Source organism: Oryzias latipes, chromosome 15, assembly GCF_002234675.1.
Source record: "Oryzias latipes chromosome 15, ASM223467v1".
Taxonomy (NCBI): Eukaryota; Metazoa; Chordata; class Actinopteri; order Beloniformes; family Adrianichthyidae; genus Oryzias; species Oryzias latipes.
In genome coordinates, this window is record NC_019873.2 from 3,831,511 (window position 1) to 3,899,295 (window position 67,785).

The following is a 67,785-nucleotide window of genomic DNA, read 5'->3' on the forward strand; positions in this document are numbered from 1 at the left end:
TACAAACCATTTTAGGGTTAACAAATGTTATAAATGCGCATATGATTACAATAAATGGTGTGTTATCTTGTCTTGATCTCAAAAACAGCTGTGTTTTGTCTCCCTCTGCTGGTACAACAGAAACATTCCTTCTGACACCATCCCCGTCGCCGAATGATGACGATGAATGACGTCACACAAGGTCGACAACAAAATCCTTGTCGTCCCAGACGAGAAGTCGAATGTTTTTCTGTGGTCAACAACCTTTGAACATGTTTTTTCTGCGGGTTTGGGTCTCGGCCAGCAAACAAGCGGTGTCCAGAAAGCTGTCGATGGAGTCTGTCCTCACAGGTCGGTAGAACTTCAACTTGAGACTTAAAATTAGAACATGAGAACGGCTTAGCATTCTTAAGAGAACTTCACTACAATACGAATATCTTATCCAATTAGTGGCCTGTATTAGTAAAATGCATTGGCTCTCCTATGGATTACAGCACGTTACGTAAATGTTCCCCACGGTGATGGGATGGTGTCACCTAATTGAGCGTTTCCGGTAGATACGTAACTAAAAATGTGCTAGCACTGTATTGATGACTCAATGGCGCCCTCTACTGTAATTCTAAAGTCATTGGAGGTAAATTCAGGGAAAACAAAAAGGAAAATATCCCATGCTGTTTCTGACATCGGCCTGCAAAAAAATGTTTAATGTTTATTAAATTGTTATTTGTTTCCTGTGAAGTATTAAAGAACATTATGTCAGCTTCTTGATAGTACAATTACTCATGAATATATGCAGAACATACACAAGTCCCACTAGATTTATTAAATGTCATGATTATCAAATGGAGTTAAGTAGAGTTTGATGTAATAATAATAATAATAATAATAATAAATTTTATTTGTATAGCGCTTTAAATGATGTGTCGATTTAAGGGAGTGGGGGCAAAAAGCGATGTTCACCACGACCTCATCCACGGCTTGCTTTTTAGCCACAAGTAAATATTTCATTTAAAGCTTGTTAAAGTGATATTTTGTAAATATTTGTAAGATTATACAAATTCACAAAAACCACTTCGTGTGTAAGAAGCTGTTTTTGAAAATAGAAACTTTTTGTGAGAATTACTGGAGTTCATGCTGATCTGTATGATGCTTCAGCATTGATGAAGAGCTCCTATTAATGTAAGATAACTCTGTGGACGCTCTGTCCACACTTCACCTAGAATAAAATATAAAGTTAATTTATCTGAAAACAACGCAAACCTCCCAGAGAAAAGAATAGACACGTATTTTTCCAAACTATCGGTTAACAGTGTTCAAAGGAGAACATATTTACATTATTTGCGCTTGAAAGATCCAATTGATTCCAGACTGGGACAAACGTCTTACTGGAATGATCCATGAAGCCAAGTTGAACAGTTTCATCTCTATTCAGCAAATCCAAAGCACTGTGCTACATGTCAGTACCGACACATCACCCTGTGTTGGTCACATGAGCGATACACCAATGAACGGTTCCATTCTTGTGCACTCGGCACACCGCTGACGCCCCAGTGTTGCTGGTTCCATCTCTACTTCCACATTCCACAGGATGCATAGACAGTTTCCCAGAGTGAGTTCAAAGTCTTTGCTTCATTAAAAATGTTTTTGTTTTGTCTGTTTTTGGTTAGGATGCTCACGGGCGTCCAGTGGAATGGCGGCAGACAAGGAGCCGCTGAAAAAAGCCAAAACACCACAAGGACGCTTTGACGTTCCTGAAGAGAAAAGCAAAGATGTTCTAGAAAGTGAGAAGAACAGTGGGGGGGGCATTCTGTTCTTGGATAACATTTGATAAAACCAGTGTTTTTCAACCAGTGTGCCGTGAGAGATGGTCAGGTTTACTTTGGGAAATGACCCATTTTCACTGATCTAAAAACATTTACCATCTCCAGGAAATCAGCTCTCTGTTCATCCAAACAGGTCCTGATAAAACACTGAGTAGTCAGGAATATGAAAGATCATAAAATACTTTTTTCTTTGAGTTTATTTGGTTCTATTAAAGACACTTTGATAAGAATGATGGTACTGCGATTTAACTGCTACTAAAGCTGTTTTCTGAAAAGTCCCGCCCCTTCAACTGTCTCCACCAATCATTCTTGGAGGCTTAATCACACGTCATCAGTCTGACCAATCAGAAGTGGTTAAAGTCTTCACTTCCTTGTTCTGATTCTGCTCATAAAGTCTCTCAGTTCCAACATAAATACCAGCTAAAGCTCGTCTTTAGCGGTGTAGCTTTCCACAGAATCCGGTATCAGACCGTGGAACAAGTGAACAAAACAATGAAGCTCAGAGAAGAGAGTCTGTCTGGCCTCACCTATTTCTCCCATGATGCATTGTGTTAAAGTGACAGCATCTGAGCGTACAATGAGTCTTCCCTGTTGAACGTCTTGAAACCACAACGAACACATTAAACAGTTTTTCAATCTTCTTGATGAAATCAGAGGTCAACAGTTTAGTTCTCCTTCAAGGTTTGTGTTCATTAACAGCCAAACATCCCAGAGTTTGGTCCAAGTCATCTTTCTAACTGAAACACTTTTCTAATAACGTCTGGATTATTTTAGATGTTAAACTTAAGAAGAAGTAATAACAACATTTAAGAAACAGGATTAAGGTGAAGTGCCCAACAGACACAATTAAACTACATTGAAACAATTTAATCATCTAAAAAGAAATAAAACATTTTTGTTAAAGTGTTCAAAGACTTCATCTTTGATTAAGACAAAAGAAAAACTAATAAAACTTCAACATGTTCACTTTTTGTGTAGAAAACAAAAAATATGTTAGTTTTTTGTGCAAAATTTATCAAACATATTGTGATCATATCATTGTTCAAAATTACAGTTGCCTTTACACCAACATTGAAATAAATATAAAAATAAATAAATAAATGACTTTTTAGAAAGAATATATTTGTTTTTTGTGAGGTTACATAAAATTTCATGTTAATAAACTGAAGGGAAAAACAACTACCAGGGTAAAATGTCAAATAATTTAGTTGAAATTATCACAGAAAACTAACTTAACTTTGACTTTGACATTGACTGTAGATCAATACAGACAATAGAGGTTCTCCTTTTTTTGATTTTTGGATGCTGGTGTGCCGCAGGATTTTTGTCAAGGAGAAAATGTGCCTAGGCTCAAAAAATGAATCCAAGTGACCTTAAATTCATAATCCTATGGATTTAACTATCTAACACTGGAATTTTAGCCTCAGTCTTCTCATTCTCTTGTCAACCGTAACTCTTCAATGGTTTACGAACTTAACATAAATCAGGTGGATTCTGAGGCAGAGAAGCAGCAACACCTTACGTTAGTATATTTGCACATCAGTGCAAATCTGATATAAAAAGATGCTTTTCTCCCCCCCAGCATCCATTAGATTCCAGCTCAGACCAGGAAAACGGAGACGTTCATGGATCTGTTTGTCTGACAGTGGATGATCAGAATGGAGCAGAGCAGGAGGACTTTGGCCAGCCGTAGTAACTTTGGAGACTGTAGTGTATTTTCTACGTCACAATAACAAGCTTTCTTTAAACGGCATTTTTTCCATCTGCTCCTGATTTACAACGATTTGAATGAAGAAATACTCAGAAATGTAATTTTAAGCTTAATTTTCTCTATATATGTCCAGAAAAATGCCACAAGAACACGTTTAAAAACACAATTTCTATCGGAGTGTGTTGTTACGGGATGAGAACAGTCGTGTTTATGTCTCTGCTGTTTCTTTCAGAGTTTCCTGACAACATCAACCCTGTAACTAAGGAGAAAGGTGGTCCTCGAGGTCCAGAGCCCACCCGCTATGGAGACTGGGAGAGACGGGGCCGCTGTGTGGACTTCTAGCTCTGCCTGGATTGTTGGGATTTTTGTTGTATAGTAGTAAATCCATGTTACAAATGTTGCTTCCATTGTAAGCTTACCGTTTGTGAAAATGTTTCTCACATATGCTCAACTTTAATATGATTTCTGCCAATTATGGAGTTTTTTTTGGCTTTTTTCTTTTAAAAACATGTTCACTGAAAACTATCCATTTCTTCCACAAGCTGAGATTGTTTCAGGCCTTTAGGGGCTAAAATGGTTTGTTTTAAAAATCTTTGGAAGATTTTTTTGTGTTTTCATAGACATTAACTGATTGCTCTTTCCTCCATTTGTAACCACTTCTGATATCAGCCACCTTTAGAACAGTTCAGCGCACTAATGTCTGACATAACACTGACAAGAGGAATTGTCTTTTAATGCTCAAACTGCTCATAAAAAGAAATCCATCCATCTTCTGAATCCTCTTTAAGGTCACATGGTTGCTGGAGCCTATCCCAGCTACTGTGGGAGGAAGTGGGGTACACTCTGAACAGGTCGCCAGTCTGTTGGAGGAACAAGAAGAAATCCCTTTGATTAATTAAATAGAGTCGATTGAGAATGGTAAATGGCGTGTACTTATGTAGCGCTTTTCTACCTACAAGGCCCAAAGCGCTTTAGAGTCACACACTGGTGGCAGCTCCGCCCCCGAACACTGGCGCCAACCTCCCACCAGAGGCAAGGTGGGGTTCAGTGTCTTGCCCAAGGACACATCGACTCATGGGCGTGCAAGGCGGGAATTGAACCTGCAACCTTACGATCATGGGTCGACTGCCCTACTGCTGCACCACGGCTGCCCCCAAAGAATGATTGACAGGAGGAACTTCATTGTTTCAAACCGGATGGACTGTAAACTTCTGGATCATCTTGAGAGAAGTCCTGATTCGAGGTCGGCCTAAAGGCTTATTGTGTTTTCCTCTTGTTTGCACACAGACACCTAATGTACAAAGATGAGACATCTAGGAGATTAATAAAAAAGAGTTTAAAGAAAAAAGACAGACACCTTGAAAACCTGGCTTTATTGCAAAAGGTTTTTCCCAAACACCCAACCTACTCTGCATAACGTACAGCGGTTAACTCTCCAGTATTTGGAGGCGTTTCTAATAAACTGCAGACTTTTAGCTTACATTTAGTCATCAGTTTTTATTATGACGGTTGTATAGTTTTAACTTACTGTATTTATCCACCCCACCTTAAGGGAGGACAAACCCAAAGTGTCCAGGTTTTGCAGTGACTGAAAAATCTATCATGTCTAGACGGGCGTATATTTATGAGAGGATGAAGGTTCAATAAAACAAAGTTACTGATCTGTGAAAGTTGTTTTGGATTCATGAAAACTCATATAAAACAAAATGACAAGATTTTTTTGAATATCAATTCATTAACTAAGGTCAATTCAATTAGGGGTCAATTATTAGAGAGTCCTGCACTGCATAGGAATAGAAAAACAAAAGTTTGATTTGGGTAATCTTCTTAAAGGGACTTGCAGAGTTTCCTATACTAAACTAAACTGGATGAACTGCATTACGGCCTGTGTGAATTCTTTGAATGTGGTCACTGAAGAGGCTGGAGCGGAAAGCTTTAAATGCTGCTCAACATGCATCATTCTAAAGTAACTGAAGAGGGTGAAGTTTGTTTAAAGGAAAATGTTCAATAAATGGCTGAAAACGGTGAAGCAATCTGCTTAATGCTGACACAGCTGAAGGTTTTTAAGGATCCTAACAACAATGTGGAGTAAGTTTGAAAATAGCAAACTCGTGAAAAGAACTTGACATCAATAAATTAGCTAAATAAAAGAGAAACTATGAATCTGAGATATAGGTAATTTCAAGCAACAATACCAAATAATTTGTGTAAAAGAAGTGGAAAGGAGGAATATTTAAATGTTTTAAGAAATGCAAAAATCTTTTCAAAATACGTGTTGCGATTATTCATTTATTTATCAGCAGAAAGGTCTCCGTGTATGATACTAATGGAAAGTGTAAGAATTGGTGAGGGAGTGTCTGCAGTTTGTGAGGCAGAAGCTGCTTTACGTAAACAGACACAGACAAAAGCTTTTGTCCTTAAAGCAAGTTTTTGTCCAAAATACATGACATGTGTTGACAGGAATGTTCAAAAATGAAAGCAGAGAATAGGTCTTTTCTGTGTGATAGAGAGTAGGGATGTAAAAGATAGATATCGAATAGTGGACAGTATCAACTGAAAACCAGATATGAACATATTTATGTTGGTAAAAAAGTATAAAATCAATCATGAGGTAAATAATCTGTTTCTGGCAAACAGTTTCGCTTGCTGTTTTATTTATTTATTTATTTTTTACTGTCTTTGCCTTTTTCTGTACATGTGACGTAAGCAAAAAGGCTCCAAATCACAAGCTTGCTTCTACCAAATTGGTCAATTCCTATCGGCTAAGGTGAACCACAGTGAGTGCTGTGTCCACAAAACACTCGAAAAACTCGTTTTTTCTTCAAACAATACCTGATTAAAAGGACATAACATACTGGGCTATAAAAATAAAATGTATTCAATTGAACAGTCTAAAAGACACACACAAAAAAACAAAGTTTTTTTTCCTTTTGTTGATTGATAAAAAAGTGCCACCAAGAAAAAAAGGTTAAAAGTGGTTTTCATTTATAGATTAAAATGCCAAATGAACAATAATTAATATGTTGACTTGGGTGAAAGAATTGAACGTGTTGATTTAAAGACTATAATAGGGAAAGATACAGAATCGTAATGGAAAGGGCGATGGGGGTAAATGACTAAGGCCTTCATGAAAATAAAAAAATATTATTATTTTCTGTTTTTCTCTTCAGTGCAATTCTTCAAAACTAACAGAGACTTCAGAAAATGTCGGCTCCACGGGAGCTCCATACATGGAGCTGCTTGCCACTGTGGGAGGAAGGAGGAGGAAACGAACGCGTGAGGACTGGACCCGCGGCTGGACGCTCCGCGACTGCTCCGCTTTGTTTGGGAAGGGTAAATAAAAGCCGTCTATGTGAGTTTAAGTTATGTTTCGCTATGACTGTTAGATGAGATGTGGTGGAATTTGTTCGTCTTACTTTTTATAATTCTTATTTTAAGAGACGATACAAGAATAATAAACTAAGCGCTTCGCTTCCGCCTCGAAAACCGAGAACAACGAGGTTTGAAACTAAAATCTCCGTTCTTTCCAAACGCAGGAAATGAATCATTAATGAACCGTTTCCGTCCTTATGAGAATAATTGTCTGGAAATGTCAAACTGTCAGTGGTGCAGCCAGAATTCACAGACGTCGTCCATCCATGTGGTCTTCGTGATCGAGGTGGTCCAGAATAAGAATTCAACGACTTCAGAGCTTATTGCAGGTCACTTACCTCCGGTGTTCCTGGTTGCTATGGTTACAGTCACAGCTGCCATTTGTTAACCCGCATTACAGTCTGCATTAAAGACCCACTCCGATGGAAATGCTGTTTTTGTGGCTGTTTTTCTAATAATGGAGAACATATATACAGAAAATTTAGGCCAAAATTACATTTCGGGTTTTTAAAAAACGAATTCAAATTGTGAATCAGGAGCAGACCAAAAACACGTTTTTTGAAAAAGATCGTATTTGTGACGTAGAAAATAGTCTGGGCGGGTCACTAGCTCTCTGCTCCGCCCCATTCTGATGCATCCACTTCAGACGACTAGATCCATGAACGTCTTTATTTTCCTCGTCTGAGCTGGAATCTGGATCAAAGGTGAGAAACTCAGGTCATTTGGACTGGATGTGTAGAATTTATGTAGAAATATTCTTTCTTCAATCTGAAGGTGGGGCCAGTTCAAATGGGAAGAGGTCTGATGAGGAACACAATCAGGCAACAGAACTGGAGGAGCCCCATGAGTAGCCTGTCCTGTGGGTGTCGCTGTTGTCATTTTTTGCTGTCTAGTATAAATTTAGATTGATTACGGTATCTGACCTCAGCCAGAAGGAGAAACGGTTTTCGACCGCCAGTGCTGGAAATGAAGCAATAGAAGTCAAATCCAGATTCAATAATGTCAATAATTCAATAATGAAACAAAGTAATTTCAAAGTTGATCAGAGTGAAAGACTTATTTCATGCCATAAATTGAAAGGGCGTAAACACAACTGAGCGGCGCATTCAGGAACTGAGTGAGGAATCTTACAACCGCGCAGGAGCAATTCTGACCGAGCAACCCCACATTTTAAAAATGCACGGTGATCTTCCGCGGTCACTTCCCCTTTGCGCCCTCACCAGGATTAACACTCAGTGTTTAGGGGGGTGTTTGTCACTTGCGGGCGGAAACCTTTCTGGTTCATCTGATTGGCTGCAATTTGCATGTCAAATCCGGTGAGGCAGCGGGGCGGGACTTTCATTTAGACCAGTGTTTTTCAACCTTTTCTGAGCCACGGCACACTTTAACCTTAAAAAAAATCCCGCGGCACACCAGCATCCAAAAATGAAAAAAAAGGAGAAACTCAGTCTGTATTGATCTACAGCCCCTCCCTCCACAGTCTCACATGCATTTTTGAGATTATTGTTGCAGAAAAAGCTGGAAACTGCAGCTGTTTTTTTCTAAAAGATGCAATAAAAGTTAAGTTAGAAGATTTAAAAACAGTTTGAAGTGTGTTCGTTGGATTCAAGACGTTTAACAACAGATCTCCTTTTACGCTGTCACTCTCACAACCCAATGCATCATGGGAGATGTAGTGCATAAAAACGGCCGGCGGAGATCGCTTTTCGGAGCTTCATTGATGTGTTCACTTGTTCCACGGTCTGACACCGGATTCTGTGGAAAGCTACACCGATAAAGACGAGCTTTAGCTGGTATTTTTGTTAGAACTGAGCGACTTTACGAGCTAAATCGGGACAAGGAAGTGAAGACTTTAACCACTTCTGATTGGTCAGACTGATGACATGTGATTAAGCTCCCCAAGAATGATTGGTGGAGACAGTTAAAGGGACGGGACTTTTCTAAAATACAGCCGGAGCTGCAGCTGAATCGTGGTAACGTCATTCTTATCAAAATGTCTTTAATAAAATAAAATAAACGCAAAGAAAAAGTATTTTAGGATCTTTTATATTCCTAACTACTCAGTGTTTTATCAGGGCCTGTTTGGATGAACAGAGAGCTGAAATCCTGGAGATGGAAAATGTTGTTAAACCAGCTAATGAGGGCAATTTCTCCACGGCACACTTGACCATCTCCCACGGCACACTAGTGTGCCGCGGCACACTGGTTGAAAAACACTGATTTAGAGGCTAGGCTTTAATAGAAAAGATACAGCGGATGTATCGTGGATTAAAACAGTAATAAATGCAGTAATTTTCACATGAGAAAAAATTACAGCACAGAAAAACCAGCTGCACTTTCTTGTCTTGGGTCGTTGGTTAACGTTTTTATCCAGGTTACATCCGCTGTTTTTTTCTATAAATGCCTCTAACACAAACAGGGGTGGCGAACAAGTTTGACACAAAGAGCCAAAGAGATTTTTAACTGTGATAGGCAACGAGCCACACCACGCACTGACTTGCCAGACACACACACACAAACACACAATTAAAGCCATATGATTTCCAATAACACATTCCTCTCCTTACAATACAACAGCACTGGATTAAAGGGCACAGTTTCAGTAATGGGTGCTTTTTTCTGTATTTAACGTTAACACATACCAGTAAAACATGCATGCTGGTGTGTGTTTTAAAAGGCAGCGAGCGCAAAACTGAGTTGGTTGTGATTTATTTTTTTGTTTTCAGTCATTAGTCAGCATCCAAAAATCCATCAAAGTCCTCATCTTCTGTATCTGGAATGAACAGCTGGTCTACATTTCTAACAAACCCACCGGCTTCCCTTTGGTCAACGTCAGAGTCCGTCTCGTTGCAGTGCTGCTCCAAAGAACAGTGCAGGCAGACGCGTCAGGCCAAGTTTAAGTCCTACAGTTCAAAAGTGTGGCGTTACTCGCCCGGCGCTGCGTCCCAGTAAAAGGAGGGTGGACAGCTTTTCACTGTCATCTGCTGGAAGTTGCTGCGCTCAAGCCGATCTTCCAACACAGGCAACCTCGCCTTGTTTCCGCGGAAACTCAGCTGCTGCTGCATCTTCTTGTCTTGTCGGAGTTGGTTTGCCAGCATCCTCACTTGGAAACCATGGATTCATCATTTTAAATTCTCTGGTAGCTGAGGATAAAGTCAGAAAGATCTTCACAGATTTCGACTTCCGGCCTCAATAAATCTTCTGATAAACGTTCAAATGTGTCAGCAAGTCTCCCAATCCTTTTGTATTAACACAAAGAGTGAACCACAAATGCATTTCTAAAGAAAAAAGATTGTTTTTTGTGCCTTTTAATCAGAATTGTTCTCTTCAAGCTGTGAATGCAAACATGCAGCGAGCCACTGCCACGGGACCGAACTGCAGCTGCTCTATTCCCGTGTTCCTCCGTCTAGCTGATAGCTTTCAATTTAAACAGTGTTTCATAATCGTGTCTCTTTGCATTTCCAGGGTTTCCAAAGTTGTTCTGCATTATGCTCATATCTGCACTTTCCTACTTCACATCCTCGCCTCTCTCCTTACCGTTCTCATGCTGTTCTCTTCTAGGTCCTCTTTACCGAAGTCACACAACAACACATTAGGTTCGCTCTGTACATTTTGGAGAAAATATAAGACTTTTATGTTCAACCTTATGGTTGTGAAAGTACGGTTTATAGAAAATATGATAAAAGGCAAAGAGCCACATGCTGCTCAAGGGCCGCCTGTTAGCCACCCCCCTCCGGTTCTGAAAAAGGAAAGTCCCGTCCCGCTGCCTCGCCGAATTTGATCAGCAAATTTTGGCCAATCAGATCAACCAGAAAGGTTACCGCCCCCCAAGTGACAGACACACCCCTTTACACTGAGCGTAAATCCTGGTGAGGGCGCAAAGGAGAATTGACCGCGGAAGATCACAGCTCAGTTAGGACTGCGCCGGTGTAGGTACCATAACCGTTCGGCCTGGAACTTCCTTTCAGGGTCCTTCAGGGTCCTCGGACCAATGTTGACGTCACATCATGTAATTGGCTGTCCGTTGGTCCGATGACGTGTCAGATAGTGATTGGTCTGGACAAATTACGATACTACCATAGAAGAAGATATAATGAAGTCTGTAAACAAGCAGTGCTCCGACAGAGCGAGATTGTCTTCTAGACGTGCTTTTATTATTGTTATGATTATTATTGAATGCAAGTTCGCTTATAGTTTTTTTAATCCGTGCGCCCAGTGTTTTATTATTGGCAGAACAGACCCGGAACAACAACATTTAGCCGTGCCAACAACATTTTCAGCCACGGCTGAACTTAAACTGGAATAACAATCGGATTGTGGCAACATCTCTTTATAAAATTTACAAAGAATATTGTTAGACACAATTTATAAGGGAAAATAACTTTAGGTTACAAAAGGGAACGTGAAATGAAAATTTGTAGAGCCGAGCAGATCTTGACGTATGTAGTTTGTCCAAGTGGGGTTACCGTAGGGTGACGTTACCTTCAGTTGAAAGGACCCTGAACGGAAGTTCTAGGCAGAGCGGTTATGGTACCTACACCTGCGCGGTTGTAAGGTTCGCTCACTCAGTTCCTGAATACGCCCGCTCAGTTATCTTTACGCTCTTTCATTTTATGGCAGAGATGAAATGCCATAGACTTATTTTCTTCGTCGAACAGGGAAACGACAGCCCGCTTGGCGTGTCAGCCAGCTCTGGCGTCACACATCTCAGTAGCTCAAAGTGCTAGAGTTTGCTAAACAGTTTCTATTCTTTAAGCTCCTTCAGGAACCACTTTAAGAGGCCATGCTTTTTTAAATGTTCCTGTCATAAAGAGCAGCACTTTTATTCATATGGAAAGACATGCTACACTGTACGTTGTTTATGGCTTCAGTCACAGTTGCCCTTGGGGGTGGATACACGCTGTCTGTGGGTAAAACATTGTACGGGGGCGACAGGTGGTCCACAAGGATCATCAAGGTCGTAGACTACTCTGTGAAGACAGAAATTTGCTTTGTCATAATTACTGGATGAGAAGCAGACGCGCAGGACACAGTTCAGCTGAGCAAAATTTGAGATGTGTGACGAAGCCCTCAAAGTCTTTATTAGGATTATGTCGGGAGAGGATTGATTATTTATTGTTATTATTATTTATTTTTATTTATTTTTTAAATGTATCAGTATATTTTTCCTAAATTTTTGTCTTTGAAAATCATAGTGTTATTTGATCATTATTTTATTTCATAAATAGTGTTATTTATTTTATTAAAAAGATCATGAATGAATTAAACTTTATTCATTTAGCACTTTACAACTCCTTCAAGGTACCAAAGGGCTTCACAATAAAAAAAAATAAAAAATGGGAGCAAAAGTTTTAAACTAAAAAGTCTAGAATATTCTGTTTTAGAATATAATTTTCAACCCAAATGTTTTGGCTCACCCGTCCAAATGATCAGAATCAGGTGTCCTGATCACTTAGTCTGGCCACGTGAATAAAATCAAGCCTTCAGGCATGCAGACTGCTTTCACAAACATTTGTTATAGAATGGGCCGCTCTCAGGAGCTCAGTGAATTCCAGCGTGGAACTGTCTTAGGACGCCACCAGTGCAACTAATCCAGAGGTGAAATGTCTTCTCTCTTAAATCTTCCACAGTCAGCTATCAGCTCTATCAGAACAAAATGGCAGAGTTTGGGAATGACAGCAACTCAGCCACCAAGTGGTAGACCACGTAAACTGATGGAGAGGGGTCAGCAGATGCTGAAGCACAAATAGGTCACCGACTTTCTGCACAGTTAATTGCTACAGAGCTCCAAACTTCATGTGACCTTCAGTTTAGCCCAAGTACAGCACGCAGAGAGCTTCATGGAATGGGTTTCCATGGCCGAGCAGCTGCATCCATCCACATATCACCAAGTGCAATGCAAAGCGTCAATGCAATGCAAAGGTGTAAAGCACGCCACCACTGGACTCTAGAGCAGTAGAAACTCCTTCTCTGGAGTGATGAATCACACTTTTCCATCTGGCAAACTGATGGATGGGTCTGGGTTTGTAGATTTCCAGGACAACGGTACATTTGGGACGGCATTGTGCCGAGTGTGAAATTTGGTGGAGCAGGAATTTTGGTGTGGGTTTTTTTCAGGACTTGGGCTTGGCTCCTTAAATCCAGGCAAAGGAACTTTGAATGCTTCAGGAACATACCAGAACATTTTGGACAATTCCATACTCCCAACCTCTGTAATCAGACTCTGTGGGAACAGTTTGGAGCGGCACCTTCCTCTTCCAACATGACTGTGCACCAGTGACCAAAGTAAGGTCCATAAAGACATGGAGGACAGAGTCTGGTGTGATTAACTGGACTGGCCTGCACAGAGTCCTGACCTGAACCCCATAAAACACCTTTGGGATGAATTACTGCAGAGACAGAGCTAGGTTTTGTCCACCGACATCAGTGTGTAACCTTACCACTACGCTTTTGGGAGAATGGTCAAAAATTCCTAGAAGCACTCCTCCATCTTGTGGACAGTCTTCCCAGAAGAGTTGAAGCTGTAATAGCTGCAACAGGTGGACCCACATCATATTGAACTCTATGGGTTAGGAATTGGACGGCATTTTAGTTCATATGAGTCAAGGCAGGTGAGCCAAGACTTTTGGTAATAAAGTGTATGTGCACACGATGTCAGTAAGGAGCCAATACTCACGTCTTACTAAAGACTAGTGTGGTGTAAGGGCACCGTATAACAGCATCCCCATGTGTTAAAAGTGTCTGTAAGTTCCATAATCCTTACCAATACTTCATAACACATTTATCACACGAGTGACAGTGGTACATTCCATTTTCATGTTCTCCCTTAAAGTGACTGTATGAGCCTCAATGGAATTGAAAGACACATATTTCACACTTATTTCCCTTAAGATGCGGCTGCTCCTCTCTATTATCCTCCATGGAAACCCCAGAACCCACAGCACCTGTACCGGTCAATACCTGTATGAGTGCATGTGACTAAGGCTTTAATGAACTCTGTAGATCTTCTTTTGTAGTTTATCTTTAGAACTCTAGACATGCAAATCTAACATCAACACCAGTTGATAAGAAATGCAAAATATTGTTTTATGTCACAGCTCTCACCACTGTCATGTTTTCAGCCACAAAGGCTTCCCCGCACACATCGTCAAATGGACAGGAACAGGTGCAGCCAGCAGTCGAAGATGGAGTTTCCTAGAGCGAGATTCAGAAATGAAAATACAGATGACAGACAAAGGGTCATAAGACAACAAAGAGACAAAGAGGAGCAGCACAAAAGTGTGACCATAGCAGCCACCTGTTCGTACCGAAGGGACAGACACTATGTGGTGAGAAAGCCACTGTTCCCTGCAGAACAGCACATGTCTACCCTGAAGATGGCTCATTCACCTAAGGTCACAGAAAAGGTGAGAAACATGAAAACCATTCAGACCATCAAACAAATTTAATGATCTTTGAAACATCATTTACATAGATAAATACATATATAACCACATGTATTCCTTAATATTGGATGCATTTGTTTAGGACCCACTGCAATCAATTTCCTCTGTTTTGCACAAACAAAAATTACTGCATTACAGATCACACATTTTTTCCAATATATGTTTTTGAAAAAAATGCTAGAATTAGTCAGATTCATATTTTTACATCTTTGTTTCCTGACGCTTAGGAAAACCATGGTGGCAGATCCAACGATTTTGACACCAGCGAAGCATTGGCTCCAGACAAATGCAACCTTTCCTTCTGTGACATTTCAGCTTCCCCAAAGATTAAATACCCCAGTTTATGCCTTCGTGCCACAGGCCTCCAGGCACAATCATGCTGGGAAAAATCCAACTCAAGATCTCCTTTCCATGACAGGAAATCTGCTCAGTCTGGCCTTCCAAGTTCCTTTTTGCAGGTTCAAAAAGTGCATCTTCCTCTGAGGCCCCCTCTGACCTCACCAGTACTGTCTCCTACCTGCAATCCTTGTTTGGGGAACTCAAAGACAGATCAGACCAAGGTTAGGCACTGTGGGATTGAACTGAGTGACTGGGAAGAAACCAAGATGTCTCCAAGGTCTCCTGGAACAGGAGAAGATAGTTTAGCTTCTCCCCATCAGGCAAACTACTGGGCCTGTGCCATTCCTAAAGCTATGCCGCCAATTCTGAACAGAAACTCTGCAGATTGGAATCCAGAAATGGATTATCAGGCACTGCTGAATTATACCTACCCTCTGAAACCAGGACACATGGACAGTGATTGGGACAGCAGCAAACAGAATCAAGATTTTCTTCCTAAAACATTCCCCAGTTTACAGGACTCTGGAATTGAATTGGACCAACTTGGTAGCTCCACAAGTTTGTCAGCTCAAGACCTTTCTGGAAGTGATGTGGGGCAAAGGTCACCTGACCCTCAGCTTTTCCCCAGATTCTCAGATGGTTCGGCCTCCAGTTTCATGCCCTCTCCTGCTGGTTCAGCGAATGCATTCCTGGGGGCTGTGGACTGCTGCACAGACACAGGGGAAGAAAATCATCACAGAAATGATGCAAACCACCATAGGCTCAACATCAACTCTGCTAGTCCAGGAGCTTTTACGAGGAAAGTTGATGATGAATTTTGGCTTCTTCCAGAGCAACTGGAAGTGTCTGGTCATCTGTGCAGACAGGTTAGTGCTGCCGCGTTTGTGGGAATAAGACATTATTTACACAAAAAACTGAGTGGCATCACTAAGTTTATGTTTGTCCAAATATGATACAAACTCATTTAGTGTTCATTTCTTAAAACATATGGAAGTTTTTATGTAGCTTAATTAAAACTAAGGACTGCACGGTGGTTCAAGTCCTGCCTGGGGGACATGGAAAAAAAAACACAACACCAATGGGGGACCTTTCTGTGTGGAGTTTGCATGTTCTCCCCATGCATGCATGGGTTCTCTCTGGGATCTCCGGCTTCCTCCCACCGTCCAAAAACACGCTCCATAGGTTGATTGGCAACTCTAAATTGTCCATAGGTGTGACTGTGAGAGTGAATGGATGTGTGATTGTGGACATTCTACCCTGCGACAGACTGGCGACCTGTCCAGGGTGTCCTCCTGCCTTGGCCCACAAGTGGCCAAGATAGGCTCCAGCAGCCCCGTGACCCCGAAAGGGAAAATGGTATTGAAAATGAATGAATGAATAATTAAAACTAAAAGTCAATACTAAAAATGTTTTTTAATTTTTTTCTTCAACACCGCTTATTCTGTCAATTAAAATGATAAAGAAAATGGTTTTTGACATTTCATTTTCAAAAATGTGTAGCTAAATGTGTAGAAAAATTCAATTAGAAATGTCTACTTTGACATTTAGAATGGATTATCAGAAATGCTTTTTCATTTTCACTATGTAACTGCATCAAATGAGTCAAAAATAACATTTATATACAAATAAATGCTTTTCATTTTCTACTCTGACATTGCCTATTCGGGCGATGACGTCAGTGCTCACTGTTCTTCTGTGCCCTTTGCCCTCTCGGCAGTGTTGCCAGATTGGGTGGTTTTGGTTCTAAATTTCTGGGTAATTTACCCCGCCTCCCTCGTGGAAATGCTCACTAGTGTTGAGTTTTGCTACAGTTTTTGCGGGGTGAATGTGAAAACGAAAATGCAATCCCCTCTTTGCATTTTGGCTTTAATGTCACAGAATGAGCGATGTTAAAGAAAAAATGAAAAGCATTTTATAGGACTGACATTTAGTGCAATTTAATTTTTGAGTCATTTGATGCAGTTACATAGTGAAAATGAAAAAGCATTTCTGTTAATCCATTTTAATTGTCAAATTAGACATTTCTAAATTAATTTTGCCACACATTTACCAGAGAACTTTTTGAAAATTAAATGTCAAAAAACATTTTCATTATCCTTTTAATGAAGTGACAGAAGTAAGCGGTGTTGAAGAATAAAAAGAAATAGCAGTTTGGCGGATTGCTTTTTCTTTTTAATTTAACAAATGCAGCTTCATTTTGAAATTGAAAAAGCATTTTTGGTTTTGACTTTTATTTTTAATTATGCTACAGAAAAACTTCCATAAAAGCATGCTGGAAAAGGACCAAAAATAGTGTTTAGTAGAAAAGGTTTTAAGCAATTACATGTACTAGTTAAAGAAATTAAAACATGGTTTGAAAATTTAGAAGCCAAAATAAAAACTTGTAAGACAAGTGGCGTAGAGAATCATCCATTTACATCATTGGTTGACAGATAAATAATCTGACACTAAACATGTTTGGGTCATGGTTATGCATCATCAACCCACTTTATGTTAACGCAAAATAAAATAACGGAGATATTAACTATCAGATGAAAGCCATCCATCTTTGAAAGTGTCGTGTGATGTTGCTTTGTGCAGGTGAGGGATCTGACAGCGGAGCTGAGCCGACCTGCCAGCTGTGAGTCCATTGAACCAACCTTGGTATCCTCCACTTTCCTCCACAAACAGGAGGACCAAAACTATGATGAGGATTCTAAGATAACAAAACTGATTGAGAATGCGCAAGACTTGAGTGATCTAATCAAAAGTAGAGAACAGAAGATAACTTTTCAGACAGGTATTTACTAAAAAAGTTTTTGACACTGAACGTTTAGTCTTTTACATGTTTTAAAACCATCATCTTTCATACACTGCATCATTTTCTAGTGCTCCAGGTGATGGTACTTTCTACAGATGTTATTTCACTGATATGTTAGCAGGTGATCACAGGGAGGAGAACAGCTCAAGAAACCGTTTTGACAGGAAAGGTGATCCTGCTGGAGAGAGACTGAAGGAGTCCAGACTCGGGGAGGTTGAGAACTTGGTGGTGCAGCTGCGTAGCACCGACCTGTCTGACTGTCAGAGGAACAGCCAAGTGGATCAAGAAGATCATCACACTCTGATGAAACACATCCAGGTAGAATCTCATTGTTACTAATTACTGTAAGCCTGTGCACTAAGCATGTTTGTTTCAATCCACACTGCTACTGTGATGCTTCAAGATTTAACAGTCATGTTCTTATTTAATAATTACGACAGAGTTTTAGGGCCAGTTTACAAAAAAAAACATTTTTAATTACGACTTTTAAGTCATTAATTTACGAGAAAGAAAGTCATAACTGTTAAATTACGAGATTTTAAGTTGTAAATTTACTAGTTTTTTCTCGTAAATTTATGACTTAAAATCTCGTAAATTTATGACAAGAAAGCCATAGATTAACAAGGAAAGAAACACCAAAGTTTCCGTTTATCGGAGCCTAGCTTGAAGATGAAATACATGGAGCCTTTTGTGAAGCTTTATTTCCGGATTATAGGTTTAAAAAACAAAGAGATTCGGAAACCTTTAGGTGACTAAAAATCAGATTGTCAGTGGAGCCGTCTTTCCGGGGTTCAGTGTCGGTAAAGCGGAGTTTCATTTGTAAAATAAGGAGCTCAGAGACACGTTTGGGTGTAGAGGACCGCTGCAGCCTTTATTCTCCTTTTCATTCACATAACCTGAAGTTCATTTGTCACCTTACGTCATGAACCTGTCATCCTAACACCAATGTGGAAGTAAACAGTGTTACATACGCCCCTCCTCCAGATGAAACGTCCCGTTTCAACATAAAACAATGAAGATGAATGAAAATAGTCTGTTATGGTAGCATTAAAACATTGACAATGCCAAAAAGTGCTCCTCCTCAGACGGAAGCATCACAGAGACGTAGAGATCTTGGTTTCATGGAGGAAGAAAGGATTGAAGTGGACAGGTGCATCAAGGGGCTGCAGAGATACTGCAAACCACCCATCATTAAATAAAACATTAATAAATTGTAAATCAAACAAATGAGCTCTCAAACATCTGGAACGTTATCAATAAACATTCAGCTCACCTGTTCAATTGAGTTTATTCGGTCTGCTCTGCTGCTGCGCGGCGTTCACTTGCTGCTCTGTGGGATCACTTTCACTTTAAGTTTTTATCTCGTAATTTTACGAGAATTTTTTCTCGTAAATTTAGACTTAAAATCTCGTAATATTACTTTTTTTTTGGTGACTTTAAAACTCATTTAAAAACCAAAAGCCTGGGTTATCAGCAGTTCCTCCAGAATCCCAGCTTTGGGATTTTGAGAAATTTCCACAGCCTTTTTGACTTCCTAGAAGCCACAATTAAACAATTAAATACATAGAGATAGTAGGAATGCGAGTAAAAGCTTTATTTGCAATACAGAAAGATGTTCAAGAAATAAGTTCCTCATATTTGGCTGTTAGCCTCTGGGCTAATGTCTTTCATGCTTGGAATGAAAGACATTAAAGATGAATGGACCCCATAGATGCTGATGGTGGTTAAGGGGCAGATCATGGCAGAACAGGGTTTAGAAGGGCCTGGATACTGTCTAGATTGCAGAGAACCAACCATCCATGAACTTAAAAGGGAAAATATGATTGTGATTGGCTGCAAAGAATAGGAGGGCTATTTAACTATAGATCAAGACCTGGAAGTCAGGTAAATCTGTCTTATAAAAATTATGCCAAAGCTTCACATCGTACTACAAAATGCAATTATTGGTTTTGCATAACAATAAATAAAATGGACCTATGTAGGTGATCTGCTTAATAAAATAAAAAAAACTATTAGCTGCCAGGAACCAAAAACTTTGGATACTTAACACTGACCTGAAATAAAACATTTGAACTTGAACATTTTTTTCTTTTAGACTCGATTGTTCCAGTCGGTGATGCCGTTTTAAGTTTGTTAACAGATTAGATGTGTTACTGTGGCATACACTATCTTTGTGTAACAGTGTCAACAGACAGCATTCCACTTATCCAATTGTCTTTTTCCTTCATGGATGCTGACAACAAAGCCAAAGTGTTCCCCCCACACAGGAGAGTGTAAGGAGATGGGGGGGGGGTCCTCATCTCCGGCCTGGCGTCTGCATTAGCCACATGTTGACATGCTAACTGTCCGTCACCTAATAGCGTCTCGGAGGAAACTCACGACTAACATTCGCCTCGGCGCAAAGTTAACAGTGGCGACCTGGCGTTAGCCCCGCCTACAGCCTCTAAGACTCATGGGAAGTGTGAAATCTTGTGTGTTGAATCCTTCACCATCACTGAGAGAGCTATGAAGAAAAGTGAGGTTCATGTTGTTATGCTGTTTGTGTGTGTTCATAACAAATAGGTTCTAATACCGGAAACGAGAATGAGCCTGTCCGCCTACCTCTTCTTCTCTGAGACTGTTTTAGGGCGCATGGAGTATGGGGGGGGCACGGACAGTCTTAGCAGCTAGTTAAATAGCAGCTCAGCTCTCGTTTTCCCGCTACGAGTGACAAAGCAGCTGGGTCATTACAATGTATATGCGGGAAAAAACAAAAAACGTACCGAAACGATACAGAAGTGAACCGAACCCAAATTGCTGTACCAAAGCGGTTTGGTTCAACTATGTGTATCGTTACACCCCCTAATAATTGGGTATATATGCTTAATACATTGTGCAAACCAGATTTGAATGCGTATTCACAAATCTTAGTGCAAATATCTGTAAAAAGAAAGACAAAGAATGCTACCTTTTACTTAAGTTTCACCGCGCCCTTGTAGCTCGCATAATGCACCACAAGGTTATCCACGGAATAATTAAATACATTTGTGACAAAAAATACAGAATTTCTCAATATAATGGGATCATGGGGACATATTTGTATAATGCCCATTGAGAAGACTATTGTTGTAATATTGGGCTATATAAATAAAATTAACTTGAATTGAATTAATGATGTGTCCCTTGTCATCTCTACTTTGTGAATTATAAGAAAAAACATGGCCACAGACATTGGCTGTCAGTAAATAGGCTCTAATTGATTGTGGTTATACTGGAATTTAAATACCTAATTGGCTCAGCTTCCTCACTTTGACTTGCCCACTCTAAATGATGTTGTCTGCTGCAGGTTTTCTGTTCACACCTGGAGCTACTCATCCAGCAGCTTTATGCAGTTTCTCAGAGGGTGGAGCAGTTTTCTGCTCCTACTGTGGACTTGAACAGCATCAGGTCCTCTTTGGCTGAGTACCAGGTAAGAAAAGGTTCCAAACTGAGATAGCCACTACTGGTTGTGTAAATAAGTTTACAATTTTGACAAATAAGCAAAGTCTACTAATAGGTTTGAATATTAGAAACACTTATCACATTTAACCTAGTTTATATATTTATAAAGATAATCCTCAAGCAACTTGCTGCTCTATTTGTACTTCTAACCCCTCCTGTTCTTTAATCTTCTTGACCCCTTTTTTTTTCTTTTGTACCCTTATCTTATAACTTTAATATCTCACTATGTCTCTCTCCTCTCTCTTTCGTGTGGTTCAAAAAGAAATGTAATCATATACGATTGAAAAAATATAACGTTTAGCCTCAAATACAAAAGGGGTTTATAGAAATATACACCTTGTTCATTCAAAGATTCATAATCCCCTACTGGAACACAAGAGGCCTTCAGTTCTCGTCTGTTTGCTCAGCTGCTGGACAGGACAAGTTAAAAACAAAGAACTATTGCCATTAACCACATGTATACATGCATTAAGTGGTGCATTTGACGTTGTCAAAATATTTTCTGGAGACAAATGTAATGCAGTAGTTCTGTTTGCTGAATATTTTTTTTCTGTTATTCTCTTAGAGCTTCCAAAAAGAGTTGAGCAACCATCAGCACCTAACTTCATCTGTTCTCCATTCTGGACAGCAGTTCCTCAACTGCATCAATGCAACCTCTCCATGTCAGCCTCAAACAGGCCACCTTTTCAGCTAATACTTCCATAAAACCCTGACATTTAACTTGTTTTCCTGGATAGTCAACAGCTTTTTTTGCTTGCTTTTGTTGCAGTTCTAAGAGATACCCTTCTTCTTATTGAGAAGCAGTCTGGACTCCTGCAGACCCAATCCGACCACTTCTTCTTTTCCATCATGTCAGCTGTGGATGGCCTGACACAGCCCACTCCCGTGAAAGAGAAACGAGAATGACCCTTCAATCTCCCACAAGCCCAGTTCATGAACCTTTGGATTAAAAAGTAGTTATTTTAAACATTACAAGAACATAAAAGCCACCTCAGTTTACTTCCAAAATAATATCTCTAGTAGCTTACAATATTTAACATTTGTAGTTCACGGTAATGGATTCTGAATAAATAATAAATGGTGTGTATTTATACAGCACTTTCAACCTTGATTAAGGCCTGAGGTGCTTTACAGTCATAGTCCCATTCACCCATCCAAATGCACATTCTCACACTGGTGGCAGCTCAGCTGCTATACATGGCACCAGCCTGTAACCACCTTCTACACCTACCAGTTTACGATCTGCTCACCTGCTCACACTAGGCCCTGCATCAGCCTGCAGCCTTTATCTGGACTACCACACCCTTCAGCCGGCGTCAGTTCGTCTGCTTCCTGCGGTAGAGTAAACTGACCCACGCTACGCTCTCAGGCCAAGCTTTATGCCAAGTACTATGTTACCATCTGCACGCTGACCCATTCTGTGTTTTGCTTCACCAGGGAATCCTACCAACCTCGTCAGCACCACCTTCGACCACCCGCTATTCCCCAGGAAACCAACCCAGGTTCCAAATCATCTCTGTCATTACAGCTTCCACCAGACCAGAAGGTCACCTGCTTCATCACTACCAAAGCCACGCGAATTGCAGTCCAGAACCCTCCACCACTATTGCGCTGCTCAATAAACCGTTATCAACTCACTACAGTATCTGTCCTGCTTCTGGTTCCAGATGAGGATAAGCTGGCAGGTAGCAAAACGTGGCGTGGAGGGATGGCGTGACTGGAGGTCTTGACGTCTTAGGCTACGTTCACACTGCAGGCTGAAACGACCCAATTCCGAATTTTTTGCCCCTAAGCGGCCCAATTCCGATCTTTTCATGACAGTCTGAATGACACAGATCCGATCTTTTCAATTGCGACCCAGGCCCCGTGGGTTTGCCGTCCTGATTCCGAATTGTAGCCGTTCTTTTCAATTGCGACCGCCGTCTGACCGGCCAGGCGACTTGATTCCGAACTGTACGTCATCGACACGCAACAAACGTCATCATTTTGCGTTGAAGTAGGCGGGAACGAGAACGTAAACATCAACCATGGTGGACGATGCTGCTGAGATCAGTCAGTGGAAGGGAAGCGAGATCCCCGATTGGATTAATATTTGGGCTGATCGCTCTTTTCAGGCCAAACTCCAGGGCTCTGATCGCAACTGGGCGGTTTTTGAAAAAATTTCCAGATAAATGGCAGAGCGTGGTGTTGAACCTTTACCGCGATAACTTTTTTTTCTTTCTCCCCTTTGACCGTGCTCAAGCGCGGGGGACCCGAGGCGATCCTCCTCCCTGTTCTGATCCTTAGATTCTCCAGAACGGGTTGATAAAGAGTCCATAGCATTTATTTTGGGGGAAACCTTCTTTTATTACCGTCCTCCGTAACACACAACATGAATGCGCGCACACACTGCCCCCCCCCCCCCCCATTCTCTATCGCGGCACGCGCTTGCACACACGCGGGCGAGCGGCTCCAACACATACACATTTCCATTCCACAACAGTGGGTACAGACGATCCAGACTCCAATGCCTTCTTAAAATGAGAAGATTGTAATTGTGCTGCTCCTTTGTGAAAATAAATTTAATATTACAAAAAGAGCTCCGCTTTTGACAACACTGTTGTTGACATCTGCTCCGCAAACAAGTGACGTCGTTCACCGTTGAGTATTCTTCTGGCTTCTGCGCATGCGGGTCTCGTTTGGGTCGTGTCACGGTCACACTGGAGATCACAAAAGTTCGGATTTACTTGGAAATGTGAACGGTCTAGCAAATAATTCGGATTTTTTCAAAAAATCCAAATTGAGCATTAAGCCCTGCAGTGTGAACGTAGCCTTAGTGATGTTAATGGTCAGGAGCTTGAGATGAACCCAGGTCGGCACTTGGTGGATGAGGTTTTTCGGTAGACAGGAATGATAGCTTAAATTACTTGGCTTGACAAAACAAAAGAATTGCTTGGTAAACGAGGTACACAAAAGAGCAGGCACTGCACCGTAGTGGGCAACGAACTGGCGATGAATACTGGAGCCAGGCCATCTTAAATACTGGAGGTTGATGAGGGAAGTGCCGACAGCTGGGTCCAATCTGAGGAGGAAGAGGCAGAGAAGGGAGGGGGGAGGAGAGGACTCCCGGAGGTACCATGACAATTAAGCTTAAACTTGTATTTCTGAGTGTCTCTTTATTCAAATCGTGAATCAGGAGCACATTAAAAGTGCAGTTTGAAAGAAATAGTACTCAGAGTTTTCGGCAATGGGGAGGGGAAGAGGGGCGAGGTTGCTCTGCTCCACCCACCTTTCAGAGGGGAATTTCTAATGAAACTATGTCCTAGAAAACCACACCGTTTTTTTTATTTTGGCTAAAAATGGCATAATCATAATCAAAGGCCACTGGGAAAACTGACAATAGATCAAAATAGGTTGGGCTGGGTCATTAATAAGATTTGTCTTGCATGATTCTTTGTTTTACTGGTTCACTATGCAAAAAAACCTTACACAAAACTTTACACTGACACTATTTTGAAATGTGTTTCATCAGTCAGAGATTTGTGTAAAGAAAAAAAACAACCCCCCAGAGGACCTGGAGAAAGCGGCCGAATAGAGGGAAGTTGGGCATCTTTGCTTAGACTGCTGCCCCCACGTCCCGGTCCCGGATGAGCGGAAGAAGATGGATGAATGGATGGATGAAACCCACAAATACCTGTTTGATTTGAATCCATGGCTGTGCATGAAAAATGTACCTTTGTGTTCAGTTATTAACCAACAATTCCAACCCATTTTCAGTTGGAAATTTTAAACTGAAAGAGGGGTTTTAGAAACTGCAGTGGAAAAGTATTCACGTTTTCCCTCTCTCCCTCAGTGTCTTGTGAAAAAAATGTTTTGACAAGAATGTGGATTAAAGCAGGTTTACAATCACCCTTTAAGAACTGGACTGATTGACCCCTCCCATAAACAGGTAGAACCTGATTTTTTTTTTAAACATTCTTGTGGTAATCCTATTTTGTTCATATTTTTTTCTGTAATTAAAGTTATTCAATTTATAAACTGAGTAATCAAATGCTTTAATGAAAGCATGAGGTCTCGTTTCAAAAATTTAAAAAAATGTATTTGACAGATTCTGCCGAGCCCGCTTTCAAGTGGTAGGGGTGTGGCCTTTCCACAAGATCACTCCTGATTGCTAAGACTGGTTGGCATAGAAATAATGAGTCCGACCAATTTGGGCCCATCACTGCTAACTGACATTGTCTAGCCCCAACATGGTGGTGTCCGTATTGTGAAAAAAGGCCAACTGCATTGACTTCATTTGGTTGGAGATGGAGATAAGGCCTTTTCTATGGTTGACATCACAGTCATGTGGTCCAGTTCTCTGATACAGTCGATGGTTACAACATTTCTTTGGCAGTGGCGTTGCACCTCTCCCTTCTGTTCTCTTCTCTGTGTCTAAGGTCTGGTTTGTTTTATGATGACAGTTTTTAGATGCACACAGAAACAAGATCAAGTCCTGCCAACAACAGAAATGAATAATTACTTTTTCAATATTATTAGTGTACTTTACAAAAGAAATTCAGATTCCAGTAATGTAAGAATTCTCAGAGAAAAATTTGGTCAATAAACTGGCTTCTTTAAGAGGTGATTCTATCATTTTGATTCTTTTGAAAACCAAAATGAGTGTTTTCCAAAATCTTACCAGATTTGGCAAAGTTTATCATTCTTTTCATTCTGCACAATTCTAAATCACAGAAATGTATTAATCGGGACATACCCACCGTGCAGTATGGCCAACAGTTTACTATTCCCGAAAAACCAGATCTGAAAAACGCAGGTTGGCATCCACCACTTTGAAGTCTGTGAAACTGTAAAACAATTAATAGAAAAACTTAGAAGTGGAGGGTTTTCGGATTCTCTGCTGCAATCAGTTTTCTTAAGTCAGCTAAGACTTCTTGAGCTGATTAAGAGGAATCAAAAAATAAGAACAAAAACATGAAGACAATGTTACAAAGGAATAGAAAGCGAATAAAGTTTAATTTGAACAAAGATTCGATTCATGATTTGTGGTTGTTGATCCAATTCATATTTATAATTCATATACTTTCAAACACTGCCATCCACATATTGCAACTTCCCTTTGACATCTGTCCTGAAAACAGTGAGAGCCATATTCACTAACCTATATTTAATTAAGTTTGACATCAAAGTACTGGTGTAATCACTCCATTGGATGCCCTGGCAACAATGAAGGGAATTATTTTGAGGCTAGTTTGCAGATAGGTGCATGAGCACCTATCAGTTTACAAGAAAGACTCTTGTGAGATTGGTTTGACATCGAGGGACAATTCTCCAAAATTAGGAGTGTAATGATTAATTTTTAACAACAATGTGATTCCTATCATGTTTGACGATAATATTCATAGTTCATATTAATTCATTTTGAACTATTCGATCTGATTCACTGACCTCAAGTGGATCCAGGACATCTTTATCCAAAACTTCAACCAGTGAGACTCAGAGAGAAATTGAACAGTAAAGTTTTCCAGATTCTTGGATTTCTTCCAGATCATCAAGTGGAAATGAAATCTGTGTCAAACAAACAAGTAAACTAGAATGAATCTCAAATCCATTCACATGTTAGTTTCCTAAAGTTCACCACTGTTGTTTTTCCACATCCAAAGAATCCAAAGGGAACATTCTTAGAACATTCTAGACACTGGATGGTCACATGACTGCTAAATTGAAATTGAAATGCATGTGTGTGACACGGCCTTAAACCACGGCCTCAGTGTGACCCACCACACATCAAAGACTCATATTTGTGATCTGTTGTAAAAGTGTTCCCTTTGGTCTCTTAGTAATGATGCTGTTTTAGCCTAAATACATTTTAAAAACCAGTCATTTTCCATGAAAAAGTTTCTGGAAAGTGACAGTGGTTCTTTAGAAATTCACCTCTGAGTGGTGGACAGGACTGTTGGTGAGGAGCCCCTTTACTGGTCATCTATCTGTTAAACGCTCTCTCTCACTAGCTTACAGCCTCTCACAACTCCAAGCTAACATTAGCAGTGCAACAAAAATGGTGAACAATATTGAAGCTATTCAGTTCTGATCCAGATTCCAGCTCAGACGAGGAAAACAAAGATCCACACGGATCTATTTATCTGACAGTGGATGATCAGAATGGAGTGGAGCAGGGAGCTTATGGCCTAATTGTAGCTTTGACGTCAGTGCTACAGATTTTTATTTTTTACATATGCTATTTTTTTGTCTGCCCATGTTTTACCACAATTTAAATAGAGAAATACGCAGGAATCCTTGATTTCCTTCATATGTGTGTCCTCCATCATCAGAAAATGCTACAAGAACATGTTAAAAACAAACACAACAACATTTTTATTGGAGTGTGCCTTGAAATTCGTGTTGGTAAAATCTGCATTTATTAATATATAAAGTGTTAATGTGGATGACTTGCTATTCGATTGAATAGGTAATATGAGATCTAGTGAAGGATGGGCCTATAGGATATTAGAAATAAAATTCCCCGAGGGCTCCATATAAAAATGCTTGGATAATGCTTAATCAAAAATAAATGGCAAAGTTCACTGGTGAGATAATTTTTTGGTTAAAAAATGTGTCCGGAAGTTGAATGATTAGTATATGACACGAGCGCACGGGCTCATTCCACTGTGCCACGTTTCACTAAATGACGTAATCCCTCCTGTGGGCTGACACTTCACTGCTGCGGCAACAAGACACCGAGCGCGAGCGAGTCCCGGAGCCGTCTATCTACCCGCTTCTTTCCGCTCTACTTTTCTCATTTCACCACTTTACAGCGACTACGACGTCTGATTGAACATCTGTATTTATTCCAAACCACGCGATTTCCCCCCCACCAGGATTTATAGTTCTATTTTTAATTAGCCACCAACACGGCTAATGTTAGCAGTTTCCTGGTTGAAGTTTCAGCCATTTTGGATTTTTGCTGAGAAAACAGCTAGCCGGCCGCGGAAAACAAATCGAGCTAGTCATCACTGCTGACCAACGCCGATCATCTACGGACAGGAAAGAAGGTTTTATCCCACGAGAAGGGATACACTCTAGCGCGAACCAACGATGAATCCCGAATAGTGAGTATGGCGTTAATACAGCTTTGGTCCTGAAGAGAAGGTTAGCTTACAGCTAGTACTAAGTTCGTCAGGGCTAGGCAGATATTTTAACAAAAGCAACTGACGTGGTGTTTGTCAGCTGACCGTTTCCTGCCTGCGCACCTGGGCAGAATCTTTTTCTGAAAAGTGCACTGAATGGGGTTCAAACAATCCCATATAATTTGGGGGTATAGTTATAACATTTTGAATGTAGAATGGCTGGACTGAATCAGACAGTAGTGTGTATTTTTCGCCTATTTTGTACGTACGTCGAGTCGACTCGTACATACTAAAGGCGCCGTAGTATTCCTGAGGTCAACCATGGGGTTTATTTAAATTAATGATGAATCTTCTAATTAGCTCATGAAATAGCTAGAATGAGTGGGTCCGGCGTCGTGGGCTTTTGGTGGAAACACAGCCCCGTAGCGTCGCGAATGGTTCACGTAGACCCGAATGGATTGATTGAAGGAGCGGCTAGCTCGTGATAGCAGCAGGCAGTCACCTGCTGTTACCGAGAAAAAGGCGTCTGACGGCGGACTGGCCGCCCTGAAGGACTCCGTTTTCAGTCGTATGTTCTGGCAGGTCTTAAGCAGCTCCTGTACAGCCTCTCAGTCAGTCAGTCATGTGTAGGTCACATGTCACGGGATAGGCCCTCGATTTCCTCACACCAGTGTTGAGTAATAGTCTAACTTATTACTGCTTTTTGTTTTTTCCAGTTATCAAACTTCAAACGTACACAAACAAGACTTTGTTTAATGTTTTCCTCCCTATTTATTTGTTGGAAAACCCTTCTAAACACAACTGATCCCATTTTTAAAACAGGATCATTATTGAACACATTTGAAGCACTTCTTTTCACAAGTTGAGTATTTCTTGATTTTTTTATTTATATAAATCGGATCAATGAACACTTTAAGTGAAACACCTTTATAGTTTATAGCATATTTCTAGTTGTTATGAATCATATGTAGTGAAAATGACAAAGCTGAAATTAGTTTAAAATGTTGTGCCAAAACCATCAAGTTTTTTCATATGAAGTGCAGAAATATTTAGAGATCATTATATGTAGGAGCAAATTGTTCATAGAAAAATGGAATGACTGGAATTTATTCCACGGAGAAGAATTACAGGACCCCAGGAATATAAATGAACATCCATTCAGATTTCCAACTTCATGTAAAAGCTTGAAGTGAAATTTAACAAAATGCTTAATTAACTGAAGCTTATAGTAAACTAATGCACTTAACATTTTCCCAAAGTGATTTGATTTAAGAGATACGAAGAGATAACCCTTTATTAGTCCCACTATGGGGAAATTTCATTGTTGCCGCGTTACAGATGGGAAGAATATAGCAGGATATGTATATAGTTTAAAAAAAATAAATAAATGTATCGCACATTTACAAAATCTAACAGTGGGAATTGCACAGTGTCGTAATTATGCAGAGTAGTCAAAATTGCACAAAATATTATTAAAGAGTCTATATCATTCAAAATCAGTGTTTTGAGGTTTTAAGTTTATTGTAATGATAATTCCCCATAAAAAGAAACTTTAAGCCGTGTTCCCCTAAAAACCGAGCCGTCTTGCTTCCGCGTTAGAGAAGAACTCTGGAAAAAAAACTAATATCTAATAATAATCTTTTGGGGTCCAAAGGAGTAATATGTTATCATATCCATGAATATTGTTAACTAGAAAAGGTTTGAGAATAGCATGGTATACAACCTTTAAAATGACTAAAACAACAAATGAACACATTTCCAATGGGTTCGTTGGGAAAAGCTTTGGAGTTTTTGTTTTTACACATACAGTCTTTTCAAAGAAAAAAAACAACTACGGTCATGGTTTTGTGTCAAACCGAATATCCTAATGTGAAGATGTTAATCAAGAATTGTAAAGCATATTTCTGACACTGGTTAAAAATAGGATTATGTTTTTTAACGGTAGGAATACTTCAGAGGCCCCCCTTTTTCTTTTTTGACTATTCAAAGATTTGGCTGCTTTCATGTCTGACATTGTAAATGTTAGTTTTGCAGACTACAGTTTAGGCGTGGCGGTTGCCTGCAGGCTTTGTTGAATTTTAGTGTTGATCCAGGTTCCTGAGCTTCATAATCTCATTATAATAGTTGATACATTAGACTCAAGCTAAAATAAAAAATATAAAGATGTCTGCCAAGCCCAGCTCATAGTAGTCTATAAGCACAGAAATGAATGACTCTTCCCTTACTCTTATTCATATTTTTAGATACATTTATTAGAATTTTTTTTTAAACTGCCATGTAAATTTAGGCCCAGAGCTTAAATTAGACTGAATTCACTCGTTCCACAAGTTACATATGTATCCACTGATTTAAAATCAGATTTTTTTATTATTTAGGTCTGTTCTATCTGCTTTTATTTTATGCTTGAATTTAATAAAAACTTGTGTTGAAGTAAGAAGTCTAAAAACTCATTTTGTTTGGCAGTTCCTGTCTAACATCTTTACCTTTTTTTCTCCACAGTGATTATTTATTCAAGCTGCTCCTGATTGGTGACTCTGGTGTTGGAAAGTCTTGCCTTCTTCTCAGATTTGCAGTGAGTTTGTCCACAGTCACACCAAAAATGGCACATAGTTCAAACGTGTTACAGCAAACAGGGGGGCTTCATGCCAGTGGGCCACACAGCTGGGCCTGGAAACCCACTTACATTTGGTGAATGTAGTGAAATGCAGCTTTTTTTGTTCAGCTCCCACTCCTTTAAATGTGTCTTCATCAACACACAATTATGTGATGAGAGCTTGTTTTCAGTATATCAATATATTTTTAAAGCATCTAGAAAAAGAAACGCTAGATTTTGTATAACAGGACACAATAATGTACTTTTGAGACGCCCCCCCCCCCCCCCCCCCCCCCCGTATCTGTCAAACATTTCTTTTCTTAAGCAGGAAGTAAATAAGATGTATGGCTTTTTAACTCCATTTCTCTCTACAGGATGATACATACACAGAAAGTTACATTAGCACTATTGGTGTTGACTTCAAAATACGAACCATAGAGCTTGATGGAAAGACCATTAAACTTCAGATTGTAAGTCATCTACTGTTCTTTTTGCCTTAAATCTGCTGTGTCTCAGGGCTCCAGACTGCGAGCAATTGGTCGCATTTTGCGACCAAAATTTGAGAGTGTGCGACTGAATTTTACATCCAGTCGCACATGCGCGACCAGTAAATTTGCCTCCCCCACCCTTCGTATTTTTTATACATCAAACGTGGAAGGGGCACGTCAATGATCAATGAAATAATCAATGAGACGCAAGCCACACGGACGCAGGCAGACACACACACTCGTGCACATATTCATGAAACGCGAGCACGTACACTCTCGCGTGATACCTGTGTGTGAGGCGGCCACTGCGTGTGAGAAGAATAGGGAAAGCCACTGTAAGTGGCTAAAATGCGTGTAGGGGGAGGGGCCTAGAGATAATCGAGTGCGCGTAAACATCTGTGGGAAGGAAACTGAGACAAATATCATCACAACCTGATATGTGCGTCTGAACTATGGGTAAGCGAACTATTGATTCGTTCTTCCGACTTGCGGCTAGCGTACCAGTGCCAGAGTGTACAGCAGGGGTCTCAAACTCGCGGCCCGCGGGCTATTTGCGGCCCCCAAGATATTTTGCGGTCCCCGCCTTAATATAAAGGTTTAGTGTTACTGCAGCCCGCCAGTTTGTATGAATGACACTTTTTCATTGTCGTGCGCGGAGCTGACAAAGCAACCAATCACAGTGGGGTATATGACTCTTGGGGGCGTGGCAATGACCGGGCTTGAAAGCAGGTCACCTGACAGCCCCCTCCCCGGACCACATTAAGGAGTTCCTTATTTTCCTTTAGAACGTATTTATTCGCTCGTGATTTTCTAAATACATGCAGTCCGTGCTGAACTTTTCTCTGGGCCGCACAGACCCGGAGGAAGGTTTAGGTTTTGGTTAAGGTTACGGCGGCGCATCAAAGGGTTTATGCACGGCCGTTACGGCAGCACACCGCTCCCGCGGGAGTCGGGTCAGCTGAGGAGAATAAATGTCCCACACCTACATGCGTGACAGCTAACGGGGCTTGAACTTTAAACACGCTCGAGCAAAAACATTAGTTTTAGACACACTGAAAATACGTGGGGAAAATGCAACGATAGACGTGTTTGAGATGAACCGGCACCTCGCGTGGATCATTGGGGAGACCAGGCGGGGGGGCTGTGAGATAAATGCGAATCTGCAGCGAGACTGAAAGAGAACAGGAAATTGGAGTTGTCCTTAACATTCAATTTAGTTTCAATATTCTTCTCCCCCTTAGTATGATCTGTGTTATTATATATTTTATGATTATTTTAAGGTTTTGTTATGTATGTAGCCTTTTTTAATGAATTGGTATTTTAAATTATTTTAATTAATCACTCCACTACAAAAACCATCAGGACACATGTCCCATAATGCATTGTTTTGTAGTCTGTAGGGCAGCTTTCAGTCAGTTCAGTTTCCAGCTGTGTCTGGGTAGGTTTGCCCCTTGCTCCCACCCCTTTCTCGCGATATTTTTGTGATCTCAAACACGCTTATTGTGCATCTTGGCTGCACCTATTTGGTGTCACAAAGATAAATTTCCATCCGTTTTCTTTACTTATTTGTACTGTCATGACAGCGATGGTGCTGTCAGTTTACCTTCTTGTTGCATCTTCAAAAGTGCAGAATAAAATGTGACACTGAATTTGAAACAGCACATTGTAATTTCTGCGTCTATTATTAAAGTATTTATTAGTAATACAGTGGAAATGAGTAGATTTGGTTATAATGTTGATTTACGGTGTGCGCCCCTAAATTTTCTGGTTGTGCCCCTAAACTTTTCGTTAGTCTGGAGCCCTGTGTCTTTACCAAACATCACATTTACTAGGGACAGGCAGGTTGTATTCAACATCTTTTTGGTAAAGACCCACTTCAATGAAAATGCTGTTTATGGTGTTCTTAATATGTTTTTGTGGCGTTTGTCATGATTGAGTACATGTATGAAGAAAATTGAGATTAAAACTGCTTTTCTGACTTTCTATTTCCATATTTAAATCAGTCTGAATCAGGACCAGATGAAAAAAAAGCAGTTTAAGGAAAGATGGTAGTTGTTGCGTATACTCAGTGAGCCACAGTCTTCCTGCTCTGCTCCATTCTGATTCATCCCCTCAGACAAATAGATCCATGAACGTCTTTGTTTTCCTCGTCTGAGCTGGAATCTGAATCAAAACTGTACGGCTGGATGGCTCTGATTTTGGTCACCGCTAATGTTAGGTTGGGGTTGTAAAGGGCTGTAAGCTAGCGTGAGGGACTGTAAACAAAGGGAACATGGGAAATGAGGGCAGGCTTGCTTCGTGCTAACAGTCCTGCCCACAACTAGGAGGTGAATTTCTAATGAACTCCAGCCGCTCTTCAGAAACCTTGTCAGAAACCTTGTCCTAGAAAACGACACAATGACTTTTGTGGCTAAAAACAGCATCATCATAATTTAAAGATCACTGGATATGTTTTGAAAATAGATTAATGCAAAATGACTGGAGTGGATCTTTAATGAATTGTCTGGTTTACCACTTCAGAAAGTTTCATTGCAGTGAAGGGGGAGATGATGTCATTGATATAAACGTGGACTACTATAAAGATTAATGACTTTGATGATTTGTAAAAGTGCATCTAGGTCCTTTTCATTGAATGTTTTTCCTGCCATAAGATGTAGGAATCTAAATTTCCTTTTTTTTTTAAGGCTATGTCAATTCTGTTATGTTTTGACATAGCGAAACCATACTCTCTTTCCCTCTGACAGTGGGACACAGCCGGACAGGAGAGGTTTCGTACAATCACATCCAGCTACTACAGAGGTGCCCATGGTATCATTGTAGTGTATGATGTCACAGATCAGGCAAGTCATTTCATATTTTCTGTAAAACTAAATATTGGCTTCACAAGAGCTATGCTTTCAGTTATTGCTAATAAAGGCTAAACTTCCTAAAAAGCACATTTATTTAGCATCTTTCAAATGTCAACATTAGTGAGTGAGAAGAACAGCACAATGTAGAATGTACAATGTAGGTTGCATGAGGTGCTGCAAGTGCACTGGATCTAAAGTAGAGGTCAAATCTTCAGAGTAACTTCCAGTTACTGCGAAGACCCTTCTCTCACCATGTCAGTAAAGCAGTTTGTTCAACAGGAGGCCTTGTGCTTAGTCTTGTTTTTTCTTCCCTTGTAGGAGTCCTTCAACAATGTCAAACAGTGGCTACAGGAGATTGACCGCTACGCCAGTGAAAACGTCAACAAGCTCTTGGTTGGGAACAAGTGTGACTTGACAACAAAGAAGGTGGTGGACTACACAACAGCAAAGGTGAAGCTTTTTGGATCCATCCACATGCAGAGGCTGAATATTCCGTGGAGCAATAAGGATGAAATTTAGGAATTGCAGACATAAATAGAGTTTTAGACGTTTTTTAACAACCTAGACCATTTTGTCATCAAAGTGTAAAATTGCTTCTTGGAAGACATTTGGTATTTACCCAAGATATTTACTATAAGGCTAGAAAAGGATTCAGGGAATGATAACTCTCACTAGTAACTGCAGAAAAGAAGACAGATTGTTGCCAAATGCAACAAGCTGTTTGTTTTTGTTAACTGTACTGCAGGACCAGGATCCTGCATACAGAATGCTGATTGTGAAATAAGATGGTTGAGAAAACCCTACGCATCTGCTCTACAGCATTAAGTCTCTTTGCTTGCTCAAAGAAATCAGATGGTTGCGAATTGACTTTGAAAATGCAATCATCAAAAAATCCATGTCCACATGTTTTAGCAATCACCATTTAAAAAAATCATCAAACTACAAGGTAAAGTTTTTTACCTGGAAGTCAACTTAGAACTGCTTCCTTCTGAACCTGCCTGTAGTGGGGTTTTTTTAAGGAACTGCAGTATTTGGCACTTCCTGGTATGCTTGATCCAGGATTGCTTTATTTAACGTGATGGCACAAGTTTAAAACTTTTTTTGTTCCTTTTAAAACTTCTGCCAGTCTGTTTATGGTAAGCGAGGTGCCAACATTGCTGTTCTACATTTCTTTTAGTCCACAAAGAGGAAACACCAGTTGTCTTTGACATGTATTTCTACCCTGGGTCTCTCGTCTCCTGCTTTTTGTGTGCACAAATGCAAATGTAAAACTTTGATATAAAATCGGAAAATTACGAATGTATGCCAGACAATATCACCTTTGTCTTCTCATCAGAACTACTGCTGTTGGATAAGTCACGTAATGACTTGAGAAATCGGAGTATGATCAGATCCGTGTGCATGTCCTCTGGCTCATTGTTTCAGTGTATGTATGTTGATGCATAGTGTGGCTTGTGTAGGTGCTGTAGATCACCTAAATCTATTTTTTGGGTTGGCTTTGCAGTTCTGCAGTCGGGTTGAATAGCCTATATGTATAGCTTCAGCACACAGCAGTAAATCTTGTTTCTTGGTTGTACTTTTAAGGCTTTTACCTCTTTAACCCTCTTATTTGGATAATTTCTTTTCCAAAGCCATTCCTGTTTGACGTGTAGTTAGAATTAATTGGACGTGATTTCAGAAGTTGGCGGGCATGATTCCCTCCTCCAGTAAAATTTCCCAGATTCTTTTGTTGTACTAAACTAAAGCTTTTGTCAAATGTACCTGTACGGGGGTTGAGTTGTACAATAGTTGTGCATTTGGTAAGGGTATCTGGTAGTAGTTTGTAAGGTTAAAGGAAGTTGCACACACTTGTGACGTTGTCGTGTAGTGCCCTCACACCACACTAGTTAATAGTAAGGTGTAACTCCTGGCTCTTGACTCACCATGCATGAATGCTGCACTCACTGAGTTAGGCCTGCACATTAAATCGCAAATTTATCGTGATCATGATATCAAGCTGTGCAATATGCGTACCGAAAAAGACAATGAATATGGTGAATCAGATGTGCTAAAATAATCTTATGGCAGCTACAAGTATTTACTGAATCAAATAAAATCCTTGATGCATTTGACCAACGAGATGGAATCCTTTTACGTCAGCTGCTTGACTTCTAGAAAAGGGTCATTTGGTGTGTAATTCAACTTATGTTGACTCTTATTTAAATTAAACTGTTGCAGTGAAATGGAATTGATGTGTTTAGTTTTTTTTTGCTACTTCATGTTTTACAAGATATATCTTCCTCGCAATATTGATCACTACTATCGCAAATTGCGACTTTTCCTCATATCCTGCAGCCCTAGTTAACGTGATACCCAAGTACCCTCAGGATGTCCAATAGGGATATCCCGATTCGATCACGATTAAAAAATCAGACCCAATCCCCTAGTTTCTGAGTCGATCAGAATCGGATGTTGTCGCCTGTTCAGTGATCGGATATTTTTTTTTTTTTTTGATCAGCTCTAGATATTTCAAGCGTATAACTAATGCCTTTAGTTAGAGAGAGATTCAGACATCAAAAACTGTTGATAAACCTTTAAAAACTGACAGCAAGTGTTTCTTGGGATTTGTCTGGGTTCAAACAATAACCTTCAAAGGCTTTTAAAAGAAAAAAAGATCAGGTTTTTGTTTTTCTTTTTAATAACGGCGCGGCGCTGTCCTGCTGCCAACGGAGTCTGCAGTGAGGCAGCTGCAAAGTCCAGGCTGCCGGAAAAGGGGATAAAACAACCGAAATAAATGATATGATCAATCATCATATTCAAGCCACAACAACAACTTTGGAAGAAAGTCGATAATTTTTATGGAATCACTCCTGATCAAAATGTTCAATAGTTCTGAAAATTCTAGAGCTTCAGTCACAACATTTGACTAACACATGACTAATTATCACCTTCCTGTCTGTCGTACTGCAAAAATAATTTTGAGAAAAAACTTCTTCTATTTTTTAAGATTTTTTCATGTAAACATGGATCATGGTCAAAAAAACTCTCACATGAATATTTATCACCTATTTTTTCTAGTTAATAGTAAACTAGTCTTTCTAGGTAATGGTTGCAGTAGTTCACCAAAGTACTCTATTAAGTTATAAATGATAAAAACGTGAATTTAAGAAAAACCGGGATCAAACTGGATGTGTTTATCAAATTCTTTTCAATTTCTAAAAATGTTTTAGAGAACAATGGGATTGGGACTCTATCCTAAAAACTGAGTGACTCTGAATCGGATGGGGACCAAATATCCTCCCTAATAGCCACACAGACTGCTTTCTGTCTAATTTCATCATTTCCAGCAGGCACACTTATCACAGCAAACGCACTAACAGGCCCCTTTGTGCAGTCCGCAGGATTTGGGGAGATTGAAAAAGGACAAAGCCGTACGGCGCCTGCATCTCACTTATGTCCCCTTATGTGTCGTATGTGTCTGCTACTACCTGTCGGTCACAGCACGCCTGTAGGGAAAAAACGTCCATGAACGTTTCCACCGGAGCGGTCTACGACCTTCATATTTCGTGCAGGCCACAGGGCATGTCCCGTACAGGTTTACCCATTTTTCACTAACACATGTCCCGTAATTACCCAAAAGGACAGTTTTGACTAAGGCTTTACATTCTCGGCATCATAGACACCAAATATATTCTTAATGTTATATGAAAACATTGAGTAATCTTTGTGAATGGGCTGTCGTGTCTCTTAGAGGCCTTTTTCTTTGTTGCTAAACATAGCTTTACAGTTCATGCAGTTCCTAAATGTGTACATGAACAAAGCAACGGCCATAATAGGTTCTGTCAGAGTTCCAGTTTAATAGAATTTTTGATGGCTCATAATTTTCATCCAGTCTTTGTGCTCTTTATCCTCTCTGTTGTTTAAACCAATCGTTAATCTTTTCTTTTTTGTTCTATTCTGACTTAGCTCTGTCCCTCCAACAGTAATCATTGAATAATGTTTGTGCTTTAACAATGACCAGATTTTTTTGTGTAAAACAAGAAATCTGGTGTCCATTGTCCTTGGGACTTTCTGATTGTTTACTATCCACCAAGAAAAAAAATTGGTTTGTGTTGTGTAGAAAACTCAAGTGTGAACACTTTAAGAAAAAGTGATTTTCTTTGCTCTGTTTTGTAGAGCACAACAATGTTTGCCGTTAGGTTCACTTGTTGTTTTCTACTAAGGCAGGTTGAGCAGCTGAAATATGAAGTCATTTTATGGTTTTGGATAGGGGTGTATGGACTAATTGACCTCCAACCAGATCAATCTGTCTGAGGCAATTTGTTAATTAAATCGACCATTACCATTAAAAAATCAGTTCAACATGAAATAAATTGATTATATCAAACTTGGAAAATACCATTTAGTTTGAGGAACAGTAGGTTAATTTATTTAGCTTAAGATGTCCCGGATCTATTTTAGGTCAATGAATCTGATCAGATCATTCAAAATGAACCAATATCGACTATGAATCATATCGTCAACCACTAATTATGATATGAATCGCATAGTTGTTAAAAATGTATCATTGCACTCCTAGTTGTGGAGAAATGTCCCTGGATGTCACATCAATCACACAAAAATCTCACAGGAGTTTTGTGAACAGCGCTCATAAACATCTCTGCAAACTAGCCTCAACACAGTTCCCATTATTGTTGCCGGGGCGTCTAATGCAGTGATCACACCAGTACTTTGAGGTCAAGCGTAATTAAATATAGGTTGATGAAAGTGATGGATTTTTGGTCATTCTGTTGTAAGGAGACTGCTGGCATTTCTTTCCTTTTGTCTGTGGTTATGGAATGTTCTCTGCCTTCTCATGAAGTCTTAAATGTTGTGCCTTTGGGTTGCAGGAGTTTGCTGACTCTCTGGGAATTCCCTTTTTGGAAACCAGTGCCAAAAATGCAACAAACGTAGAGCAAGCGTTCATGACGATGGCTGCAGAAATCAAGAAGAGGATGGGCCCCGGGGCCACAGTCGGAGGAGAGAAGCCCAATGTGAAGCTGACTCCAGGCACTTCCGTAAAGCCTTCCTCAGGAGGCTGCTGCTGAGCGAGGAACCGCCCGTCACCTGTGTGTCACCTCACACTCTCTGCACCCCACCTCCAAACTCCACTGTGTCCCAACAAAAGCCCCCGTTCAACCAGGCAGGATAAAGAAGACCTGATTTGTATCTATGACAGAACAAGATAAAGTTGCCTGTATTTTACTGTACATAACGTAGCCGCACTACCAAAAAAAAACAAAAAAAAAAACAATTAAAGCATCCTACTGGTCTTACTGTCCTGTTATTGATGACAAATTCTACTGATACATGATCATTGAACTCGGCCCTGTAACCCACCCACATGTTAGACCTCAGAGACTCTTTCATTCAGGTTGATGAGAGCTGTGTGTCTGTGTGACTGTCTCTTCATTCCTTCTGTAGGGTTGGTAAATGAATCATTTTCATTTAGGTTTCTGCTTGTATTGGAGCTTTTTTTTCCCCCCTCTTTTCTATCTGTGATGATTTTGCTGTCTTTTTCAGAGTGTCAGTCAGTCAGTCTGCCCCCCAGTTGAAGGTGTTTTTAATTTTTCTTACCAGCCTCTGCACAGCGTTGTCTCGGCTGTTCTGAAAGTCAAGTGCAAGTATATGTACATAAACATTATGTATATATATGTAAAACTGGGTTTGCCAGTTCTGCCGTGTTTAACACATGATGAATCGGTTTTGACTCTTTATCTTTGCATTTAATATGTGGCTCTTGACAACCTTGTTTGTTGCTAAACATGTAACACTTAACAAAATTCATAATAAATATTGGACTATCCTACTGTATAAAATGGGATCCTTCTTGATGAATGTAAAAAGAAAAAAACATGCTGACGTGGTAAATGGTTGATTTGAATACAGTCAGGAAGAGACTTTGGAATCATCTTTGCCGTGTGGACAAGCCTACATGAAGTTTATGAGGGCCATGTCACAACATGGGGTCTGCTGGATTTATGTTCATGTATGAATCATTCTTATAGAGCTGCAATGTGGCATTTCCTTTATTATTGTGGCTTCTAATCATTAAATTTCAGCTGGCTGCTCAAGTCAAAATCTGGCTATTTAACGCAGAACAAACTCTCCTGACATGAGAGAACCACATGAGTTTAAACTCCGCCCCTCACACTGCTTGTTCTTCATCCAGTTTGATGCGAAATGCACAAAAAGAACATTCAAACAATGGTTTGGGGTCAAGGGTAATAGTTAGATATAAAGACCTACAGATGAATTCATGTTCTAATGCAATGCTTTTTGTATGCAGAAGGTCCTCTGATGCCAGTCGGCTACATCTGCAGCAGAGGGCCACATCTGGTTCACCATAGTCGTCTGATTAGAATGTGAAATTCACGTCTTGCCAGATTCTTTTAATCTACTTTGCTAATTACTTCATTGGTTGTAATTAAAGATGGTTTGTTTTGCTGAAACGCAAAAACGTTGTGTTCTTTTTTAATTGTTGATGATCTAAATGCTTACTCTAAAATGTAACAGATTTTAAATTGTAATGATTGTAATGATTTTGGATTGCAGTAAAATATAGATATCTTTTCGATAAAGCTGGTAAATTCTTATTGTTAAACCCAAATTTCATAGCAAAGACATTTGACTAAAGTTCTGGGATTGTTGTTGACCTTGTGCAAAGGTTTCCCTTGAATGACAGTTTTCCTTAAATGCACAGGGTCATCGATTAAAGGAAAGGAAAGAACATTTTAACAACTTGTTATAAAATGTTTTGGAAATTCTACGTCTAGTCTTTATGAAATTTGCAGACAAAAATTTATATGCGTTTAGAAGATTAAAAATTGAAATCCCCAAAATGGATAAACGGAAGAAGATTAATGAATCCCAAAAAAATCCAACATTGCTCATAAACAATATCCATTATACTTCAGTGAGAAGAACTACACTGCTTGGGGCTGAAGAACTGGGTCATCCCTGTTTTCATTGTGAAGCTACAATGCAGACAAATGAAAAGCAACACAAATAGAGTGTAAACGTCATCCTCACATATGGCTATGGACAATTTGCACACTGCAGCACCATTTTTCCCACTGCGTCATGCAGGTTTTAGAAGCCCCAATAAAGAACCATTCTTAAACTACAGATTCTACCTCGTTTGTGTGTGTAAAACATAAATGGTGCACCACCAGATTGATCAAGTGAAGAAAATCAAAGCTCCATTAGTGCAACTCATTTACTCGCAGGGTGGAATTTTACAACCATTAGAGGAACTTACTTAAAAAAACATTGTTTTGAAGTTTGCCTACAATAATGCTTCTCATTTTTAGAAGATAAATTCAGTTTAAAGCAAAAAAATAAATAATTTAAAGCTGAATTAAACTTTTACCAACAACGCCAACCTGCTTTTTGACAGTGATAAACATTTTTCTTTGATCCTGCGTTCGCGGCAACTGTCCTGGTACTTCCATCTGGAGGTGTGTGTGTTTGTTTAAAAAGCATATTTAGCTATATTTATGTGTCTAATGTGTGTTTGTATGTATAGATTTGCCACCTAAGCATTTTCATTTTTCACAATCATTTAACTTTTCTGTGATAATTTGCACTTTACTGCATTGTCTGCCTTTACAAGATTAAACTTTCCCCCTATTTCAGATGTAATGGTTTCGTCTGTACTGGCGCGAAATTGTTGTAGCTCCGCCTGTTGTGTAACCCTCCGCCTGGTTCAAGTCAGAACTACTGTAGACGGACACGCTGGAAGTGACGTAGGTCTTGCCTTCAAAATAAAAGCTGTTCCCATCTGTTTTCCTTCACTGCAACACACAAAGTTCAAACAATTTTTTATTTTTGAGGGATGAAACCGGATCTACATTCAATCTATTGAAGGAACTTTAGAGACCACGAACTTTTCTCTGCACCTTTAACGTGGGTTCCAAGATAGCGACGGTGTTATTTGCACATTTTCATAGAATTTTGAAATAACTTACTTGCGTTGTTGCACACTTAGAAACTGGATTAATAACTACAAGTTTCTTTGTTTTACTGGTGGTAAGCAACAATGTTAATAAACTTACGGGTGCTGCTGGCTAAACTGCTTAACTGTTGTTTAATTCAATTTTTATTTGCTTATGATTATTATTTTTAGCTCAAAGCGGAATCTCTTCCTCCACTCTTGACTAAAATGAGCTGGTAAGTTCTAATATTGGAAATAAGAAGATGCGCAGTTATGTAAAAAGTAGCAGCATGCATATAATATACTGTTTATTCCCCCGCCCTGTATTCAATAGCATACAGACAACTTTTAGTTGCTTTCATTATAATGGATTGATTCGGAGCCACTTCTACTGGTCTGTAACACACCCACGTTCAGTGGAAGCAAACGTGTTGGTGTTCTCACTCACTCAGGGTTTATGTGTGGTTAAAACGCCAGAGGGGATGTTCTTTACTAGTTGCAAAACATTTATTTTGAAAAGTTTGCACCTTTTCAAAATAGCACGTGACCTTTTTAAACATGCTGTTTTTCCTTTTTACAAAAAAGGGCTTTGCTCTCTGCATTCCTGTTGTCGTATTAATGTTGGTTTGATTTTTCTGTTCAGACTCTTGACTTACAATAAACAAGAATTATTTTATTTATTTTTATGTCCTTCTTGTTTGAACTTATTTTAAATGTTAGACCCACATTGAGCCAATGCAGCACAGTGTAGCCACTCTTTGTTTGATCTTTTCTGAAAGAACCACTCCAATAAAACATGGTATTGATGCATATTTCTCATGATGGAGCGGTCAGTAAAATGTAACTTCCGAGTATTTCTTTATTGAAATCTGCTCCATTCTGATCATCCACAAACAGATCCATGAACGTCTTTGTTTTCCTGGTCTGAGCTGGAATCTGGATCAGAACTGGACGACTGGACAGATCTGATATTGACCACTGTTTTTGTCGCACCGCTAATGTTAGGTTAGAGCTGTGAAGAGTAAACGGGTGTAAACAGAGAGCTCTCTGGAAGGGGAAGTGCGGGAAGGCTTGCCCCACGCCAACACAGTGGAGCCGGTTTTTAAAACAATTGTGCATTTTGTGGTACAGTCCTCTAGTTTGGCCTGGATTTACTCTACGGTCCCGTCTTTCAGAAAAGCAAATTAGTCTAAAGAGCTTTTTTTTAAAAATATATTTATTTATGTAAAAATAATGTACATAAGTAGTATTCTGTAGGTAGAACTGAAGTTTAATTGTTGAGACTGGGGCAAATAGACTTTACATATTTTTGTAACAATTGCGTGAGTAGCCGCCATCTTTAAAATGGCCACCATGGTGGATTTTTCTTGAGGCAGCTGTGCTTTTCTGAAAGAAGGATCCTGCGGTACATCCAAGCCAAATGTAGTGCTTGGACCACAAAATGCACAATTTGTCTAAAATATCGACTTAATGGCCCAAAACGTGGAGGTGAATTTCTAACAAACTCCTGCTGTTCTGCAGAAACTATGTCATAGAAAACAACACAGGAGTTATTGATTATGGCAAAAATAAACAAAAAAAGACGACATCATCACAATTTAAAGTCCTCTGGAAATGCGATGGATCAAAAAGTGATCCTAGTGGGCCCTGAAAGAAATGTTTCTATTGTTTTAGAACACAACTTTTTAGTTGGACTGATCTTCTAGATTTGATTTGATTTCTTTTTTCTAATTTCATGGTTGTTTTGAAGATGTTTCTGTGTTCCGTGCATGAAGACAGAAGCTTTAATGAATAAAGCCGGTCTCCATGTCTGCCTCTGGCCTGGATGTGGTCCTGATAGCAAACGCATCATCTGCATTTCATTCAAGACGTCTTAGGATTCTCTAAGCTGCAAAGAATGCCCTGCCTCCTTGTAAAGTCATCATTGTCTTCCTGTGTTGGAAGCATGAAGGAGGAAACCCGAAGCTCATCTCCTCAGTGTCCAAAACCCGACGAGTCCGAGCAGCCGCTGGGCACCGCCATGGAGACAGCCGTGGACCCTCATGGAGACGGCAACGGTCGGTGACAGCAACCCCTCACACACATCTAAAAATCTGGATTCCTCAAAGGAAATGGGTTTTGTTTTCTCTACTGTTTGGATGGTTGTGAAGCCGTTGGCTGTGATGACGTCACGTGTTCTTTCCTTTAAAGATGGGAGTGTGAAGGGAGAGGCCATGTCTGAGGTGGTCATCACCAAAGAAATGGAAGCTGAAGAGAAGCAGCTGATGGAGGAAGGAGAGAGGAAGGAGAAGATGATGATAGAGAAGGTGTGTGTTCTGTCTCAGTCACATCCGATCCCGATCTGATTCCTTTGATAAAACCGACTATCAGGGAACGTTTGGTCAACATGGAAACCCAAAGGAGCAGTTTAGTGGCTTCACTGCTGACAGAAGCAAGCCCCGCCCACTTTCCATTTCTTAATTGAAGTCAGACCAGAGATATGCGACTGCTCAAAAGACGCCTAGATGCAGGCTGTAAAGGGGAGCAACTTCCTACTGAAAGAGTCCAGATTGACCCCCAAAATTAAATGAATGGTCAGTCTGATTAAAAAATACATTTGATGAATTCTTTTTCATTTCTATTCACAATAATTATGGGAGGCTTCAGAACGTGTTTTACTTTTATTAGAGCTCGAGGTCATGCATAACGAAAGGCACGTTCTTTGATGACCATGTGGGCGGAGCTCAGGTTGGTCCATTTTTGGACTGCTGAGGCGTGTGGACTGAAGTCCCGCCTTCCTGTTCAGAGGGATGAAAGGACGCCGTCCTGGACGCCAAGGACCAGATTGAGGGAAAATGTCACCACCACCACATACTCAAAAAGTCACCACATGTGCACACATCTGGTACCCAGTGAGGAGGCTTTTTTCAACATGATAAACAATCCACGGACAGCCAAAAGATAAAATGGTTGTATGGCCTGTTTCCCTATCAATCTCTTTAGCGTAGTGTGCGCTCTGTCCTGATTGGCTGTTGGGCTTGTCAATCAATTTCCTCCATGCAGTGCCTGCTGTGCAGAGATAAGATCTTCAATCTTTATTTTCATTCTCTAATTCTTTTTCTGTGAAGGTTTGAACTTTGAGAGTTTAAAATGCTCATGTCTGTCTGCGACAAATGTAGAAAGTTGTGCAATAAGTGCACTAAAGGTGCAAACTTGCCTTTTCATTGATTCTATTGTTGTTTGTGTTGTTTTATTTTCTGAACATGCAACTAAACGACGCTTGGAGTGTGGTTGTTTTAACCTTGTCAGCTAAAAATGAACACATGCAGATCCTGAAGGCCGGACTCTTGATCCGCTTTTGTCTAAGGATGAAGTGAAATTGTGTTGGATGATGTGTTTGTCGTCAGGCTCGCGAGTCATGGGAGAGGGATTCCCAGGACATACGCTACAAACGTCTGCAGCATCTGCTTCAGAAGAGCAACATTTACTCCAAATTCCTGCTGACGAAAATGGAGCAGCAGCAGAATGAGGTATGGTGTGTGTGTGTGTGTGTGTGTGTGTGTGTGTGTGTGTGTGTGTGTGTGTGTGTGTGTGTGTGTGTGTGTGTGTGTGTGTGTGTGTGTGTGTGTGTGTGTGTGTGTGTGTGTGTGTGTGTGTGTGTGTGTGTGTGTGCGCGTGTGTGTGTGTGTGTGGATGAGGGTTTCTAACTGGAGATGCCGTTTCAGGAAAAAGTCAGGAAGGAGAAGCTGGAGAAGACTAAAAAGGTGCATCACTCATTCTATATCTGTTTAGTTTCTTCATCTGAACATTTCAAAGATTATTGATCTCATTCACAGACTGCTGCCAAAACGGATCCTGAGAAAGGTGAATTTACTACTATTACACTAGCAGCTCTGTGTTTTTGTACCAAGAGATGCTAAGTTTGTTTCTTCCTTTTTTTAGACAAGAAGAAGAGGAAGAGGGACTACAAAATAGCAGACGTGATGTCAAAGGAGGTTGGCGTCTTTTAGGCCGGAACAATTCATTACAAATGTATCGTCATGGCGATATATGCAGTATGCATGTCGCAAAAGACGCCGAAAGTGGTTTCCTTAAATGTGCTAAAAATACATTTTGTGGCAGCTTGAAGTATTTAACGTATGAAATAAATCCTTTTATGCATCTGACCATCCAACCGGATCGACCCCTTCTATGTTGGATGTGGGCCTCCTGTGTAGACGAGGGTCATCTGGAGTTTAATTTATGTTATTTAGGCTCTTATTTAAATTAAACTGTTGCTGTGAAATGGAAATGATCTCTTTGGTTATTTTTCTATTTGTTCATATTATACCGTCATCCCAATATTGTTCACTAATATCGCGATATTTGTTGTGCAGCTTTGTCTTTATTCTCGTTCACAGTCTGCTTCTGTTTGACTTTCATCTAACAGGAAATCATGACGCAGGCTGCAAAGAAATCAAAAGTGGAGGAAGTGGTGAGCTTTCTTTACTGTCATGTGGAGTTGGAACAATTTCAAACTCGTCCACTTGTTGGAAGAAATGTCCTGAACTCGAATAGAACCCCCAGAACCCTTTGACCTGAAGAAGACTAAAGTGCAGAAGAGCAGCTTAAAGTGAAGGAAAAATGATAAATCAATCAATAAAAAGCTGTAAACTCCAAAGTATTTGTTGTAAATAAATGTAGCTTGAATGAAAAAGATTAAGATGGACATAGCGGCTCCTTTTCACTCAGCAGAGCGTCCTCATACCCCCAGCTTCACTTCAGGGCAAATGTGAAAATCAACGGTTCAAATCTGGATGGTGGTGGTTTGCAGGAAACTTGCTGAGTCATGTTTGTTACATCTGGTTTTCAGGCTGAAGCGCCGGCTCCTAAGAAACTAGAGGCAGAGGACATAGAGAAGATGAGCGATTCGAACCAGGACATAAAGAACCGGCTGTCGGAAAGCGTTCGAGAAAAAGCCAAGCATCTGCTGCACCCCGACAGAAAGGTGGACGGACAGCCCGTTCCTGTCCAGCAGCCACAGCTCTTCACTGGAGGCATCATGAGGTGGTACCAGATCGAAGGCATCGAGTGGCTCCGGGTAAGTGAGGAGCGTTTGACATGGGTGGGTTGTGGAGATTTTGCCTTCTGTGGAAACACCATAAGGTTTGACGTTTGTGGTTTACAAACCGATCATGGCCGGTCTCTAGAGATGCTTTGATGAGCTTATTGTACAAAAAGTTTGGAAATGCCCCCAAACAGGGGGCCCCAACCCCCGGGCCGGTGCTGGTCCATGCGATAGTTGGTACCGGACCACAGAGGGGGAAAAAAGACCACCTACAGTTTGTTCCATTCTAATTCTGATAGAAGTTTTATTTTGGAAACTAGTCACTCGAGTCGCTCGGTCCCGTGTTTAAAGTCCATCCACTACGTCCTAAAAGCGCCCCGTTTGACTGGAAAAACTTCACTTAAAAGCGTCTTTAATGTATATTTTTACAGAAATGAATTTCATCAGCTGTAAGCTGGTCGTTGTGCTTTTCTTCCTCTCCACGGGCCACAGGGTTCAGGGAACCTGCAGCGTCCAGCGTTGCACTGATGTGTCTTTTCTGAAGACCAGAAAAGCTGCATGTGCACCTTAGGAGTTTATTAGGATCAGTGTGACAAAAATACACACTTTAAAGTAATGTTTGGCCAAACAAACAAAGGTATCTGAAACGTTTCTGCTGGTAGAAAAGAGTCGATGAGGAAACAGAAGAAGAACCTCTGTCTTCAAAATAAAAGAAATCTGCATTTAACAGACAAAAACCAGGAGTCTTTACTTCAAATATGGATTTATTACAATTCTTCCCACAGACCATAATAATGCAGAATATTCAGCAACCAGCTGTCTATTGTTACAATCAAGCTGCTAATAAAGTTCTTTCAGACTTTTTTTTTTGCATTTATCCGTCTCATCCTTAAAGTCAGACAAGGCTGATGTTGGCGTCTGATTTTTTTGGTTTCCACATTGACAGTTATGGGTTAAAGGTCAATCTCCGTCCCATTATAATGGTTCCTACATGAAATCTAGTGAACAAATGAAGTTTAAAGCAGCTGCAGATATTTTACAGAGGATGAAGGTAAACTTTATCCTCAAAAGTGAAGAGAAACTGGAGGCTGGAAAAAGGAATTGGACTGAGCCTGGTGCAGACCAGAGTGTGAAAATACGGTCTGACATTAAACCGTAAAACAGTTGGAGACGTCTGCTGTAAAAGGTTCTTCATTATTTTAAGACATTTTTGATCAAATGTGTTTCCTCATCTCTTTATGGCTGCTTTTGTTTAAAGTGCTGCTATGAAAATGATTCAGACTTTGCTTATAACTCAAACAGTAAAACTGCTGACATGAATAACTCCTAAAAACATTGATCTATAGCTTCAGACAAACGCTAACACGAGTAATAATGCATGTCAGAGACAGAAAATGGTTGAGTTTCCAGTGGAGGCTGGACGACCAATGGGTGATGGATGTAAAAACAATTCCAATCTAAAGCATTGGTTCCAAACCAGTCAATGTGGTGCCAAAGACATTTTGATGTTTGTCATTTGAACTCTGTGTTCGTGTTTCTGCTCTGGACTGAACGGTTTCAGTTTCTGATGTGGACTCGACTGAACATCAATAGAAATGCAGTTCATTCGATGGATTTGTCCGTCTCTCTGAAGTGACCTTGGAGGTGCCGTGTGGTGGAACTGCAGCTCCAGATCAGCGGAGGTTCTCGTCCGTTATTGTTTTTCTTTTGTGCCTGCAGATGTTGTGGGAGAACGGCATCAACGGGATCCTGGCGGATGAGATGGGGCTGGGAAAGACCATCCAGTGCATCGCTCATATCGCCATGATGATAGAGAAAACCGTGATGGGCCCCTTCTTGGTGGTGGCCCCTCTTTCGACTCTGCCCAATTGGATCAATGAGTTCAAGCGGTTCACACCAGACGTGAGGAAAGGACTAGATCAAGGTTCTGGTTTGGTCTTCTGGGATCTGATCTGTGTCACATTTGTCTCAGGTGTCTGTGCTGCTCTACCACGGCCCCCAGCCGGAGAGGGCCAAGCTGCTGAAGCAGATTAGGAGGCCTCAGGGGCCCCTCAACATGTGTCCTGTGGTTATCACCTCTTTCGAGATCTCCATGATTGACAGAAAATTTCTACAGGTACCGTTACATGTTATAGAGCCTGTTCAAATGATGCACAACAGGTGAAGTCCATCAGTGCACAACAGGAGGGTATTCCAGTGTTCCAAGCGTGTGGGTCTGCTGTGTAGAAGATGAAGCAATGTTGAATTGTGATGCTTATTTGTCAAATTTTCTCTTAAATATTTATAATTTCTTTTGCCAACATACATTTTTTGGGTCATACAGCTTGAGTGTACAAAGTGAACAAATTCACTTTCAGTTTAAAACAACAAAAAAACAACCGGGAAGAGATGGAACATTTTAGATTTTTTTTGAGAGGCTTCCCTTCTTTTGGACTCCCGAGTAAGAATGGCCGCCTCTGGCTTGTCCTTCAGCGCTTTCAGTGGAAGTATCTCATCGTGGATGAAGGTCACAGGATCAAAAACCTGAATTGTCGGCTGGTGCGAGAGCTGAAGACGCTTCCGACTGACAACAAGCTCCTCCTGACCGGAACGCCGCTGCAGAACAACCTGGCTGAGCTCTGGTCCCTTCTCAACTTCCTCCTGCCAGAGGTTTTTGACGACCTCAAGAGGTGATTGGTGTAGCTGCTGTGTGTGACCTGTTTGCACGTCTCAACTTGAGGAGTTTAGAGTTGCTAGCTGTGACTGGCATGCAGACGTCCCAGCTGAGACCTGTGAACATGTTTGTCGTCCAGCTTCGAGTCGTGGTTTGACATCAACAGCCTCGGCGAGCCTGAGAGCCTGAAGGTGTCGGAGCGTGAGCAGAACATCCTGAGCATGTTGCACCAGGTGGGTCCTAACTCTTGATCTACAGCCCCAGCAGATATTGTTGAAAAGGCTTCATGATTCTCATGATTTCAGTAGGACACGGATTCTCCATGATCATAAACTGTGTTTTTGCTTAAATTTGACCATATAGTGAGACGGAAACCTCAGTCACATCGGCCCGGAGGGGTCCATGTGAAGATTTGCCCTTTTTTCACCTGCACATCGACCCGTACGGGTCGATGTGCAGGTGAAAAAAGGGCAAATCTTCACGGGCACACAAGTGAACTGTGGGAACTGTCCAGACCATAGACTGCTCGGTCTTTCAACACATAAGGTTGAAGTAGACGCGTTGTACCAACCATTTCTGAAACTCCACCAAATCCTGCGGACTATGCACGGCGTCCGTTCGTGGTGTTGCAGGCTGTTAGAAATCACACAGTCGGAGCAGCGTTTGTGTGGACGTCCAATGGGTGTCCCACAGACACGTATGTATCATGTGGACACCCCCACAGTAAAGAGCCAGTACTCGCACCTTCTTAACGAGTACTTGGTTGTGGTGTAAGGACATCAAACGACAGCATCACCCGTACGTAATGGGCGCTCGTTACTTTCATTATCTTTGCAAATGCTTCAAGGCCGTAGTCATGTGACGGTACGGGCGGCTGACCCGTACAGACGCTGCAGGTCCGGGCCTGAGGAGGGTCAACAATGGGGGGCCACAGCATCTTAAAGGAAGTGCAGGTGTGTCTTGCAGTTCCCCTGAGGCTCGTGCGGCCACCGTATGGAACGTCATGAAAATGGACGGTACATGTGTGTATCGTGAAGTATTTGCAGAGGTTATGAAGTTATCCCCACTTGTGACGTACGGGTAATGCTGTTGCAAGTTTCCCTTACGTAGCACTCTGATCATTAGTGAGGTGGGTGCACTGACCCCCTACTGCTGCACGGATTCACAGGTGTGCAGGTGACACACAAGTGTCTGTGGAACGGCTGTAGGATGTCCACACAACACTACACACTCATTTCCTCATTTCTAACAGTCAGGCTGCACTCAGTGCACACTCATCTCATGATCAGCACTGACGGGCTCATTGCGCCGTGCGCAGGATTTGATGGATCAAATGAAAATCTCAGTCTTTCCTACTTCGTAGCCATCTCAAAAGCAGCAGATAGCCGCTTTTGTTTGATTTAATGAAACTCAAACTGGTTTTATGTCTGCACTACTCCCATTCAGCATCCTTCACAGTGTCTTACTTGTGGAATATTTTTTTGATGATTTTGCCCCCCACCCCACAGATTTTGACCCCATTCCTGCTGAGGAGGCTGAAGTCTGACGTGACCCTGGAGGTTCCTCCTAAAAAAGAGATTGTGGTTTATGCGCCGTTGACCCCCAAACAGGAGCTTTTCTACACTGCTGTGGTCAACAAAAGCATTGCCAAAATGCTGGGCCAGGAAAAGGTAGGATGACATGATATCGGTGTATAAAACGTAAACGACTTCTACAAACTACAGAACCAACTGTCTTTCCCAGCTTGCTTCCCAATGATGCCCAAAATCCATTTTCATCAGGTTTTAGGCAGAGTTTGAGTATGTCGTAGGGGAGACGTTTGCACTCCGAAACTACAAAAGCAATCTGGTCCTTGGAGTCCAGGACTGCTGCAGGATAGAAGGAGTGTTTCTGTCCATCATGCATCAACATCAGCATAATGAGTAGCTTTTCTACTGCGGGATTTTGAAAAAATGGATCAATTTACTTTGGCTTTTTTGAGGGCAGGTCTTTTCTTGGAGAACTTTTGTTGTTGTTGCTTTTTCAAAGGTTCAGCCAAATCCTGGCCTGCTGGCTTCATGTTTAGAAGCTTTTCTGTGCCATACAATTCCACTTAGCTGTAATTATTTATACCTCTTATCACGTTACACTGTTGTAAGGGATTGTGTGTCGGTTCGTTGTTCATCAGAGAAGTGCAAGTGAAGACTCATCTGTGGCTCCTCCCATGCTTTATTCAGACGGAGGCTCCGGTTGCGTTGACGCCGAGCGGCAGACCCAAACGTCGAAGTCGGAGGGTGGTTGACTACAGAGACACGCATGACGACACGCCATTTGCACTGGAGAAATATCTGGAGAGGGTTCAAAAGGAAGCTGAACAGAGGTCAGCTTCATCAAAAAACACCATGTTTATGTAAAAGCAGCCTCCATAGAGTGAGAGGCAGGACCGGACTCCTCTGTCACATTAGCAGTCTGCACAAATGGACGGCTCACATCATTCTTCCTCTACTCCACACAGCTCCACTCCGGTTCTGAATGCTCAAAGTCCACTGGATTCTCAGATCAACCTGAAGCTGCAGAATGTGTTGATGCTGCTGAAGCGGTGCTGCAACCATCCGTACCTGGTGGAGTATCCTCTGGATCCGGCCACGCAGGAGTTCAAGGTGAGGATCATGCAGGTGCTGCTTTGAAACCTTTTCTAACATGGATGGTTGGACCTGGAGGACACTGATTTATGGAAGGATACATTTAAATATCCATCCATCCATCTATTACTCTCATCTGGAACGGATTCGTGGGGGCAACAGTCTAAGCCACAGGTGTCAAGCTCCAGGCCTCAAGGGCCAGTGTCCTGCATGTTTTCTAACCAACCTGCCATTGAAGCTCCTTATTGGCTAAACACACCTGATCCAGGCAATCGGAAGCAGTTGAGGCAGGATTTCTGAAAAACCAGCAGGAGGTCAGCCCTTGAGGCCTGGAGTTTGACGCCCCTGGTCTAAGCAAAGAAGCCCAGACTTCCCCCACCTTAGAAGGGGAGCTCCTCTGGGGGCACCCCAAGGCGAGAGACTATGTCTGTCTGCTTGCCTGGGTCCTCCCGGGGGCCTCCACCCAGTGGGACATGCCCGGAACTCCTCCCCAGGGAGGCGTCCAGGAGGCATCTGGACCACATGGCCCAGCCGCCTCAACTGGCTCCTCTGGATGTGAAGGAGGTTCTACTCCGAGCTCCTCCCCCTATCTCTGAGGAAGCGCCCAGCCCCCCTACAGAGGAAACTCATTTCAGCCGCTTGTATTCAGGACCTCTTTTCTGGGGGTTATGACTCCCAGCTCATGACTATAGATAGATAGATAGATAGATAGATAGATAGATAGATAGATAGATAGATAGATAGATAGATAGATAGATAGTCTTTATTGTCATTGCAACATTGTACAACGAGATTAAGGTGCAAAAATAGTCAAATAGTAAAAATAGTAAAAAATAAAATCACAATAAATAGTATAAAAACAATATAAAATACAGCAGACATAACCCACACACGCGTGAACATTCTGTCATGTTTCCATTTATGGCTTGTTCTTTACAGCGTTTAATGTAGTTATTGCTACGGGATAAAAACTTTCCTTGAATCTGTCAGTCCTTGTTTTGATTGACCTGAACCTTCTCCCTGATGGCAACAGTTCAAAGAGGGAGTGTCCAGGGTGTGAAATGTCCTTAAGAATGTCCTGGGCTTTTTTGAGGCAGCGCGAGTATAGGTGAGTATTTGAATAAATTAAGAGCTTTGCTTTCTGGCTCAGCTCTCTCTTCATCACAACAAACTGGTATAGCGACCGTATAACAGTGAGTTAGAGCCGGTCCACTGCTCAATGACCCAGATGGAAACCACTCTCTTCCTCTCTTAAATTCCAGTTGATCTGGAGATCAGAATCCTGGATCACATGACTTGGATGAGTGAGAACCTTCAGGCGTTTGACTTTATTGCATGTTCTTTGTTGCAGATCGATGAAGAGCTGGTTCAGAGCTCTGGGAAGTTCCTCATACTTGACCGGTTATTACCTGAGCTGAAAAAGAGAGGGCACAAGGTAAAGCAGAAAGCCTCTACTCACCTCTTTCTCTGGATCTTGTCACTTTGTGCATTTATTTATCAGAAAGCCCCCTGACATCCTAGAACATCACTCTTACCTGAAGCAAACAGACAAGCCGGGTTTCTTTCAGAACCGTGTTCAGACAGATGGAGAGTTACGGTTCAGCCGGATATGTCTCTAGATATTGACAGGACACGGATACTGAGCTGGTGGTTTTTCTGGAACCACAGCTTCTACGGTTATTGATGCAGAAGTTGAAGTCTAAAGTCTCATTAGTCGTCTCTGCATTCGACTCCTCCCCTGAGGGAGCGGCGAGCTGCAGACACAGCCGCACTCGGGAACCATTTGGTGGTTCACCCCCCCAACCTAACCCCTTAATGCTGAGTGTGGAGCCTTTTTAAAGTCTTTGTATGACTCAACCATAGATTTGAACCCACAACCTTCCCGTCTCTACCACACGGCCACTGAACTGGTTACACTTGAAAACACTCAGAATTCTAGAACTAACATGTAAATCTTGAAACAGAAAACCCCCGTCTCATCTCAAATCTTTTCTAGCAGAACACTTTATTCTGATTTTGGAGACATTTTGGCCTGACTGAAATGTTCTGGACTAAATTGGATTGTAATGAACAAAGTCCAGTGTGAATGTTTTTGTGGCGCGCTTTGAGACCGCCTCAGTCCTGAAGCAATCCTGAAATAAGTTAACCCTTTAACACCGGACATGTCGCCAGTAACACAGAAATGGCAGACGCTCTGACATACCGTAGCTCTCCGACCGTTTATGCCATCAACGGGAGCCAGCGGATTCTGCCGGGGAGCAAAGCGACAGAATCTGCTGGAATGGTGTTGATTGCATAAACGGTTGTTGAAAGAAAGTCAACACTGGAACTTGAGCTTCGGTGTAAAACGGTTGAATTGACTGAAAAACTTGTTGAACTCTGAAGTGCTTGACAGACTTTCTAGGTGTGTCTGATGGAGAGTCCTCTGACCCGCCTGGTTGTGTGGATGTACGGTAATTGTCCGTGTGATTGGTTGTGTTGCCTCCAGGTTTTGATCTTCAGTCAGATGACGTCCATCTTGGACATTCTGATGGATTACTGTTACCTGCGAAGCTTGCAGTACAGTCGGCTGGACGGCAGCATGTCCTACGCTGAGAGAGATGAAAATGTAAGTTTAAAAATTCACCAGTCAGTTGTCTGATTTGGTCTCCAGTTCAGCCTCAGTCTTACCGTTCTTTCCTGGTTGTCCTCCGTCAGATTTCAAAGTTTTCTAAAGATCCTGAGGTCTTTCTCTTCTTGCTGAGCACCAGAGCTGGAGGACTTGGAATCAATCTCACAGCTGCTGACACAGTCATCATATTTGACAGTGATTGGGTGAGTTCATGACAAATCTTTGATAAAAACTTCGGGTTTTCCACTTTCTTCTGTTTACCTGTACACGCGGCTAAGTTTCTGACCAGAGTGTCTGTTTTACAAACATTTCTTCGTCATTAGAATAAAACTAATGTAAAACATACTGAATAGGACCTGAAACATTTAGACCATGCCCCTTGGATCTTGGACTTTTTAAAAATTCTGTCTAATCTTGTCTCCTGTTGCCAGAACCCTCAGGCGGATCTGCAGGCACAGGACCGCTGTCACCGCATTGGACAAACTAAGCCAGTGGTGGTGTATCGACTGGTCACAGCCAACACCATCGACCAGAAGATCCTGGAGAGGGCCACGGCCAAGAGGAAGCTGGAGCAGATGGTTATCCATAAGAGTAAGGAGATGCTGAGCTGTGTCAGAGGTCCACAGACTTGACACTGGTTCTGATGCAACATGGCCATGCTACAGCCATGTTGCATTAGAAAAGGGGATTTTTCATTTAAAGCCCCACTCCTCACTGATCTATTTTAAAAGCGTTTCCAGCGGTCCTTTCAAACTCTTTCAAATGGCTCATCCAAGCTGCCCCTGGTCCGGGACCAGGAACCAGTCTCTGACCCGTCTTTGGAGGTGGAATCTGTTTGTTTCCAATCAAACTTAGCTTCAGTTCGCTCCAAGTTTCCTCTCTTAATACAATCCGTCCTCGAAGTGGGACAACTGAACCAAGACGGCCACCGTAGCAGGGCATTATGGGATTTTAACAGAGTAGCAGAGCAACAATGAGACACAGAAACCCATTGAAAAGCGTGATACACGTTGCTTCTCACTGTTTTCCTGATAAGCACATATCAGCGTACCGCCATAGCCGTCTCCCCAGTAACCGCGTGTCTTCACGGGACCAAAGTAAAAGCTGTTGGACCTGACGTTGGTACAGACGTTCTGAATTGGTTTGTAAAGTTTGGAAAAAGTGAATTATCTCAACAAGGACTACGGAGCGGAGGACTTCCATTGTTTCTGCCTCTAGCTGCTTTGCCCCACCCTCGTAATTCCTGACCAATGGCTGAACAGATCTAATAGCTTTGGTCCGGAATAGGAAAGTCTGCTTGACGGCCGTCTGAATAAAGACCAAACGCAAGGTTCAGGACCAAATTAAGTAGACTCGGTCCAGACCAACAGACTTTTCCAGTCTGAATCCAGCCAAAAACAAAGTGAATAGATGACACAGCTCAATTCTCATCCATAGATTTGAATCCTCTGAAATGGTTCTTCTCTGAGCAAATCTATGGAAAACATTTGACTCCATTAGGGAAATAGTATTTACAGAAATGTTATTCATGTCTATGTAATGTATGCATTTTGTATTTGTTACAGCCTAAAGATAACTACCCACAGGGCAAGAGCATTGGAAATGTCAATGTAACTTCTCTGTGAAACAGGACTAAAAGGATGTGAAGAGAGCAGTGAGTGGAGAACTGCCTCCAATGCTCTGGTCCACTCAAGCTGTTATTCATTAGCCTGACATTCCTCATTCATGTACTGAGTACTAAAGTTTTCCCCTGGTGCTATCCTATGGGGTCCAGATGACCCCACCCTTACATTGACGTGTTCTCCCTACCATGACAAAGGTGGATAAAGGTGGAAAGATTTCATGTAATCCATGGACACCAGTGAAGATCACAAATCATTGAAGAAAAAAGGTTCAGAGCACTGTCTAGTGGGTCTAGATGACCCAACTCCCAATGTTAAAGTGCCTAGGATAGCACAAGGGTTACAGACAAGACACACCAGGAAGCAGCATAGACCCTTATTGAGTCAATGGGCTGAAAACTCTGACATGCAGAGAAACCATCCGAAACGGTTGTTCAAACTAAACCAAATAAACCTGAATGAAAAGTGCTGCTGTTCCATGCAGGTGGAGCAAAGCTGCTCCTCGACGATTTTCTCTTCATCTTTAAAGGAGAGACTATTCAATTTCACCTTGATCACCATCGACTCCAACTGTACTTTGAACCTACTTTCTGTGCAAGAATCTCAGATTCTTCCAACATTTGAGTGGATTTGGTTTCATTCCTTCTCTTTTCTCTTCAGATAAGTTTAAAGGCGGGAAAGCTGAGCTGAATCAAAGCAGAAGCTGCGTGGATCTGGACGAGCTGCGTGAGTTGCTCAAAGTCCAGAGGCCAGAGAAGTGAGTGCTGACACAGCATGGATACAACGACAACCAACAATTCTTCCTGGCACTCTAACTCATTAGTCTGTGTGTTCCCTCAGGGAGGTGAAGGCTTCCAAAGGGAAGGTAATCAGTGACCAGGACCTGAAGGTCTTGCTGGATCGCAGTGATTTAATAGGTGAGTGGACAAGCTGTTGTCCTCCAGCATCAAGAAGATTCAATACTCATTTATTTGTCATTAAAACAACAAAATTGTGTTTGGAGCGTTGACAATCACCCTTATTATTCAAAAATTAATACCCAATAAATAAATAACAAAAGTGCAACATCAGTACAAAGAAAGGAACACAGCAAGGTCAAAACAAAAAAAACAAGACATTCAGTGTCAATAGCAGCTTGATGTTGATGTCCAGTTCAGTTATTTCATGGTGGAGAAGGTGTGGGCTACAGTCTATACAGTCTGTTGGGATAAGCAGCTATGCTGTTCACAGTGTACTCAGATGAGAAGGTTGGAGGGGGGGAGGGGGGGGTTGGTGGGAGGGACTGTTCAGCAGCCGCACAGGCTGTGGATCTAGGCTGTTGCTCAGTCTGGTTGTTCTGGCCTGGATGGACCTGTCCCTCCTTCCTGAGGGCAGCAGATGGAGGAGATGGTGGGCTGGATGGTGCTGGTCATGCAGGATGTTGTGGACTCTCTTTAGACGGCGGGTGGTGTAGAGGCTGCTCATCTCTGGTCCCAATGATTTTCCCGCTGTTTTCACCCCCCCGTTGGAGTCTCTGCTGATCAGCCTTTGTGCAGCTGTGAAACCACACTAAAGATCTGCATGTCGGAACACAGCTGATGGCACCGTTGTAAAAGTTCACCATCAGCTGCCTGGAGGTTTTAGCCGTCTTTAGTTTCCTCAGGTGGTACAGGTGTTGTTGGGCCTTACAGGATAGGTCCTCTGTCATAGTGACCCCCAGAAACTGGTCACCCGCTCCACCATCACCGTGCCAATGGAAAGTGGCTGAGGGTTTTTACTGCGTCTTTGGAAGGCAACAATATTTTCCTTGGTCTTTTTGGCGTTTAGGTCATTATTGGTCATTATTGTCGTTGATGAGTCCAAGCCCTGTAGTGTCGTCATCAACTTCCACGATGAGGTTGGATGAAGATGATCAGAGTACAGTAGAGGGCTCAGCACACACCCTTGAGGGGCCCCGTGTTGATTAAAACGGTGGATGAAGTGTGCTCTCCCACTCCAACGCTCTGTTTGCGGTTGGTTAAAAAAAGTCTGTAGTCCAGTTGCACAGTGCGGTGTTGAGTCCAGCATGGTGTAGTTTGGCTCGAGGCTTGAATAACATTAAAGGCCAAACTGTAGTCCACAAAAAGAAGCCGTACATAGGCTAGAAAAGGCTAAGAAAAGAACCCAAACTTGAGCATCTGACTCTAATCATTGAGAACACGGGAAAGCACAATGCCGTAGACGAGTCTTTGTTCCCATTTCTTGCAGATAAAGACATGGGCGTGGTGAAGGAAAAGGTGGGAGTCTTTCGAGTGGTGGAAAGCAGAGAGTCATCAGGGATCACTTTGACCTGACGGACTGATACAACTTCAGGACTGGACCCCCCAACTGCTGTCTGTCTGTGGATACCTTCTGGAAAACACTGTTCCTCTGGTTCAACGACTTTTTAAGAACATTTTGTTGTTTATTTTGCTGTTTTGTAACCAGACGTTTTGTGTGTTCTCCAAGCACGTTATCTGAGTGTTTGAACCGACTCTGGAGAGTTTGGAGCTTTTCAGTCTAATGGGCACAAATAAAGCGAAGCCACTTAATGCATCCAAAACAAGATTCTCTTAGAGAGAAATAGGTTGACGTTATTGTTTGTTCTTTTTTCTGAGTTTGTTGGAATAAAAACTTGATTATTTGATGTTGTGATTTGTTTTTTATTGGTACCAGAAGTGGTTCTATTATTTTAAGAGTAACTGCTGACGAGGCTAGACCTTTAGTCTTATTTATCCACTATATAGTGAATAATTGTAATCTTTTGAAGGTAAAACATTTTAACCTTGCTTGCAGCTTTACTAAATGGGTCATTATCACTATAAAGTGCCTTTGGTGTCCCCATGAGTATCACTCATTCATGAACCAAATGGAGCAGAATAACTAAAGTCTGACTTCTTATAATTGACCAAAGACTTGCACACAAATCAGTAAAATAATTTGATCCTTAATTTGAGATTTTGCTAATTTATGCAATTTCTTTTCTTCGGGTATGCAGTTTTATGTCCCAAACACTGTTCTGCTAACATCAGGGTGTGTAATAAATGGTTAACGTATGCTAAATAAAAAAAAATTTTGGTGCACATTACTTGATAAAAGAAGTTATTTTATTCACGCAAATTTTATCTTCATAATACTGTTGAACATTTTGCGCACGTCCCTGACCTTGCTCTCCACCCTGTCATTTTGGGATAACTGTCTCTTTAAATATAGGGCTGCACGGTGGCGCAGTGGTTAGCGCTCTTCCCTCACAGCAAGAAGGCCCCCAGTTCAAGTCCTGGCTGGGGGACCTGAACCAGAACATCAATGGGGGTCCTTTCTGTGTGGAGTTTGCATGTTCTCCCCATGTACGCGTGGGTTTTCTCTGGGATCTCCAGCTTCCTCCCACTGTCCATAAACATTATCCATAGTTAATCGTTAATCTAAATTCTCCATCAGTGAATAGGTGTGTGATTGAGGACATTCTACCCTGCGACAGACTGGCGACCTGTCCAGGGTGTCCCCCTGCCTTCTCCCACAAGTGACCAGGATAGGCTCCAGCAGCCCCGTGACCCTGAAAGGGAAAAACGAATTAGAAAATGAATGAATCTCTTTTTTTAAAGAAAACCTAATTTTTTAACTGACATCCCAACCAGCGTTTTGTGTTTCTTCACTGCAGACTGAAACAGTGGCAAGTTGCAGAGTAAATATTTACACTTTTGTTTAGTAATTGTAATCATATTAGGTGTGTAGTCAGATGTCAAGCATAACATGACCACCCTGTCATGGTGAAATATGATTTAATATAAAAGCCTTTCCTAAATTCCAAATATACAAGTTCAACAGTACACAGTCTACTTGCTAACTGAATCATGTTGCTAAGTGAAGATCCATAATGTGCTCAATAAATGCTAACATTAACCAAAAATGTCCACCCTGTCATTAAGCCTTCTTTGACAGGAAGGACATTCTGATAGTTTATGGCAACAAACTACTAATGTTACATATTTCAACAGCTCCTACTGACAAAACCTAAATTTCCCCCTGTGGGATTAATAAAGCATAATTGAATTGAATAACAATAATAACAGGGTATAACAGTAAAGGTTGCTTACCGATACATTGAAGAAACTGCATATCAGATTTGTTTCTTTCACTGTGCACATTGATGTTCAGAGGTTATCTCAATAAAGCCACATTAATGGCTCAGTTTTTGGTGTTTTGCTACATAAAGGAAGAGTGGATCAAAACCAGTGTGTTCACCTGATAATTTCACCCTTTGATTAACTGCAAAATGAGGTAATTTAATGACCTTTTGAAAATGTGTCCACGCTGGCATTTTCCTATTCAAAGAAAAAAAACAAGTTAGCAAAACTATCTGTGTGATTCCTTTATTAATACATACGGTCCAAGTCGTATTGTAATGTTAGAAATTTTCACCAGATTTCTTTGCAATTCTTGCTGATATTGTGTGTATAAAATTGTTTGCCCTAATTTTATTACTATCCTAATATTTTCTTTATTAGCTGCTTATTAGCTTTATTATTATTAATACACTGTTTTGACAAAAGGACTAAGTAGCTTTCTGAAAATATGAATTTAAATCTATGATCTAATAACAATGTATTTAATCTACTCTGAAATCGTCCATGACAGGATTGACATGTTTGCGGTTTGTGTGTGCATTGTCTGCTTGCAGTTGATTTATAAAAAGTGTGGGAGCTTGACCAACATGCATTTCTGACAGCACAGCATCCACCTAACACAATAAATGTGAAGTCAAATGGAAAATCCCATATTTTTTGGTGGGATATTGGGAAGTCTCAAAGGCACCTTATGGTGACATTGACCCAAATGGTAAATGGTGTACTTGTAAAGCGCTTTTCTACCTTTCTTGAAGGCCCAAAGCGCCTGATCTGCTGCCAAACACTGACGCCAACCTTTTTTTTTTTTTTTTTTTTAACTTGTTCTGTCCAACAGCTGAGCAAACAGATTAGAGCTGAAGGCTTTTTGTGTTGGACAGGTTTTACTATCACAAAAAGAGGTTATATAGCTTCAAGAAACTAGAGTGTAGATTTGTATAAACCCCTTTTTGTCGTATTATTTTTTATTTATTTGTTACATTTAGTGTGTGTGGGGAGGGAGAGGGGAAGAATGTGAGGGGAGGGTGGAAGAGAGTAAAAGGAAGAAAGGTGAAAAGGTGGGGGATACAAGCACTGATTTGACTAAGTTATTAATTTAAGCTGTAACAATTATACCAGATCTGCTGGAAAGACAAATATTACATCAAAGGTGAAAATCTGACACTAAGATGAGCGAAAAAAAATCTGTCCATCAATACACTGTAGGTAAGGAGGAGGGATGAAGCAGACAGGGAGTGTGGCAGTGTGCACGTGCACGTGGGGGTGGAGATACATGCATGCTGCCGACGTGAACCGTGTGTTCATAAAGGGAGCCAGAACCTACCCAGCCAGACCAGCCAGACCAGGAAAGGGGAGGAGAGCCCCCCAGGCCAGAAGCCCCCCCAGCATCCGGACCCAGGCAGCCCGGGAGGGGAGGAGGAGGGGACCGCCCACCCCACCAGCCAGGCACAGAGACGGCCCCCCTACAGGGGCCCCCCCAATGCCCAGAGGCACAAGCGAACCCAATGTCCGGCCCCCAGGCCACAAGACAGGAGCGCTTAGCCGTACCAGGCGGCAGCCATGGGGGCCACCGGGCGCCGGACACCGAGACAAAGGCCAGGGACGAAGCCAGGGCCCCCGGAACCCATGAGCCAGCCACCACCCGACCGGCGCCCCGTCCCCGCAAGCCAGCCCAGGCACGCGACAATAGCAACCCAGGGATCGCCACGCACCCACAGCCACAGCCACCCCCCTAAAACCCTACGCACTACAACCCCCCCCCCCGCCATAATATCTGACCCCCCCTCCCCAACCCTCTCAGTGCCCTCCCCTCTCTGTGATGGGGAGGGAAAGCCCCAGAGGGTCCCAGCGAGCCAGCCCCCAGGTCGGTCCTACCCATGCACTCACACACACATACTCACAATCATCTGGTTACCCTCCCTACCCCCGCCGCCACGCAGTAACCCCCCCCCCCGAGCCGGCCGACCCCCAGCGCCGCATGCCCGACCCCTCCCGCAGCCGACAGGATACCCATAAGCCCGGCCGCCCTGAGAGGACCAGGCGGGTGAAGACCGGCCGCCCCCCCCCGACCCCACCCACGTATGGAGGTGTGGGAGTGCTGTGTGTGTGCTGCAGGTAAAATAGGAGGTCACCAGTGTGGGGGGCTCCACCGCTGCCAAGCCACAAAGCCCCCCACTCCGGAGTCACTCTGTGAGTGGTGTGTATTTGCTGTGTGTGTGCTGCTAGCATGCAGTGTGTGTGTCTACAGAGGAAGTTAAAATTGTGGGGGCGGCCAGCGAAAGGTGAGCACGGATGTTTCACCGTGCCCCCCTCCACCAGACCCTCTCCACAAGGCCCTAGATGAATCAGAGTGTCTAATATGCAAGTAAAAAGCGGGGAGGAGGGCGGGTGCCAACGAGAACCCAGAGAGGGGCATCCCCAGAGAGCCCCGCCAGCATACCCCTCCCATCCAGATCCCGGGGCCCTATGTGCCTGTGTGCAATATTTGTTTGGGTGAGAGCGGGGAGGAGCGGGCGGATGGGCACAACCGGGGGAGAAGGCTCCCCCGAGCGACCGGCCCCCCAGCCGGCCGCGGTAGGCGCCCCCCCTCCCAGAGCGGCCGGGCAGCCAGAAACGGCAAGCCAGCCGCAGTTGGAGGCCAGAGCCTCGCGGCGCCGAGAGACAGCCAGCGAGGAAGGGTCCCGGTGCCAGAACGGGGGGGCAGGGGGTCCAGCCCCACCATTCATACCCTGGCCCCCCTAAGGACTAGCACACTGCCCCCCCAGGCCCCCCCCAAAAAATAAATAATTAATAAAATAATAATAATAATAATAATAATAATAATAATAATAATAATAATAATAATAATAATGAAATAAACCCACCCAAGTGAACCCATTAACCCCTGCTGTGACTGCGGCGGTCGACCCCCGGGGGGCCAGGCCACGCGCCAACCACCGGCCACGGGCGAAACACCGGCCACGGGCAGACGACCCCAGGCCCCAAAGCCCCAAGCCTCCCCCCAGCCCCCGCCACGGCGACCAGCCACCCAGCACGGCACCCGGCCGCCATTCCCGGTCAGCCGCACTGCCTACCCTGCGCCCAGCAGGCACCCGCCCAGGAACCCCTGCCAAGTTGCCGGCAGAGTGTGCGCCCCCACCACCACCCCACCCAGGCAACCAGAGCATAGAGCCGGGAGAACGACAGGCCCGGCAGAGCCCGCCCCCCCAAACCCACCCCGGCCCACCCAACCAGCCAGGACCCGGCTCAACCTATCACCATCCCACCCCCACTAGGTGATGTGACTAACCAGCTGGAGCCAGGGAGAGTCTGAAGCCGACAGGTTTTTTGTGGAGGACATTATCTCTGAACTAATATGCTCTGACATGAGGTTTCTGTAGTGGTTGATGCTAAGATTATTTTTAGATTTCCAGTTTAGGAGGATAGTTTTCTTTGCGATACATACAGCGGTGAGAACCATATAAGCCTTGTTAGATTCCATGTTGATGTTATTCAGGTCACCTAATATGCAGAATTTGGGGCAAGCAGGAATCTTATGATTAAACCAGATTGATAAATCCTCACAAACCTTACGCCAGAATGATTGGACAGGTGGACAGAGCCACAGGGCATGCAAATAGTCGTCTATGTTGTTACCTATGCACTGTGTGCATATAGCAGACTGATTGAGACCCATTTTAAATAACCTCTGTCCGGTGTAGTGAGTTCTGTGGAGAATCTTGTATTGAATAAGTTGCAGATTAGGGCTTTTGGTCATATTAAAGGCATTCAAACAGATCTGTAGCCAAAATTGATCACTAAAATTCAATGATAGCTCAGACTCCCATTTTGTCATGGGTAAGTAAATGGTTTCATCTATGTCTGATAACATCTTATAAATTTTGGAGGTGAGTTTGGGATTTTTAAGGTCCATGAAATGTGTTACTGTAAGGGGAGGGTCTAGGTCTATTTGGGTCAGGCAGTATTTAGTGCTTATAGCTGATTTAAGCTGCTGATATTCTAGAAATTTGTTTATATTAATTCCATAGGTTGAGGATAACGTTGAGAGGGACATAAATTTTCTATTCTGAATTATATGCTGGAACTGCTGGATTCCTTTGTTCTTCCATGAAGCAAAATGAATCATGTTTTTGTTAATCAAAATGTCAGGGTTATTCCAAATGGGGGTAAGTTTACATGGAAATAATGTGAGGTTGTTTTTTTTTAAAAAATCCCACCAGGCTGTTAAGGATGAGCTGATGTTTAAACTTCTGAAGCATTTGTGTTGTTTAATTTTAGAACTGAAGAAAGGTAAATTAGAAATATCTAGGTTATCACAGAGATTTTGTTCCATATCTAGCCAGGATTCATCCAGCACACCAGGATTCAGCCATTTTTGTACATAACACAATCTGTTCGCGGAGTAGTAGTCCTGGAAGTCTGGAAGGCCTAGTCCTCCTCTATCTTTAGGTTTTTTTTAATAGTTTTTAAACTAATCCGTGGGGGTTTACCTTCCCAGAGGTATTGGGAAATGAATGAGTCTAATGATTTGAACCAAGTAGTTGGAGGTTTGGAAGGAATCATTGAAAATAGGTAGTTAATTTTTGGGAGAATCATCATTTTTATGGCTGCAACTCTCCCGATTAGAGAAATGGGTAGAGTTTTCCATCTAGTGAGATCAGCCTCGGTTGTTTTAAGTAGTTGGGTGTGGTTTAGCTTGAGTAGATCAGAAAGCCTAGAGGAGATATTTATACCTAAGTACTTTATGTTGCCTGTTTGTATTTTAATAGATGACGGATTTAGATAATTGCAATTAATTGGTAGAATTGTGCTTTTAGACCAGTTTATGGAGTATTCTGAGACTGAGGAAAATCTATTAATTAGGGAGATGATTTGGCAGATGGAAGATTGTGAATTAGGAGTAAATAGTAAAACATCATCTGCATAAAGACTTTTTTTGTGTTATAAATTTTTGGTTTGAATGCCTTCAATGTCTCGACTTTGCCTAATTGCAGCAGCTAGAGGTTCAATAAATAGTGCAAATAAAGACGGAGATAGTGGACAGCCTTGTCTGGTTCCTCTTTGTAAATTAAAGCTTGGAGATGTTTGATCATTTGTTCTGATACGAGCATTAGGAGAGGCATATAGTATTTTAATCCAGTTAATAAATGATTTTCCAAAGCCAAATTTGTTCAGGGTGGCTATTAAAAATTTCCAGTTGACCCGATCAAATGCCTTTTCTGCGTCCAGTGACAAAATGGTTGCTTCTCGGTTGTTGATGGTTGTATAATCTATGAGGTTGATTAATCTGCGCATGTTGGTAGATGAATGTCTACCCTTTATAAAACCTGTTTGGTCAGGATGTATTAGAGAAGGAACTACCTTCTCCAGCCTTCCCGCCAAAGCTTTGCAGATTATTTTAAGATTTGCATTAATCAGCGATATGGGTCGATAGCTGGATGGTGATGTGGGATCTTTCCCAGGTTTCAGAAGTAAGATTATATTAGCAGAGTTCATATTTGGAGGTAGATAATTGTTGTCCTTAATTTCTATTGTCATTCTGAGAAAAATGGGAGCTAAGATTTGCCAAAACTCTTTATAAAATTCTGCTGGGAAGCCGTCTGGTCCTGGGGCTTTTTTACTAGGCATGTTGGTTAATGCTTTATGTAGCTCTTCTTTGGTAAAAGGGGACTCCAGGGCTGTGATTTGTTCCTCTGTTGGTCTAGGCCAGGGGTCACCAACCCTGTGCCCGCGGGCGGCAGTGCGCCCGCGAGCACCCCTTGTGGCGCCCGCAGGGAATGCACCCAAAAAAAATCTTTTTTTTTTTATTGAAGCAAATATTCAACAAACAACCACCGCATGTCTGTCAATGACAACAATATCAATTCTGAGATAAAGGTAGACAAAGAAAAACCCAAATATGTAAACAAATATAACTTAAAAAATAATCACTAAAAGTAAGGGTCTATTACAAAAGTTTAAATAGATCAAATAAATTACACAATTTCTGGACATTCTTATGATTCATGTAATGTAAAGATTTTGAGAATAGGTTGAGGTGGTTGAGTAATCCATTAATGTGAGGATTAATATTCCTGTCTGTTTTTATTTACATTTATGTTTAAAAAGTTAAAATTAAGTTAAAGTTTTAAAGGTTTAAAAGTTTAGCTTTAGTGTGTTCAATAAATATTTATCTTGTTCGGCTGCAACCTAAAGTCTGTTTTGAAATTAGGCTCCCTCTGCAACTGAGTTTGACCCCCCCCCCCTGTAATACGAGTCTAGAAAATTCATGCATGTTTTTGTGTGTAAAATGAGCAAATAAAAATAGGGCACACAAAAGGAAGTCCTCAAATTGTGTTGTTTTTTGGGGGGGGGCTAGGAGGTTTTTAGTGGCGCCCTTCATACCACTTGGTGCCCATGAAATAGCCCTCGGTCTCAAAAAGGTTGGTGAACCCTGGTCTAGGCAAATCTATGCTATTGAGAAAACTGTTGATGTCATTGTCAGAAGGATTAATTTGGGATGAGTAGAGGGATTGGTAAAAGTTTTTAAAAACTGAATTTATTTCGACTGGATCATGTGTTGAATTTCCTGTTAGGTCTATGACTGATGAAATAGTTGTCTTCTCTTTGTTTATTTTGAGTTGATTTGCCAAATATTTCCCAGATTTATTACTGTGATCAAACCTCTCCAAGCGTAGTCTCTGTAATAAAAACTGTGTTCTTTGATTAGTTATTTCATTTAATTCGATTCTTACTTTCCTTATTTGTTGTAGAGTTTGTTCATCCGGAGAGTTGCTGTAGGTTTCCTCTAACAGTCTGATTTTTTGCTCTAAATCCACTAGTTTAGAGTTTTCTTTTCTTTTTTTGTGGGATGAGAAGGCGATTATTTTTCCTCTCATGACTGCTTTCCCGGCCTCCCATAAAAGGCACGAGGAAATACCTGGGTGGTCATTATTTTGAAGATATGAGGACCATTCTTTAGCAAGGAAATCTATAAAGTTAGGGTCTCTGAGCAACGATGTATTGAACCTCCAGCTCCTTAATGAAGGTGGTGATGTTTTGTTTTTAAGAGTCAGGGAAACTGGTGCGTGGTCGCTGATAGTAATGGGGTGGATCTGTGCTTCCGTAGCTATGCTCAACAAGGAGCTGTTAACCAAGAAATAATCTAGCCTGGAGTATGATTGATGAACTGTGGAGAAAAAGGTATAAGTTCTTT

The 67,785-nt window shown here is 41.6% G+C and overlaps 4 protein-coding genes across 9 annotated transcripts; all 4 read left to right on the plus strand.

Moving 5' to 3' along the window:
• The first annotated feature begins 144 nt into the window (after positions 1-144).
• On the plus strand, positions 145-5,183 carry sdhaf4 (succinate dehydrogenase complex assembly factor 4). The gene is made up of 3 exons (XM_004076896.4): positions 145-330; positions 1,647-1,760; positions 3,746-5,183. The coding sequence occupies exons 1-3, from the start codon at positions 222-224 to the stop codon at positions 3,853-3,855; spliced, it is 333 nt and encodes a 110-aa protein (XP_004076944.1). The 5' UTR covers positions 145-221; the 3' UTR covers positions 3,856-5,183.
• A 1,313-nt stretch (positions 5,184-6,496) lies between these two features.
• Positions 6,497-24,958, plus strand: cep68 (centrosomal protein 68). 6 transcript variants are annotated; one of them, XM_020709264.2, is made up of 10 exons: positions 6,686-6,846; positions 14,007-14,291; positions 14,558-15,535; positions 17,250-17,448; positions 17,588-17,787; positions 20,795-20,917; positions 21,515-21,611; positions 21,719-21,902; positions 22,213-22,286; positions 22,387-22,587. In XM_020709264.2, exons 1-8 carry the CDS (start codon positions 6,718-6,720, stop codon positions 21,853-21,855), a joined length of 2,148 nt encoding a protein of 715 aa, XP_020564923.1. In that variant the 5' UTR covers positions 6,686-6,717; the 3' UTR covers positions 21,856-21,902; positions 22,213-22,286; positions 22,387-22,587. The 6 variants fall into 6 exon arrangements, with proteins under 6 accessions (XP_020564925.1, XP_020564923.1, XP_020564924.1 ...); XM_020709263.2 differs by adding an exon at positions 24,461-24,958 and having other exon boundaries at positions 6,687-6,846; positions 21,719-22,286; positions 22,387-22,634; XM_020709266.2 differs by having other exon boundaries at positions 6,497-6,846; positions 17,591-17,787; positions 21,719-22,286.
• Positions 24,959-27,593: 2,635 nt separating this feature from the next.
• On the plus strand, positions 27,594-40,458 carry LOC101161080 (ras-related protein ORAB-1). Its single transcript, XM_004076897.4, has 6 exons — positions 27,594-28,037; positions 30,555-30,627; positions 31,023-31,118; positions 33,881-33,976; positions 34,304-34,435; positions 38,854-40,458. Exons 1-6 carry the CDS (start codon positions 28,024-28,026, stop codon positions 39,049-39,051), a joined length of 609 nt encoding a protein of 202 aa, XP_004076945.1. The 5' UTR covers positions 27,594-28,023; the 3' UTR covers positions 39,052-40,458.
• Positions 40,459-41,856: 1,398 nt separating this feature from the next.
• Positions 41,857-59,116, plus strand: hells (helicase, lymphoid specific). The gene is made up of 24 exons (XM_011484053.3): positions 41,857-42,034; positions 42,132-42,175; positions 43,884-43,996; positions 44,130-44,245; positions 45,326-45,448; positions 45,644-45,682; positions 45,755-45,782; positions 45,861-45,913; positions 46,348-46,392; positions 46,771-46,998; positions 48,685-48,867; positions 48,938-49,081; positions 49,438-49,634; positions 49,758-49,851; positions 51,127-51,288; positions 51,835-51,977; positions 52,113-52,257; positions 53,591-53,674; positions 54,728-54,847; positions 54,937-55,053; positions 55,282-55,441; positions 57,133-57,229; positions 57,313-57,389; positions 58,699-59,116. The coding sequence occupies exons 2-24, from the start codon at positions 42,168-42,170 to the stop codon at positions 58,782-58,784; spliced, it is 2,562 nt and encodes an 853-aa protein (XP_011482355.1). The 5' UTR covers positions 41,857-42,034; positions 42,132-42,167; the 3' UTR covers positions 58,785-59,116.
• The last annotated feature ends 8,669 nt before the right edge of the window (positions 59,117-67,785 follow it).

Coding starts and splice junctions, on each gene's coding strand:
- hells (XM_011484053.3), top strand. Junction 49,635..49,757: donor GTTTTTGACGACCTCAAGAG/GTGATTGGTGTA, acceptor TTTGTCGTCCAG/CTTCGAGTCGTGGTTTGACA. Junction 54,848..54,936: donor ACGCTGAGAGAGATGAAAAT/GTAAGTTTAAAA, acceptor GTCCTCCGTCAG/ATTTCAAAGTTTTCTAAAGA.
- sdhaf4 (XM_004076896.4), top strand. CDS start 222: ATGTTTTTCTGTGGTCAACAACCTTTGAACATGTTTTTTCTGCGGGTT. Junction 331..1,646: donor GATGGAGTCTGTCCTCACAG/GTCGGTAGAACT, acceptor GTTTTTGGTTAG/GATGCTCACGGGCGTCCAGT. Junction 1,761..3,745: donor AAGCAAAGATGTTCTAGAAA/GTGAGAAGAACA, acceptor TGTTTCTTTCAG/AGTTTCCTGACAACATCAAC.
- LOC101161080 (XM_004076897.4), top strand. Junction 30,628..31,022: donor GCCTTCTTCTCAGATTTGCA/GTGAGTTTGTCC, acceptor TTCTCTCTACAG/GATGATACATACACAGAAAG. Junction 33,977..34,303: donor TGTATGATGTCACAGATCAG/GCAAGTCATTTC, acceptor CTTCCCTTGTAG/GAGTCCTTCAACAATGTCAA.
- cep68 (XM_020709265.2), top strand. CDS start 6,718: ATGTCGGCTCCACGGGAGCTCCATACATGGAGCTGCTTGCCACTGTGG. Junction 20,918..21,514: donor CCTCTTTGGCTGAGTACCAG/GTAAGAAAAGGT, acceptor TTATTCTCTTAG/AGCTTCCAAAAAGAGTTGAG. Junction 21,612..21,718: donor CATCAATGCAACCTCTCCAT/GTCAGCCTCAAA, acceptor CTTTTGTTGCAG/TTCTAAGAGATACCCTTCTT.